Genomic DNA, 72,089 nt, shown 5'->3' with positions numbered 1-72,089 from the left:
GAATTAAGGAGAGGGAAATAAACAACCCTTGGGGCTGCTGTTTGTGATGTGTCTGCCACAGAGGATACCTGGAGGTCCTGCCTCATTGTAAAGATGTTTTTGCCTTAGTGAACAGGATTCAAGCTTTCACCCATGCTGAAGAAATGAGATAATCTCACAAAAATATATAATATTATGAAGCTGAAATGGGGAGTCAAAACGATGGCTCCCTAGAGTTTTGCAGAGGAATGGGGGAAGCAGGGGTGAGATTTTTGGATAAAAAAACCACCTTTCTTGGTTTTATTTCAGCTTTTTTGGCTGTAAGAGATGTGTACAAGTCTGGTTGATTGGACAGATGTAGGGAAACAACATGTGTAGTTACAGAAATGTCTGACAGATGGGAAGACCCTGGGGGATCTGAGGTCAGAGGATGAATGATTGCTCATACATTATCTAGTAAAATAAACAAATAAATGACATCTTAGTCTCTACAAAATCACTGAGAAACATATAGGCTGCCAATTTTGGACAATATATTGGACATTTCTAAACAAAGCTGTTAAGATTTTAAAGCTAGTGAGTGACTTTTCCATGAACAAAAAAGATATTGGATGCTGCTCGACTTTAACTATTGCACACAAGTTGGAAATGATAAGGAAACAAAAGCAGTATGGATGTTTACACACTAATATATTAACTTTCTGGAAAGAATTATGATCCTATTGCATAACATGAATATTTGGAGATTTCCTAGTTCTTAGAGTACCTATGAAACCTAAGCAAAAAAAGAATGTTTCATGGGGAAGCACTGCAGTCAAGTGGACAAATGAAAAGAAAATATATTTATAAGCTCCTCTCAACATCTGAAAGTTGGGAGGTCTGGGTGGGAGGGAATAAATTTACCAGATTCCAGACCACCTATGAGCTGGGTAGAAAATTTAATAAAAAATACAGTGTTTGACTCCCTACATCATAACTCACCTTGTGCTGTTTGGAGTGGGAAAATAGGACAGAATTCAGTTTTTCAGGGGGAATCCTGACTGGGTGTGCATGTCTGGAAAGGACATCACCTTTGTACCAAACTGTGAGTTTCTACTCAGAGTTTACCTCATCCTGAGACTTGGTAACACCAAATATGTTGATGAAGATCCTCCCAACACCACAAAATAACAATTGCTATTCACAGTGCCAGAAATCTGTGGCTGCTTTTAGCTCACATCTTCTGGGAAGCTCCAGTGCTTGCCATGCTGAAACCACCCAGCTGGGGTGCATAAAATTCATAGAGAAAATATCAGCTCTGCTTCCCTCCCATGGTCAGAAATATTTTGCCCCAGAAACTCCTGCTGACTCCTCTTTATCATAGAACACCAGAGCAATTCAGTTGTGATGCTCAGTGTTGATTTGATTTTATTTTTTTTTTTAAGTGTGTGTTGTGTTATTTTTGCCCTTGAAATCTGTGGAATGAGAAGATTGTTGATCCAGTTCAGATGATGCCAATGTCTAAACATCCTGTTGCCTGTGATTCAGAGGCACACTTTGTACTGAGGACATGCCACTAGTTACTGCATGTTAGGATTATTCAAGTAATCTGGTGGTTTATGGGAAAACTGGGTGAGTAACACTGTGAGTATGTTGCTAACCAATTTCTTTATGTAATTGCAATACCTTTGCATGCCAAACAGCTTGGTAGTGGCACAACAAATATTTTATAAAGACTTTACCATGCTTTATCCATAGATAGCTTTAAGAAAAAAAGAATAAAACTGTCATGTTGCTTTCCATTGTATTTGGTATGTGTCTGTTTTAAGAGAAACATGGGCCTTGTGTATGCTATCAAAAGATTTAGCCTGAAAGTCTTCAGTATATGTTGAGATACTTCTAAGATGCTTTCAGCTGTGTAATAATTACCATGCATATGTAATGCTGTAAAATTCAGTGGAAAAATTAAAGCTAACTCCAGATGTAAAGAATCATGGAGAACATGAGGATTCCTAGCAATATCAGTGTGACTTTTCATGTTAAAATAGGTCTTCAGCCTCTCTTGCCCTTTTTGCAGAAGTAAATTGAAAAGTTGTTTGTGAGCATTCTGAAAAAATAAAATGTATTTCAAAGCTAAAATTTACTGTAAGATTTATTCCAAGGTATCTTGCATCCTTTTACCAATGTTACTTTTTAAACTCAAATGAAGATGTTGGTTTTACTAAAGCTTCTTAAATGCTGAAATGACCTCTGGGATTTTGAACTCTTTGTTTTCCTGACATTTTAAATACATTTTTAATTGCTAAGAATAACAAAGAAGAGCAAAAGTTGCAGATAATACAGCTTATTATGAGCAAAATCCAGCCTGAAGGTAAGTTTGTCTTTTAAAGAGGGGGAAAAACAACAATTAAATGATGCTTTCACTTTACTTGGCTGATTAGGAGCAATTCAAGTGCCTCAAGTGATGCAAAAGTTTAAATCTATTGATTAAATTTGCATCTCTTAATTCAGAAATGATCATCCATATGGAGTGCAACATAAACAGAAGAATCTTTCATTACTCAAGTATTGATTTTTGATATGTCACACGTCCTAATTAAAATTGATATTCTGTAGATTGCATTTTAGATATATATTAATATTTACTTGACTTTTGAACACTGGCTTCTCTGATATCCTGTGGACTTACCTGGGTTATCCCATCTTACTCCAGTAGATAAAGCAAGCAAGAAAAAAATAGGGGAGTTTTAGTGCAGCAGAATAAGACTCTGCCTATGACATAGAATTGCAGAAAAGGTCCAAAGGCTCTCTCAGTGGAATGGAGTGGTTCTGCCAGTGCCTGGTGACTGCTTCCAGTCTCAAGTAGTTGGAGCAAGCTGGCAGTGAATGAGTGGAAAAAAACTGATTTCTGGCATTGTGATCCCCAGGGCTGCAGCCCAGCCAAGCCCTGCTGGGTAATCACCTCTTTTTGTAGGGAGTTGATGCTCAGCAGGGTTCAAGAACTTCAGGATTCTTCCTGGCAATCTTGGAGGCTTTATTCATTAGAGAATTATTCTGCATGAATTAATCTTGGTGATTTAGATTTTTTTTTTTTTTTGGGGGGGGAGGGGGGTAGAGGGGGATGTAGACAGAACGGCAGAATTTGACTTCCATTTGTGCCTTCCTTACAGACCTTTCAAATGTTCTGAGATTTGCAATATTATCACTGTTTGAAGTAGAATTTAGCCATCTCCTGGGCACCAGGGACTTGGAGTTTTAAGGGTGGGGTTTTTGTGATAGAGCACATTTCAAGTTATTGAGTATTCAATCAATATTACTGTCCTCATTTAAAGAAGGAAGGGAGGACAACTAAACCAGTTTTGTACCTAGAGAGTTGTCAGGACAACCCAGTTCTTTCCAAAAGCTGAGCCCAGTCTACAGAAGGAAACAGATTTTCAAGGAACCACCTGACTGTGGACAGGAAGTTCTCCAAGAGAAAGTATCTTTTCCAGTCCTTTATCCTGATTCTCTGTGCAGTAACAATAAACCCCTGAAGTGTATTGTATGGATATAGGTTGGTTCTCATAGACAAGGGAAGTTTCAGTGAATTAAATACAAATGAAAATAGTTGCATGAGAAATTAAGAAGCCTGCTGCTCACCATTACATAGGGTATATGACAAATAGGATCTATAAAAAGGCAGAGATAACTTAATGAAAATGTGAAACCTAATGAAAATGTGAGTGGCCACTGGCAGTATTCATCCTTTACTCACATCACCCAAAGACTCTCACTGTTATTGAAAGATTCCTCTAATGGACAGAGAATAACAAGATAATGTATTAGTGAACAAGTAGTAATGCTAGAAAGAAAAAGACAGTGGACTTGATGCAGGGAAAAGGTAAACAGCAAAGCTTATTGGAAAACTAAATGCATCCTTCTCCTCACTGCCCTCTGAGCTGTTTGGTGATTTGGCAGCAATGATTTAGATATCCTAATTTAGTGTAAAAATGAATTAAACTCATTTATTTCCCTTGGCTGTAAAGGGCATCCAGCTAACTCGTTTGAATGTACACACCTATAGTCCACAAGTTGATGTGTGGCAGATGAAATGATCTCCCATCATCCGGACTAATTGGACACAGATCAATCATTGGGTTTTGGGACAGCACAGAAACACAGAGGAGAAGAAATGTGAGCTGGTAGTGAAAGCCTCAGCCTGTGGTTACCTGCAGGGTGAATGGATGAGCCCTGGCTGCAGCATCTGACCTGGGTGCATCCAGCATTCCTGGTGCTGGAAGATCTTGGAGTGGTGTCCAGTGATGGGCAGGTGGCCTGAAGCTCCATTCCCTATGGGATTTCAGGAAAATTAAGGTGGGATGGCAAGGGCTGGCCTAAGGATGTTGATGGCTCACTTGGCTTTAGCCACAGGACAGTCAGATGAGGGCTGTGCCTTTGACTCTGTACAAATCTGGACTCCAAAATCACATAAGGAGTGAGCGTGGACATAAAGGACTTTAAAGCCCTCCTTCTATTGCTGTGCATCCTGAAATAGCTGCTGTGATCTCAGGTGGCCTTTATGTTCTGTTTCAATGTATTTTATATTCAAGCAAATGGCAATGTAGGTTTTATTTCCATCAGAACGCACAAGTGGAGAATTCAACCTAAAAGAGACTTGAACTTCTTTTATACTTAGCCTGAAATGAATCTTCTTTAATGAAAAGGTTTGGCTGAAGGCTGGAAGTACATATCAGTGATACATTTCTCCCAATCATAACATTCATTATTTTGGATCAGTGATATGCATATTTCGTTTTAAAAATACATAAAATGCTTAAACTCCTTGATTACTGGGGAATTCTGTGCAAAGAATTTATGAGACAGTGTTTTCAGCCTTGTCAAGGAAACCTGAACTCCTGCTGCTGAAGCTTGTAGCACAGGCTGCATACACTTTTCTAACACCAACCACCAGAATACAGTATTATGATCCAGCTCTATCTGTATTAAACACTTGCCAAATGAGTCATTCACCCTCTCCTAAAAGCACCAAAGAAAGAAAAAAACCAGTAATTGATAACATCATAATAAAATAGAGCTGCATTTAGAGCAAATCACAGCCTGTAAGTAATAGAATAGTCAGGCATCTTGTAAGTGTGACTGCTGACCTGGGAGTAGCATTTGGTTAGAGAGACTCTTGCAGTTCTGTCATTAGAGGAAAATGGTTTAAAATGCTGACAGCTCTATGTGCATTCTTGCTCAGAACCTTAAAACTTTCCTAGTTTTTTTAAGAAAGCAAAACCAAATGCACATCTGCTGAGAAGAGAACTTAAGCAGCTGGGCAATTTCCCCAAAATTGAATTACAGATGATTAGCAGATAGAGCTTGGCAATAGAATCAGGGGGGGTGTTTTCCAAGAAAACAATATATTTAGGAAAAGGGAAGAAATTTAGTAAACACAAAAAGCAACAGAACTTCTGCTTTGACAGTTCCAGCTCACTCTTGTTTTATCACCTCACCAGACAGCAGGAATTCAGAGATCTCTCACTGATAATTTTGCAGGGCAGGTTGAACGATACAAGAAATAGCCTCAAATTACTTTAAGATACACTCAAAGCAGTCTCTTGTGTTGGCAATTTTTATATCAAATCCCTATTTTAAAATTACAGTAGATGTGCTTCACACACTGGTGATGGAAAAGAGATGTTTGTAGATGTGGTTTTGGCTCTGCCTTGATGTGGAACTTGAGCTTTGATAACAAGATGCCTTAGCCCTCTAACTTTCTGTATATCTCTCTTTCTTACTCCTGTATCTCAATTATACTCTCAATTTTTTTTTTTAATCTATGTTTGCATTCTCTTCTCTGTTTTCACTCTTCAATCACATGCAAATATTTGTTACCTTGAAGAAGGAAAGGCTTTGATAGTTCTGTCTGATAAGAAGTTCCTCTTCTCATTATGCTGCTTCTAACGTATAACAAAGAAGAAATATTTCCATTTAGCTCATTACTAGGCCCAAAGAAGTCTCAATGCTTAAACAAACACATCAGGGAGCATGGGAGCTGTGATGGAGCAAACCAAATCTCTGATAGAAATGAAGTCGTATTTCTTGCATCCATTTTAAGTTGCTGCATTGGACTCAGGTAAAAAAAATCCCACTTGTAGTAATGACAAGTTGTTTCTTACAATCTGATTTCTAATATTACTTTTCTTGATTACATTGTTTTCACAGTTTTCAGCTCAGAGAACAAGAAAATTACCTACTTAGAGTTGTTGCTTATGTAGACTTTAATTTTAGACTATTGGTTTAGGCTGTCGAAACACCTGGAGAAAAATCCTGTTCTAATTACTTCAAACTGGTGCCAAAGCATTTAGTGGGAAGGGTGGATGTATTTAAAACATTTAGGAAAATGCCTGATATAGTTTGGAATACTTGATATAGAGTAGTAATTCTCAGTAGAGAATTTACTGACTTTTCAGAATTTCTGCACAAATCTGAAATGGGGACTTTCAGTGGATTCGCATTAAAAGCTCACTGTGGACAAGAAAATTGGAAAGTTACCTGAAAAAGGAGTTATTCTGTAAACTAAGGCTACTCCCTTGTCTCATCCCATCAAGCAAAGATGAGTGTGAGTCTGGTTTTCTTCTTTTCAAAATGTAAAAGCCAAAGCAACACGGGGACACTGTAAGAAGAAGGTTCGTACACGAGTAAAAAGCATGAGGGTAATTAGATGTACCTTCAAAAAAACCACAAAAATTGATGTAAATAAAAAAGATGGGTCAGAGATCTTGTATAAAGCAATGCTCACAAAGTAGGTGGAAAGCAGCAGGTGCCTAGAAAGCAGGGATAATTTAAAAGATCATGGCAAAGCACTCTTAATTTTTGTTTTCCTTTCAAAGGTGCTCCTCTAATATTTCTCTGGTTTGCATTGGCAGATCTCCAAAATTAGAGTGATTTCTGTGCAGCCTTGGCTTCTCCAGAACTAGAAGGATAACTTGAATTAATTTGTATTCATAAATTAAGGTATCTGCATCACTTAAAGTACTTAAGCTCCTGGCACTGCATGGACACAAATGCTTTTCCTGAGCATGAGCAGGTCAGGATTCCTTCACATGAAGATCAAGCCTGGGTAAACAAGCAATTCATTGACTTTTCCTGCCAAGTTAGCTCAATCTTGTTAAATAATCTTGATCACTGTTTAGTCTGTGGTTTCCAGAGCACAATTAATTTAATTCTGGGGGGCCTGTTTCTTGCCCATGGTGATGGGAAGGGTTGCAATACAACCCCAGCTTGAGGTGGGTGGGAAGACAGGAATTCCCAAAGACCTTTTTTTTGCAGATGGATTTATTATCCTTTTCCTCTCCTTTTTCCCTCAGGCTCCAAGACTTTGCTGAACTTCTTTTTCAAAGTGGAAGTTACCCCAGTGATACCCAGTGTGGGGATCACAAGGAAGCTCCTCTGAAGAGAAATACTCAGCATCTAAAGGGGGTTCAGATGTTCCCACTGAACTGATGGCAAATTAATTGCCTTCATCCATCTGGACTCATATGTTGTCCATGTTGAAAGTAATGGGAGCACTTTTTAACAGGATGGTTTGGGGCATGTTTGAAAACCTTGGGCAGCTCTCCAGGTACTTGCAGTGACAGAGGCTCCACCAGCACTTGCTTAGACAGACAGCTGAACAGATTTCAAAAGCCAGGCCTGCAAAATGTGTCTTTTATAATACATTACTGCTTCCCAACAGCCTGTTGGTGATAGATTTTTAAACCTGAAGCACATGAATAATGCAAATAAGAAAATGCTCACAGTAGTGTTGATTTAGTAACACTTTATAGGCTCCTTAGCTCGTGTGGGTTATAATTGAGCTCTTACATGTGACAGCCACGTGAATGCCAAATGAATACATTATGATTAATGCTGTTACAATGAATACCAAGTGAATTTTTAATGACTGAACACTTGCCATTTTCCTGTTGGTTCTGTGGTATGCAAAGTTTTGATTTTAAAAAAAAAAAACAACCTGGATTTGAAGCAGTGATATGGATGGCTCATTGTATTGTAACATAAAACATGCTTAGCTGTGTGAAGTTGCTTTTCTCCAAGAAACCCATGACAGTTTTGTTGGCTGTGTAAATAAAAGGAACAGGTAAAGAGACTGTTTTCCTAGAAACTTTTAATGAATGAAGGATTATTGGCATGCTCCTCTTCACTCAGCAGTGATCCATGGGTACCAATCAGACACCACCAGGAAAAGGAAATGGGGATAAGCGATGGGGATTTTTTTTTCTTCTAGCAAATCAAGGCTCTGAAGGTGTCAGAAAAAACAGAATCAAAATGTTTTACTGCTTTCATTGTTGGATTAAGTGCTACTTGAATAAACAAACAAAATGCTCACACTTTAAATACAAAGTTTGTTCTTTATTCAAGTGAGCAATTATTCCACCAGGTTTCTTAGCCTTCAGGTCCTATTTATCTGCAGGGAGCAGTTGTCATAAATGCCACCTTATCACCTCCTGTGCAGAGTCATTTGGTTTATAAATGGTCCCACAGAAATGAAGGCACTTACCCAGGAAAACTAAGTTTCCCAAGGACTCCAAGAGTTCTACAGCCAGGTCTGGGCTGAAACCACCTCAGTTAACAAAAAAAAAAACCCCTTGGTGCCAAGGGAAAAGCCTCTTCTCAGACTTCAGCTCATGGTTACATTTCCCAGACAGCAACTGCTTCTCTTGTGCTTCTGGAGGACAGAAAAAGCCTGGAAAACACAAGGTGGGACTGTGTTAACACTTTGGAGATTTTTACTGTGTTTTCATGCTACACTAAAAGTCCTGTGAGCATGTGCCTGTGGGTTAGTTGATCTTAGGTTGTATGAACTTGAAGAAAAAGAGCCCAGGTTTGCTGCTGAGTTCAGTAGCAAGAAGCTGTTGCTCCTAACCTTTAACTTTCCAATCTCTAAATTGGTAGAAAAAGTTCCAGTGTTTTTCTGTTTACATTTATTGCAAGAGATTATAAGAATAAAATTACATAAGCAAGGATAAACAGGTTCCTAGCCAGGTATTCTACAAGAAGTTGAAAAGCAGGAAAAAAAGTGGTGTTCTCTTAATTCCTGACTACAGAGAACAGCAGTGATGCTCCTTATGGCAGCTGCAGATGTGTGGGAGGAACAGGAGAGGAAATATCTACCAGGGTCTTGGACAAAAGGAATAAAAGGTTGGAATTGGCTTTGTCCTTCCCTGCCTTCCCCCTTCTCCCTGCAGACCCCCTCATGGTGCTAAACTCTTAGGTGGGTGAGGATGAGGGGAACTTTTGCCTGTGTTTGCTTTAAACACTGGGTGATTTTTAACCCCAAATGGAAGAAATCACTTTGTGGTTTAGCCTATGAGACTTTCAAAGTGCAACATTTCTGTTGTATCTCTTTTTGCCCTCCCTTCCCACAAGATGCTGCCTGAATTGCAGCTCCAATATAAATGTAATAGTTCTTCTGCCTTTCTCATTCCCCTACCATATTAATTTCCCTTGGAGAGTTTTCCCATCACCCAAAATACTAATTTCCTGATGTTTCATTTCTGTGGCAAACGTAAGCTATTTTTTGGAAAAGGTAAAGAGCAGGAATGTTGATGCCAGGTGGGTCAAAGTGAGTCTGGTTCATTGGAATTCAGTAAGCAGCCCCAGATCAGAAGGCATCTTGTGAGCCTGCTTACAGAGAAGAAAATCATTGTCATGTTTTAACTCAATGCACTAAATATCTAGTTTTGTCAGGTAATGTGTATTAACTGCAGATTGAGTCTTTTTACACACAGCATCCAAGAAATTAGTCTGAGGAAGCTGCAATCTGAACAGTAAGACAGACAGACAGACCTGACAGAGCCATTCCACAAAGGTGAGGATTTGAGGTGAAAAAGCTTAATACAAGGTCACAAAACCCTCTCTGAGCTGGATCTTGCCCTTCCCAGACCTTGCCCTGTGTCTTATGCATAAAATCACTGCTCTTGTGCTAACTCCAGGCATTTTTCTAACACAGTTAAATCTCCTCTCTCTACACTGCAGTGTTTTGGAAAAATTCAGTTGTGGGTGGGCCCAAGGATATGTGAAAGGCACGTACCCTGGGTAAATTTGGAAAGAGCAACTTTTATTTATACATACCAGAAAGTGCTTGTAAACTTCCCCTGCAGAGTTATTTTGGTCTGCAAGCACAAATTTGTCAGCTGCTGAGATATTTCTGGGAGCTGGGAGGAGGATGCTGTTCTGGGCTGGAGCACCAGAGCACTGGGCTTCCCAGTTTGGGGGCTCCTGGGGACAAGAGACCTCTGAGCATCCTCAGGACTCTTCTATTAGGTCTGGGTTTGAGGCTCCTGGTCTCTAAATGTGGGGGCTGCAGCCCTGAGAGAAGCCCAGCAAGTTGAAGATTGGTATTTTGTTTTCTTCTTTTATTTTGTTTTCATAGAAGGATGAAGTAATGAGAAAATCAGTGCCACTGCCCTGAGTTTTGGGGGTTTTAAACTCCTCTCACTTCCCCTGACAGGGTGTCTATGGCTTTTCAGGGGCCTGTAGACACTTGCTGAATATTCTTAGGATTGTCTACCAGTTTTCTTCTGTGCCATGTGCTCTTAAACTTTCAAACCTTATTTAAAATACTACTGGCTTGGACGTCTTGTTAGTTTTCTATTGGTAATATTGGTAATATTTCAGATTTTTTGGTTAAAAGGGGATGGTGTTTCACCCTGTGGTGAACTTAAGTGTGAACAAGAAGAGATTTAAGTAACCCAGCCATAAACCAAAATGGTGCTATTGGTTTGCTGATTTTAATTTAAAAAAGAAAATAATTATTTTTGGAAACAAAAGAGCTGGCTCTGCTATCCTGATTTATATCACAAATTAATAAATCACAAACTAATAGCCCTGTAAATCTTCAAGTTCCATACTATAATTTTTCCTGTTAGTCTATAACTGAAGGAATTTAACACTAATTTTTACAACTTTCACTGTGTTGTATAGAAATTGTAAGAAAGCTTTTAACTTAGGGTGTAAGATAATATCCACTTAAGAGATGACTTTCCTACGTTGCTTGGGAATGCTTCTCTTCTAAGAGTGCCCTTCACTAACAAATGGCTGTGCCTTGTAGTGGGCCAAATAAAGACCTTTTCTGCATTCCAGGTTAGGTGTGTGGGCTCCTCTTTTAATCTCCAGAATGTCTGTAGCTTTCTGGATGCAGGGATGAGTGAGCTGTGGGGAGCTGGGAAGAACCCATTTGGTGAAGACAGAGATGGATGAAGAATGAGCAGAAGCAGAATCTGGGGGCATAATGATGTTTCTTGGCTCAGCCATCACCCCAGGAGCAGATATGTGTAGTGAAATGAGGCAACCATGTGCCACTAATTGCCAGGGAGTGGCATGAGCTTGTGTTAAGCCCACCTGTGCCTAATTAGGGTGGGCCCCCACTGTGTGCTACCTTTTATTGGCCCCCTAATCCTGCTCATGCGCAGTTGGGGCCCACCCTAATCAGGCACAGGTGGGCTTAACACAAGCTCATGCCACTCCCTGGCAATTAGTGGCACCTGGTTGCCTCATTTCACTACAGATAAGTGTCACTTTATTTCTGTCCAGAGCAAACGGAGAGTCTGGGAGGGATATTAGGACTTTTTGTCACTATCTCTCAGCCAGCTTGCTTTGGAGGCAATGCAATTCCATGATTTTCCACCCCTGAGCTTGACAGTGAGCTGACACTCCTGCCCGGGCTAGAGGAGCAATCAGGTAAGGATGCTGGTGTTGCATGAACAGTTAAGTTAGTCCTGGGTTTTTCTGTCCTGTACCAGCTTCAGCTCTGCTGCAGTGAGCCCCCGTGGCTGATGCTGCCTTCTTCAAGTTGTTGGGATGCAGACCTGGAATACTTGATACCTCCCAGAAGGTTTAAATCCAGATTTCTCCCTTGGTATCACAACTATGCAGAACTGATCTGTTCTTCCCAAATGAGGCAGAGGAAAATCTTGTCTGGATGCTGAACACGAAGCTGCTGACAAGTTAGAAGGGCAGGCTGAATTTCAGAGAGTCTTAGAAGATCTTAAATATTCCCTAGAACTCTGACCTTGTGTTCTTTACCCCTCTATACAGATTTTTGTTTTTCCTCCTAACAGACCCCCATGGAACTATGCTTTGGGACAATGTACATGACTAAGAGTTGCAGGACCAAGACTGTATATTTTGTGACACTAAATCAACACATTTGGGCTACATGCAGGCAACACACGTAGGCTACACCAACACATCTAGGAAATGGGAAATCCTGTTGTGTATTGAGCATGGAATTTTCCCATTAAATCAAGAAATCTAAATGAAATCAGCTCTCAATTACCCACACCAGATGCATTCTTGTTGCTGTTATTCAGATCATGCACTTTGTTGCCTTGCAAGCATCTGAAAGGAATTCAGTTTTCAACAACTTGAGGCTTTGGCAAGACATAATCCCTTGGTTTCCTCACAAGCTGAACCATTGACTGTCGTGGAGCTGACTGTCAAATGGAAGGTTGGGGGTTTTGTTTTGCTTACAGACTGTTTTCTCATTTACAGCCCTGCACCATATACCTGTGATCTGAAAAATACCTGGCTTGAAAAGTGTGTTCTGCAGTGTGAAGACAACTGCAGTGTGATGAAATATAGGGCTAAAAAGCTATATCATGAGTGGCTTGTCTGCAATGATAGGCAGTTCTTCTACCTTTGATGTCTGGACATAAAAAGAAAGTAAAATCATCTAAACAGATAACAGCATTGTTAAATATTCAATCAGTTTTGCTGCAGATCTCTAATATTAAGAAAAAGACCCCTTGAAGTGTCTCAAGAATGCAGCTTTTGGAAACCAGGTCCAAGTGCTGTCCTTCCACTGGAGTTCCTGAAACCATCCTGCTGTGATGAGTCTCCAAAAGTAAGAGAAAAATGCAAGTACAAAAATGATGGCATGTCATGTGTTTGAGCTTTTAACTGTGGAAAGATTTAGAGAGCTCGTGATTAAATCACAAAAATTGTTCTCAGAATTGGAAAAGAAGTTTAAGATCATCTAATCCAAAATCTAGCCCCAAAGCATTCAGATGTAAATGAAAGCCCCTGATACAAAAGGAAGTTTCATTTGTTTTGAGGAGAAGTCAGTGAATAGAATTTCATTCTTTCTCCCTGAAATGAGGCTCAACTTGCTTTGTCTTACACATAATTTATACACAACTACATTTCATTCAAAGTTGGGTCCAGTTTGATTGATAGCCCCTTAAGGGCTCCAGAAACACTTAAAAATTTTGGTCTAAAGCAGTGTATCAAACAAGGTTTTGCTTCAGGAGGATACTTTAAGAAATGGACATTAGAAACAGACGTGATATTTAGGTTTTAATTGAATATTTTACACCCTTCTCTGTAACATTAGAAAGAAATGTACCTTTTCCACCTCACTGGCTGCACTGGTGCATCACACAGCAGCATCTAGACAGAAGGCAGTACCAGTGGAAAAGGGTGACACTTCTGCTGTTTACTTCAGGTTTAGCCTGGGACCAACATATTATTTCCTCTACAACACTGTCAGGTTTGATCTGTGTTGTTACTAGGGAATTACTAGGAAGAACATAAATACTGATGCTCCAGCAAGCTGACAGCTCCCTGGCTTGTGATATTAATCATGGCTGCTTCCCTAGCACTGTGCCATAATTTTCCAAAGCAGGTTTCTTGAGCAGATCTAATACACCAAAAAGAGAGGCAGAAACATATGGGGATCTTATCAAATGCCTACGCTTGCAAGAGGAGAGGCTTTTTCAGAGGATGGATACTGAAAGGCAATGGTTTGTTGCACATCATCAGCTTCAACCAGCTCAATTTTTTCCACAGTAGGAAATGTGATCTAGAGCATATGGTGAGTTCACATGCAAAAAGCATGACAGACTTAAAATGGCAGCTCCTAATTAGAAGCTTATTAGTGCTCAGGTGCTAGCCATGTTTAGCAACAGCATGAAATAAATATAGGGCCTGGATTTTGTCATTCAGGATGGAATGATGCCTCTTTAAGCACATTTTGTTACCTAAATTGGGACTGATTTTATTAATGGCAGTAGAGGATAGAATGGAGTTTTGAAAATGCTAAATTACACTATACTTTTGGAATAATTGAACCAGCTTTTGAACTACTGGATACTAAACCAAAAATCTATGTCAATGTACTACAAATATTCTGCAGACTGTACTTGTTTTTTCTGTCCATAATTTTTAGATAAAGTCTCAAAACTTGTCAAAAGTTTGACAAAGATAATAGCATCACTGTAAATTAATTAATTAATTCCTAACACTGACTTTATCAAAACAAAGAGTATGATTTAGGCCACTCATCACAGGTTAAGAACTAAAGGCTGAGGATGGAGGAAAAGTTACTTACAAAAGAGGCCCTGAAGCACTAGAATAGTAAGGACAAAAAAACCCCCTTGGTTTGCCTGAATGGCATCCTAAACTGCTCATCTCCACCATTTCCCAAGGTACATTCTGGTTTTCCATTTGACATTTAAAAAAACCCCAATCTCTCTTAACAGAATTGTTGTAAACAAAAGCAGCAGGAGATGAATGTGTCCAGGGGCAGATAACAACTACCTAAGATTTACTAGGTGGTAACAGCATTGGAAGACTAGTTTCAGAAGAAAAAAGAAAATTAAGTCCTTGCTGAGTGAAAGCATTACACACAAACTTCCAAAACCCCAACTCTTTTGGAGACTTGATGACTCTACTTGCCAGCCTGTTTAGACCTAAAATCCTCAGCCATTTTAACAGTCCTTTGCTTGGCCAGAATGCATTCAATTGGATGAGGCTGGGTGGGATTTCTACTTAATAACAGCCAGAGAGAGAGGTCATTAGTTGCAAACCTTGGCTGTGCCTCTTTAGGAACTGATGTCACCCACCTGGAGCCCCAGCTCATTGCTGTGAGTTCCTTCCTCTGAGCATCCCTTGATCCATCTGGGACCCTGAAGCAGATGGGAAAAGACAGGAGAAAGGCTGCAAGGGTAAAGGTCATGGAAACTGTAAGTTTTTTGGCTAACTGATTAATCTGAGATGGTTTCTGGTGATTTGCTGGTGGTAAAGTGCCTCGATGGAGGCAGCAAAACCCAACCCCAAGTAGGTGCTCTTGTTGTGAGGAGCAGTGTTGAGGTTGAATGCTCTGTTTGCCCAGAGGTGAATGTTAAAATCAATCCTAATAATCTTTTTAACTCGTTTGATGCTGAGGATAAACCCCCTAAATCTGTGATAAATGATATATCTGGTAGTTTGTTTTGGTTTTCTGTGGTTGTATTTGCTGAACCAATGGTACTTGTTTTATTAGGGCTGGGGGTGTTTATTGATCCTGGCAGTTTTTGTTCAGGTCTGGGTGGGTTTTCTGGGTCTTTTTTGTCCCAGTACCCGTCATGTAGTATCACTGAAGTGACATAAATGAATATATTTAGAGAATATGAGCACTTCTTGCAAAAACTGTTGCCCAAAATGGCAGCTTGTGCAAGCAAAGAGAGTGTTACTGAGATGAAGTGATTAAATATTAAAAAAAGGTAGGGTTTAAATACTCAGAGGCTTAAACACCAAAAAAATGAACACAGAGGTTGCACATTAGTTTAACTAGAAAGTACTGTGCCTAACAAAGCTAGGTAAAGCTGTTTAAAGGACTAAATAAGACTGTGGGAGGGTAATCTTAGTGTCTGATCTCACCCAGCCATGCCAAGCTAATTTTATTCTCCCTTTTTCCCTTTTTACCTCGATTTATATAAACTCAAGATAACTTTCCCTCCTTCTGAGGGAGGTGTATGAGTGGTGTATATATAGTGAGTGTACATACACAGAAATATTTATCTATATAAAAGCCATCAGCTGGAACACTTCAGTGCTGTAAATATACACATTGATTGGCAGGGAGAGAACAAAAATACAAATCTGAACCCTGGATTTCTTTCTTTTTGCATATTGTGTGTTTGGTAACAAATTTAACTTTCTACCAATCTGTTTAGCGTATTTAAGGGGTAAACAAAAAGGAATTGGTTATTTGTTCTGGTTTAGGTTGTCATATAGTATGCAGAGGTTTATTCTTCAGTTGCCTAACCTGGGTATTATTACTTGTGTTATGACACAAGGCCCTGTTATGGTATCCTTTTCAATGGATACTGTTAAATTCCAGACTTGAGCAATTATCAGAGGTGTGGTCAGAAAAGAAGATCATATAAAAGGGTAGAATTTAAACATTTTTTAAATTATATTCTCAGCTAGCACCAGCAAACTTTTACTCTTTCCTCTGGAGGACTTGTCTGAGTTTTTGTCATTTTTAGTGTTCTCCCATCCCTTCAAAATAAGAATGATCATTTCTAGTATCATCCTTATAATATTATAGTACAGGAATCATAAAGAATGCCTAAGGATTAATCAGAGAATCATTATTTTCTTTGCTAAAAAGGGGGATAGTGACTTGGAATGCAAACTGCAGGACCTGAGGATGCCAAATCCAAACAGGCTTTACAGAGACTACCAATAGGAAACCCCATTGCACAGCACAGATTGGGCATTTTGATATTTTTTTCCAATGAACTTCCAGCCAAAGGTTTTATTATTTGGTCATCTCCAGCAGGAACCATTGCTTCTGGGAGAAGGCAAAGGTTTCATCATGCTGATGGGTGCAAAGATTATGGTGCAGCTTTATTTCTGATGGGGCTATCCTCTTTCTCTTAGGAAAAAAAGCTTTTTCTTCCTCTGTTATCAAGAGTTGTGTTTCTCAGAAAGGGAGGATGGAGCCCTATGGACATTGAGGCACAATGACTGCTGTGTAGCATTTAATCAGGGGAGCAGCAAAACTGGAGGTGAGGCTGAAAGTGAACTTGCAGTATCTACAGATGCAGCAAAACAAATTAAGGACAAAACATAAGTCTGGTCCAGCACAATTTCACCCTTTGCTCTTGGTTTCTCTTTCTGTTGTTGAATGGAATCCAATGCAGAGTTTTTGAGTGTTTTGCTTGCTGTTTTTTTGCACTTAAGTTGTAGCAGGTAACCTAAGCCTATCCCTGCACAATCAGGAGCTTCATTCTTTGTACATCCACCTGCAGGAGGTGCATGAGCACCTAGAGAGGTGAGTGTGAGCTCACAAGCTTGCAGGATTGTGCAAAGCAAGGACTGAGACCATCTGTCTGCAGCAGAGAGCATCACCAGGGTACCAGCTTCAAGCCTCTCCTTGCAGTTTCTCATCACCTCTCTGATTTTCCATGGGGCTCCCTGAGTGGCAGGAGGGTGGTGGTAGGATGGGATGATGCCTGGTTTTCTAGTGGTGGTGTGATGCTTAAAACCATCATGGGACTGCTTTAGAGCCCCAGGTGAAGCCTTCTGTTCTTTGGTGGAGGTTTGGAGTGTATAAAGCCAGACATAATGGCTTTTTATAATATTGAGTGGCAGTATTAAATACTGGGTTTCTAAAGTTTAAGTAGATGTTGTATGAGATGGAGAAAATTGACTGCCAAGGTGCAGATGCTGTCCTTATAACTGTTCCTGCTTTATGTCCTTGAAGAGTTTGAGGAAGTGGTTAGACTGCATTAAATGTAAAGAATTAGATGAGAAATCTTCAAGGAATCTGCTGGAATAGTTTTGCTTCCTGCAAAGCTGTTTTCACCTCAAGGTATTCTTGATGTTAGGCTCCCATATGTGCCAGCTGGACACCTGCAAAGGTAAAAGGACTCTGGTTGCTCCTGGAACAAGCAGGTCAGGTCATAGAGGAAAGAGAGGAACAGCCCTTAGCACATCATGAAGGACATAGGGACCAAGCTGTAGTGATGGGTGATTCCCATTTCCCAGTATGAACTGGGAAAACCAAAAAGCATGGCACACCGAAAAATAAAATCCAAGAAGAAATAAAGAGTTATTGACCTGTGGTGTCAGAATCCTAATAGGGCTTTTCCTCTCCAATCTTGGCAAAAATGTGCAGTTAGGAGATTAGAAACAGCAGAGTTACTTGGTTCAAATGACCCCGTGATTAAATTCAGCATCACTTAGAACTGGAAGCCAAATATATCAAAGCCACAGTATGGCTTCTCAGATGTCTGCTTTGAAGGTATATGGAATAAAAAAACCTGCAAAAAAATGGGTTAAGAAACAATAATGGAAGATATTTCTGGTGAAGAATAAAGGGCTTTCTCACATTGCCAAAATGCAGTTTTTGGAGGAAAGGGAGATAATGATGTGGTTGTGGGCAATTAATCCCCACAGTTGGACCGTTGTACTTTAAACTCTTAATTTAATAAATGAGTTTCATCACTGGATTTCTGCTAAAATTCTTGTGAGACAGCCAGAGCTGTAGCCATAGCTGGGGGGCAGGAGGCAACAATCCTTATTTCTCCAGATCCATTTGAAAACCAAAGGAATGTCTGGGAGATGGGTGTTTCTCCACTCAGTGATTTAACCTTCACTACAGGAGGGGGACATCCTTTGGAATAAAGTTATTAAACAATATGAAAAGTATGCCAAAAGAAATCTAAATACTTCAGTGGTTTGTCACTGTTCAGGTTTAAAAAGGCCAAAAGTTTCCCAATACAGAAAACAGTATAAAGCCCACTGGAAAAGTGTGTACCTTTGTTTCCTCCTTGACCCCACCACCCTGATTCAATGAGGAAAAACTAATCTGAGCTCTAGTAGAAAACTATTTGGGGGGAGAAAAAAATTGCTGAGAATGCTTAAAATTCAGGTAAGACCTTTCCAGCCTCCTTGCCCTTTATATGCTGTTATTTCATGGAGAAAAGACAAAGCCAGCAGAACTTGTAAACCAGGAAAACTGCAGAATCACTGTGCTCCCCCCCAAAAAAAACCCCCCCACTTATCCTCATGTTTGCAAAGCCAGTATTTTTGTAATTGTTTAATATTTGTAATGTCTATAATTGAAAGAAAATCTGCATTTTCCCCTTAATTTTATAAATTTTGAAGTGAAAAAGCAGCACAATGATTACAAGACTGGGGAATGCCTTGGAGCATTGAAATACTGCTGTGAGACTCCTCTTTATACTGAGATAAAATAAATTTCCCAGACTATAAAACTCCTGGTTGCTGAGATACCTCCTTACAGCTTGCCCCACATTTCAGTGCATGTGGGCTGTGGGTTTCTTTTTTTGACATATATTTTTTTTTCCCAGATGCCAGTGGCTTTTTTTTTTCTTCTATTGTTGTTTTTTGGTGGTTTATGATTCCCTTTACCCTATTCTCATCTTTCAGATTTAAGGGGTGAACAAAGGGGTGGCAAAAGGAAAGGACAAATATGCCTGGTGTAAAATGCTTTCATGGCTTCTTCCTCTATGCATTTGTTACTTGAATTTCCAGTTCTTTTTCCTGGGTTGCTTGTAAGCCTTTAAGAGAAGGAAGGTTTGTTTGCTGATATGGGCTCTGTCAAGACCAGACTTTGTCTCTTCTTTTTCAGGTTTTGCTATGTTCTTGTTTCTCATTAGAATTAAAAAAAGAATAGAAAAATTAATTTTATTGAAAAATGGAAGGAAGAGAAAGAGCACTTTGCTAGCAAGTCTTACAGGAGCTGCTGGAGGCTGGTTGAGTATAAGGGTATGAAGTAGTAGCTCCTTTGTGTTCAGTTTATTTTTTATAGCAGGGCTTAGGGAGCTATTTCTACTCATTTCATTGAAATTAGGGGTTGTGGCAGAATAATTCCAATGTGTGCCTGAAACATCCAGCTTCTTAAGATGTCAAAATTAATATCTGGATTTCAAAAGATGAATCTGCCTCAGGTAGTGGTTTGGGGATCCTGGGGAGTGTTTCTGAGGACATAGATGATGGAACATTTGCTCCATAGCTTCCAGGCATAAGGGGTTGAGAGGTTCTCCACTTGTTCAGTTTGCAGATTAACATCTAGATCAGCTAAAGGACAACATTTTCTGAGTTTACATCTGCAATTCTCACTAAACATATGTATTGCCATATGGTCACTGAAGGGTTATGGACTATTTTATTAGGGAAAAGTACCAGAGTTAATATTAGTTAGGAAGTTGTATATACTGTGCACTCTTATGCCACTGAAATAGGAAAGAAACAAAGAAAAATGAAAAAAAAATAGTTGAAAAAGTACCCAAAACCCCCTCTTATTACTGTTTGTCTGCAGAGGTGTGGAATGGCCACAGTGAATCCTGTGAATAAAGTCAGATTAGAGCTGTAAAACATGTAGCTCTATTTCCAGTAGGAAATACTTGTGAGTTTACTTTTCATAGCAAATAAAAGCACTGATTTCCAGGTATTTGTTCTTAATAGTTTTTTGGGCAGGGTGGGGAAGAAGATGGGGAAAAACATGGTGTCAGAGATCAAGCAGGCACTTCAAACAGGCAGAGAAGAATCCTCACAAGCATTCGCCTTGTCTCTCTACTTGCACAGCATCTCACATCATCTCTTCTGGTTTTATACTGCAGATATTTAGCACCCACTCATGTGAAAAGCTTTTAAGTGTGTGGTGCTGAATCGTAGAATTCTTTGGGTTGGAAGGGACCTTCAAGATCATCTTGTTCCAATCCCTCTGTGTGGTCAGGGACACCTTCCAACTCGAGCAGGTTGCTCAAAGTCCTGTCCTGCCTGGCCTTGAACACCTGCAATACTTGAGAACACAGATTAGCACAAGAAATTCCATCTTAGGCAGAAATGTCCATGGAACTGTGCATTATATAGCCTAGCTTTTGTACTGCTGGACAGTTTTAGCCTTAAACAATCCTATATCACATGTATTCAGAACAGGGCAAACCGATTTGAGTCATAGAATGAAGTCCTTGAGTAATGAAGTCCTTTGAGTCATAAAATGAAGTCCTTCAATATTGAATATTGAAGGCCTAAATTCATCCCAAATGAATTAAGCACCCATCTGATGTTGGTAGCCCCCAAATTTGTACCTAGGCCTTTTATGAGGAATTCTAAATGTCCAGGTATTGTACCCCTGTCTTCTGCTAGCACATGGATAAAGCTGGCAGCAGTTGTCCCATCTTTAAAGAGCTTCTCACCTTACATCTCTTGTGTCCATCAGCAGCTCTGTGGTTCAGGAAATCAATTTCTCCTCTCCACTTCCTCCTCCTCGTCCCTTCCCCTTTTTACTGCAGTCTCTTGAGCAATCTCCATGCCCCCCACTATAATTACAGACATCCTAGATGTCCCTCAAGTCAGGAAAAGTGCTTAGTGCTGCTCTTATCTCACCCCTGGCATTCACCCTTACCCAAAGCAGCCCCAAATCCATACACAACCCTTTCCTGCCAGCAAGCACCACAAGGCAGAATCAGCAACATGGTTTTAGGAACCATGACTATAAACAGTAAGTTTATATTTTAGTATTTTTTAAAGGCCAGCATGTATTCCAACATCATTGGGCACCTCTTTTTGGTAGGCATTGGCCACAGGATCTCCTGACCCCCCAGTCCCTACCATATGGGATGTGATCCTCTTGGGCTCTGTGGTTTTGGGCAGGTGTCTGCTGTGCCCCTGAAGCTGGGCAGACCAAAACACTTAAGGTTTTGCAGTAAAGGACTTAAAAATCCCCTGTTTTCTAACTTGAGTTATTGCAGGAGGTGCCACAGAATAGAACCACCTTTGCCCCAGGTCCTGCAGAGCTTGGCAAAGCCTCTGTAAAAGCTGGATCACCTGCACTGAAATATCTTCTTTTTATAATGTTGTGCAGGTTTTTGCTCTCTGCCAGTGTAAGAATGGCAGGTTTACAGCAATTTCAGAATAATTCACTGTACACAGCTACTTCAAAACACTGACCAGATTACTACAGCAAGCTTGAGACTTTTAATTCGGAAGGAAAAAAGCCATGAGTTATGTGGCAAGAAACCAAAATAATTTCCAGAATCTAAGATGCCTGAAAATATTTTCTGAGATTGGGCTGAGAACTGCTCATTTATTGGTTTTTGGTTTTTTATCAAAAATCTTAGTTATTTAGCAAAGGTTTTCTTGTGTCTATAATACTCCAGGGGAATTAACAGCATTCAAAGATCTTTACATCTACAGTGCTAGACACAGGCTGTAATTTAAAAATAATTGTAGTTGTTAGTTTATGCCTAACTACAGGTAGTTTCTCATTAAATCGATGCCTCACCATTTATCTGGTTTACTGGTTTCCAATTTCTGTGATTTTTGCATAGTAATTAGAAAGTAATGCATTCTCTCTTTCTGAAAATCTTGTTATTGCAGCAAGAAGCATGTTCAGCCAATGGAACTTATATGTATTCAAATTAGGGTGGATTCAAGTTCTAAAACTCACCTATTAGGAAAAAAATGCAACACAGATAAATATGAAAACATGGCAACCTTATTCAGTATAGTTGAATGTCTGCTGCTTTTATTAATCATTCCCAAATATTTCCTTAAACAAGAAATGATTATTTTGAAAAACCTGAAACTGGGGTGTTGGGGTTTTCTTTTGTTTTAAATAAACTTAATTAGAGTCCAGATGAAAGTCAAAATTTGCATAATATCTTTTTTCTAGTTGAACTTGAATTACTGAAATTTCACACAATTTTGTTAACAAGACTTCAGGAAAAAGTAATTAATGATGATACACTGAACCATCTTTTCTGAGCACTTTCAATGTGAAGTTGCATTTCCTATGGTGCTGATTTGCCTTGCTGAGTAACAGTACAAAAAATTTCCTGGATTCATTCCTTGGCTTCATGAGCTGGCAGCACATCCCTTGGAGCAGCCTGTGTGGACTGGTGGAGAGAAGTCTTTAAAGGGAAACTTTGATTGACAAGGTCGTGGGGGACAGGATGCAATAAAAAAGGAAAAGGATTTTGTTCAGGACATGGATGGGAGAACAACTTGAAGTGATTTCCTCTTTAATGAAATAAAAATGAAGGAAGCAAACACAATCCCAACGTCAAGCAGTAGGATTGCTGGGGAAAAAATCCACACTAAACCAAAGTAACTCATTTTTGCTAGTGATGCATGGTGAAAAAAGAGTGTTGGAAGGCACTAGATCAGTCAGCTAGTGGAAAGGGTGCTGAGTGTATGAGGATTTTTAGCTGTGCATGCAGGATGGAGTTGAATCCCCAAGGCTTTACCCCTAGGATTTGGGGTTTGGTTTCCTTCCCACCACCCAGAGAGGTGGCAGTGGGGGCTCTGTGTCCTGACACAGGGCTGTGGGGTGGCCACAGGAGCCACATCAGGAGCAAGTGACAGCAAAAAAGAGCAGAATGATGGCACTGTGGTGGTGGTGTGGCTGTGGTTCCTCTTGGGAATTATTCTGGTCACTATGAGATGCTGATGTATCAGTTTGGGTATGCTTTTGTACTACATCATATGGATGTTTTGGTTGAGGTTGGATTTTTCTGACCTCAACAAGTTATTAAGATATTTATAAGATGACTGCAAGCCTAATGAGGTTGTTAACGTAATGATATACACAGAACTGAAGGATAGTCTAATAAACAGAATAAAATGCACTGTAAAGCAAAATGGTTTATAGCTTTAAATGAATATATATGAAATACATGGATTGGTTTATGATGTGGCAGGCTTTAAAATGTGTTCTTCAGTTCTTCCCCTGATACATCATCAGTTAATACCATGTCCTGCCAGGCCAAAGAGGTTGTGAAGATGAAAAGTCTGGCTTTAGCTGTGGGTTGAGAGTTTTGATTGAGCAGCTATGAGGTTGGATTTTTCTGACTTTTAGTTTTTGGGAAGGGAGAGGGGTTAACAGAGAGCATCTCTCCTTTTAATTGCTGGCCCAGCATTAAACCTTGACAGCACTGAAAAATAGATTTTGGTGGAAATTTCCTGTCCAGGTGTAACTTTAGTTGGTCACTATGTATCCAAGGATTCACCCACCATTTAACCTGTGGTGGGTGAAAAGGATAGTGAGAAGTTTTATTTTTGTTTGTTTGTTCTTTTGTTGTTTGTTTTGCTTAGTTTTTTCCCTGAAGGCTGTAAAGAGGGTTCAGTAGCAAAGTGTTTATATGTCTCTTAGTTTAAAAGCTTCATTTTCGTGAAACAGCGGAAAATTTATTTTTTTTTAGCAAAATGAATGTAGTAGAGTTTGAGTATGTTGACAAATATTTAGATGTGCAAAGCAGGAGATTACTTACATGCCTAAAATTACACCCATCCCTAAATTCCATGCTTGTTGGACACCTGAGAAATTCTGGGGTTCAAGTGACCATGCTCTGACTCGATAAAAATATTTAATTTTTCAACTAATCCCTTACCCATCTCCTTTGTTATTAATGAACATAATAAATGCATCAGAAAATAAAGAAACTGTGGTGAGCAGTTAATCCCTGAGTACTCTGGTCCCCTGCTATGTCAGGTACCAGGGAGCAGCCTGTAGGTAGGACTGGGCTATTTGTAAATACTTGAACTTTCTTTGTGTCTGGATGTTTTATCTTGCATCTTTTGCTTCTGCCTAATTTCACATTCCTGTGAGTTCTTGGATTTAATATGCTATTTGTATTTTCCATTCTGCTGCTACCAATACATGCACCTTCCCCAGCATTACTGCTAATGACTTTTCTCTTCTTTTCATCAATGAAACACATCCTCTGGAGTGACAGTAAGATCATCTGCTAGAAACCACATTACTGTTAATAAGACAATGCAAAGAAAATTTATTTCAACCCAGCTGGTGTTAAAATGGTAGTACTGGTGCTTGTGTTTGTGTGTGCTGGGGAGAGGGAGTAGATTTTCCTTTTCCTCCCATTTTCAGAAATGGGTTTGTGGTTCAAGAGGTCATTTTTTTTTTCTTCTATAATATCTATGCACCCAGTGTGTGAAAACCAGAATTACACAAATCATCCTCAGTGCAATCACACAGCACCTGCAGGATGGACAGGGGATCAGACCCAGCCAGCATGGGGTTAGGAAGGGCAGGTCCTGTCTGACCAACCTGAGCTCCTTTTGTCATCAGGTGACTGCCTGGTGGATGAGGGGAAGGCTGTGGATGTGGTCTGCCTGGACTTCAGCAAAGCCTTTGACACCGTCTCCCACAGCATCCTCCTGGAAAAGCTGTCAGCCCACAGCTTGGACAGGGGCACTCTGTGCTGGGTTAGGAACTGGCTGGAGGGCCGGGCCCAGAGAGTGGTGCTGAACGGGGCTGCACCAAAATGGCGGCTGTGGTGTCCCTCAGGGATCAGTGTTGGGCCCGGTTCTGTTCAATATCTTTATTGATGATTTAGATGAGGGGATTGAGTCCATCATCAGCAAATTCGCAGATGACACCAAGCTGGGGGGGAGTGTGGATCAGCTGGAAGGCAGGAGGGCTCTGCAGAGGGACCTGGACAGACTGGAGAGTTGGGCTGATCCCAGCAGGATGAGGTTCAACAAGGCCAAGTGCCGGGTCCTGCACTTTGGCCACAACAACCCCATGGGGAGCTCCAGGCTGGGCACAGAGTGGCAGAAAGGGACCTGGGAGTCTGGATTGCCAGGAAGCTGAAGAGGAGCCAGCAGTGTGCCCAGGTGGCCAAGAAGGCCAATGGCATCCTGGGCTGGCTCAGGAACAGCGTGGCCAGCAGGTCCAGGGAAGGGATTCTGCCCCTGTGCTCAGCCCTGGTGAGGCCACAGCTTGAGTCCTGTGTCCAGTTCTGGGCCCCTCAGCTCAGGAAGGAGATTGAGGTGCTGGAGCAGGTCCAGAGAAGAGCAAGGAGGCTGTGAAGGGACTCAAGCACGGACCTTGTGAGGTGAGGCTGAGGGAGTTGGGAGTGTTCAGGCTGGAGGAGGCTCAGGGGAGACCTCATCACTCTCTCCAACTCCCTGAAAGGAGGTTGGAGCCAGGGGGGGGTTGGGCTCTTTTCCCAGGCAACTCTCAGCAAGACAAGAGGGCAGGGTCTCAAGTTGTGCCAGGGGAGGTTTAGGTTGGAGATGAGAAAGAATTTCTTTCTGGAGAGGGTGATCAGGCATTGGAATGGGCTGCCCAGGGAAGTAGTGGATTCTCCGTGTCTGGAGATATTTCCAAAGAGCCTGGATGTGGCACTGAGTGCCATGGGCTGGGAACTGCAGCGGGAGTGGATCAAGGGTTGGACTTGATGATCTCTGAGGTCCCTTCCAACCCAGCCCATTCTATGATTCTGTGATTCTATAATATCTATGCACACAGTGTGTGAAAACCAGAATTACAAGTTAATACTAGTATTATTTTTATAAGCAGCATGAAATACAGCCCATGAGATGGAGGGGCTTATCCTCTAGTAGCTGATTTCATGACTTTTTTTTCTACTCATCCTTCTCTAATTCATCAATAGGACAAAAACATTATTTATAATGAAAGTTTCTTTAGGTGCAGAATCTCTGGCAGAAGTTTGTGTGAGCTGAAAAGTGAGAAAGCAGTAATGGTAGTCTGGTTGTACATAGATCTCTGACTGTTCATTTAGGTCATTACATCACTGGCCAGCCCTCATCAATCCCAAATTCAGAAATATCACAAGGTTTTGTGGGGTGCAAGCAAGTTGGCCATTAACAACTAATCTGTCTCTTTCAGGAAAAAAAGAAAAATTCTATAGTGCCTTTTGTTTTCTGTGTCCTTTGTGGTAAATTATATGTTTGTAAATGTTAGACTGTAATATTTGCTGTGGTCACAGGCAGCAATGTGCTTGTCTGAGGGCTTTGTATCCTGAGCAAAATAATCTGTTGTCCATGTTCTCTCTTTTGGTCACAGAAAGCCACAGAAGCATTAATTACTCATATTAATCCCTGCTTTCTTCACAGACAGTTTAATCATATTCATTTAGTAATTTACATACATGAGAAAGCAAAGGGCCTGGTGATTAGGCAATGAACCTTGGGCTATGTAGGAACCACTTTCCCTTGTGCAGTGCAGGATGGAGCCTCCAGAAAATGTTCCTGCTTGGGATCATGGGTTGGTTGTGACCCCCCTCTTGGTGCCAGCTCTGTTTTTCCTGCTCTTTGCAGCATCAAATTACTCTGCTGGGGGAGAACATAGAGGAGGTTTGGTCAAGCTGCTGAGTTGCAAGGAGCTTGAATTTTCAACCTTTTTCCTAGGAAAACTGAATTTTTTTTGTGTGTGCATGCATGTAAAGCTCTTCTCACAGCTGCAGCCTACAGGAACCCTCAAGAGTGTGTGGGGATTGCAAAGCAGTGAAGTGTTGCTCAGCCCCTGATGTTTTTTTAAATAAAGAAAGAAAATTAACCAGCCAGGGTCCTGGTTGGAACCTGGTGAGATGTGGCTCCTCAGTGGGTGCCTGTTTCCAAGGGTCTTTAGTGTCCATCATTCCCAGGCACAGCCACACTTGGTCTCTCTGACTTCTAGAAAATATTACTAAGGATTGGAGTGTCTAAGCTGGTTCCTAGGCAGTGGGGAATAAACAGCTCTGGTCATTTTTTTCTGCCAATGGAAAAAAGAAAATAGAGCTTCTCAGCTCTGACAAGGACTGGAGGGGGGGTTGGAACAAGAATCAGGACTTGTCTTTCACCTCAGGTATCCTCAGTAGGCAGCAACATAGGGAGCAAAAGGAAAGCAAACTATCATATCCCTCTGATGCCTTAAGAAGAGAGACTTGCAACAGAGCTCTCAGTTTGCAGACAGAACAAGATAGTTCCCTAACAGAGGAAGTAAATATGATAACAATGCTGAAAATAGCATGGAAAGACAAGATATAAAAGATTATTGCATGCCTTCCTAAGAAGAAAGAAATAGAGTGAATCAACATGTTATTTTTTAGTTTTATCTAAATATCTTAATAATTAATTTGTGAATGCCTTGTCTAAAACGAGCATAATTTTGTTTAAGTGTCTACTCTCTAACATTAATATAATCACTTGCCATATGTTTCCAAAATGAGTATAAAAAGGGCCCTTTTAATAGCTAAAAGTCTGCCTAGAATTTATGCCAACAAAGGCTCCTAAAATAGTTCAAGCATGTGCTTTCTGCTTCTGGGGCATTAACTTTGATTCCTGCTGGGTTTTCTTGTATAAAGTTCCTATTCATAGAGTAATTCTAATTAATTCCTGACCCTCCCAAAAGGAAATCCCCCTTGTCCAGAGGCTTTTCAAGGCAAATGAAGTGTCTTTTAGAAGTACAGTAATAACTCTCTGAAGCTGCAGTAGCTCTGAAGATGTTTCCAGGTGTGTACTAATATCAATTGGCTTTCAGAGGGTGGCTGACCCAGAGAATGATCCCACAAGTGAAGTTCTTGTATGAATAAGAAACAGGTTGTGTGTTTGCTTGTTCGAGATACTACTCATCAGATTTCAAATCCAGGTAAAATACTGGAAATGTTTGCACTGCAAGTTTTGCATTCAGAGAGCCAACCCATGCCTTCCCTTGAGTAGAATAACCATGAGTACAGTCTTCCTTGGCTTCTGGATCACAATTAAGCCCAAACACCTAGGATTCTGTTGAACAGCACAGTTTTCTTGCATTAATGATCAGTTTGGGCAAGAAACATCAAGCTGTTCGAGGAATGGTTACTCTCCATACCAAGTTTCTAGGAATAATTTCAATAATCACTATTATATTAGATATTTAGAGGAAATTCTTAGTTTGAGGGGTTTGAAACATTGGCACAGGTTGCCCAGAGAAGCTGTGGCTGGAGCTTGTGTTCAAGCTTCCCTGGAAGTGTCCATGCCCATGTTGGATGGGACTTGGAGCAACCTGGGCTGGTGGGAGGGGTCCCTCTCCCTGGGGTGGAACTGGATGATCCTTAAGGTCCCTTCCAACCCAAAGCATTCTGTGATTTGATGCTTATTCCTTTCAGCCAGTGGGTATTGTTGGATTTTGCTTTGCCCTTTAAGAGCTTTGATTAAACTGCATCTTTACCTTGCTTATGCCTGGGAAAACTCCTAGCCAAGTAGAGAAGGGTTTTGTGGAGCTTGAGTACACACAAATAATGCTTGTAGAAATCCTGCCACTGAAATGTATGACAGAGCTCTCTGAGCAGTGCCTCTAGGTTTGCAAACTTGATTTTTAGGATTTATTTCCCCACTTTGTTGACTTGTTCTCACAGACTCCTCAGCTCCATCCTGGATTTGGGTTTTCTAACTACATCCAAGTAGTATGGTGAATTCCTAGGGCTTTTTAGGCTAATTGTGGACATTAGTCTGGAGTTTAGGATACAGGGGGGGTCTGACTTTCCCTGTAGGAGCAAGATGCTAGGTGGGGAGTGCGCTGCCATCCTAAAAGGTGCACATGATGTGATGAGTTGACCCCGTAGTCCATGTTAGGTGCATGCAATCTAATGGGTTGACCCCATCAGCTTGAAAGGGAAGATTTTCTGGGTTTTTTTTTCCCTCTCCCTTGCCCCATCACACTCTTTGATGTATGAGCAGATGCCTGTTCCACACAACAGACCAATTACCCTTGCTTAGGATTTCAAAACATTTGTTCCTTAAACTAATTTTAGCAAACTGTAGGGAGCTGGAGAGAAGGTCTATTGGTGAGTTCCTGTGCAGGCACAAATAAGTTGCCCTTAGATATGTGGCCAATAAATCTATATAAATGGCTTATTTTTAATTCAGGGCAAAATTTGCTGTTTATAGGATGAGTAATTAGGCTTTGGGCATGTTAAATGTACTTCCAAGGTGTTTCAAAGCTGCTTTAAAACTGTGTGCTGGGTGTTTACACTTTTAAAAAGTAATTAAATAGAAAGAGGTGTGCTACCAATGGTATAATTTAGGCAAAAAACTTTATGCTATTTCCAAATGGCTCTGCTAATTATATACATATAGTATAGAGCCATAGCAATACATCTGATGGTTCAGTTGAAGATAATTTTCTATAGAAGAAATATCTACTATTGTTGTCTCAGTTATCTTACTACTTCTGATTCTACAGGACTGTGAGTATAGCAACAAACTAGAATATATGTAACCAAAAAACCATGTAGGTTTTTTTCCTGTTTTGCAAGCATGCAGTATTATTTATAACAATTTATGTGTAACTACTTACAAGGATAAACCTAATTAAATGACAGGTATTTAACTGGCCCTTCTTTATCTTTACTTCACAGTCTACAGTTTGCTGCTAATCTGTTAGGCTTTTAGAATTATTATTATTTTCCAGAAGTCTGGTATGCTTTACTGGGTTTTCTGACTGGCATTTTAGCTACCTAAGAACCTCCACTTGTTCTCAAACTTCTCTTCTTTTGCACAGCTCCATTGAATCCATCAAATATTTCATTTTCAAGGTGATATTCAGGTTCTTACTATTCTGCTTCACCTTAACACAGTTGTTTCATAATTAAAGCTGGAGGAAATCTTTAGTCAGTGGACATAATTTTCCCTGCCAATGCAGAAGTACAAATGCCCTGGTAACATTCTCTAAATGTTTCCTAGGAGCATTCAAGAGCAAGAGCTGCAGAATTTGATAGGTGTAGTGTGTACTTCCAGTGATGTTACATTTATAGGTCTTGTAAAGCCCTCGTTTGCTCCCAACTCCTTTGATATCATTATTCCCAGGAGTGCAGCTGATCACTAAAAAGCTGCTACAAGCAAAGGGGAGATGTGGCCAGCAGTCACTTCTTAGGTAATATACTTCCTCCATGGTTTGTCTTCATTTCTTGGTATGTGCTTTGTTATTATTTATTACCTTATTAATTGTTTGAGTTAGCACATTTTGAGCTGACAGCTGTGAATGTCAGAGCTTACAGAATAAATACATATTTTTGATATATGAATATATACACGTCTGAATATCAGCAAAATTATCTTTCCCTGTGTGACATTCTCTTTGGTCTGACTTTAAACATCATCTGTAAATGATGAACTGAAGGAGAAATAAAGCATTTTGGAGTATGAATGGGTTTCACTTTCACATTACTATATCATGACTTGTTTTGCCTCTTGAGTTGCAGGGAAGTGTTTCATCCTATGTGTCAAATAGAAATAAAGAACATCACAGAAAAATATATAAACCTACTTGAGCTAAAACAAATACTGGGTAAAAATCTTCAATGACAAGCAATGACAGCCAAGGGAAGTGGTTGAATAATCTGTAATCTTCATTATTACTTATAGATATACTATAATCTTCATATTATTTACTTCATTATACTTATGGACTTTATTATGTCCATTTCTGAGTGGTTATGACTCTGTTCCACCAAATTCATCAACTCTAATAGTGGTGGTGGGTGCAGCACATCTCCCAGTACCTCCCAGTACCATCCAGTGCCTGGCTGCTGAACTAGCTCAACACTTTCCTTCCTTCATTGAGAAAGCCCAGTGATAGGGAATAACTGAGGAGGAGACCAAGAAAATGAAACAAAAGGAGTAAAAGAATGATTTGGGTTGAAAGGGACTTTGCTGATCATGTAGCTCAAACCCTCCTGCCTTGGGCAGGGACACCTTCCAGTAGACAAGGTGGCTTAAAATCCTCTCAGAATTGGTTTTTGTACTGAAATCAGGTGTATATTCCTCACTGAAACCTTGGTGTCACCCAGAACAGCTTTGCTTTCACCCACAGATGTTCTGAGGAGGAGCTGATGTGCTGTTCCAGGACTTGTGTAAGTTGTAGAAGACCTGGATGAAGCAGGATTCATGTGAGATGACTTGGCTCTGGGTGGTGACTGGACAGCAAAATGCTTAAATTGTTGGAACTGTGAGTGAAAGACATTGTATCTTCTAAAAAGGCAATGTCAATGAATTAATTTCTGTATTTTTAACACTCCAGTTATATTAAGATTTATATGGACTGAGTTATGTCTGCTGTGTGAAGCAGCTTTAGACTTCTGTGCTGTTTATGTAGTTAAATTCTCAACCATAATATTACATTAATGTAGTTGCACTGAATATTAAATTGATTTAAAGGTATTAATACTATATGCAGTATGCACTCCTAAATGTGTAAATATCATAATGCAGCAACAAAATGCAAATTGGGAAATAGTTTTCCCATTCTTGGTACAAGTATTTGCTTTTTGCATTAATTCCAGATGGCCTAGAGTTATTATAGCAAGATGACTTGAATGAAATTCTTTGATATCTAAAAGTGTAAATGAGCTCTGATTCAACTCCTGGATCTTGTAGTATTCCGATATATCTCTGTCCTATGCCTGGTTTGAGTGGAGTAAGGGAACCCTTATAAAGCCATACACAAAATAATTGCCTCTGGCAATCTAATTGATTTGACATCTTTCAGAAAAGACTGTTGTGGTCTGAGCTAGAACAGAAAAGCCCCAGACCTTAACCTTTGTTTCTATGGTGGAAAAATAAGTGCATTTCTAACACAATTAGGTATTTAAAACAATCAGTGCTTTCCAATTGTCTGTGTGGGCATCGATGAACTTCAAGCCCATTTGAATGCATCCCATGCTGTGTCTGCATCTGTAATCTCTGTGCCCAGGTCCCTAAATGGGCAGAAAAGGTGATGCCAGATGTGGGTGCCAGTGAAAAACAAGCAGAGGACAAGGCAGGTGCCACCCAAATGTCTCATGCAGAAAAAAAAATAAAAAAGGCAATGAGTCTCTTAGTCAAATAGTTTGTACACCAGTTATCCTATGGGGCTCTATTACAGCTTCACTTGGACTGTGGAGCTCTGCCTGCTTTTCCCTCTGCTGTTAAAAATGTGGCTATGAGCTGAAAAAAAGTTTGTAATCTCTGAGGTTGCACTCTCACCCCACCACCACCTTTTAACCTTTTTGCTTCAAAAGGGTGAAATTCCCCAGGGAAGGAACTTTCTTCTTTGTGTCTGCCTCCCCCTGACTGGGGTTGAGGCTCTGGGTGCTGCTGGGATTCTTGCATCCTGTGCTCTGGTCTGGCATCTTTGCCATCAGAAGTTCTTTGGAGGGACTCTAATGTATTTACAGCAGCTTTGAATAGAATTTCACTTATCTAAACCAGCAATTCACCTACCCCATGTGCTTCTAGCAAGCAAGTACATCTTGTCAGAAACAGATGATCATTTTTGCTGGGAGTTTCAATGGTAATGCACCTTTTATGCAAAACAATTAGAAATAGTTTTTTTTCCTAAAAATGCTTCCTATTTGCAGGGACTGTTAATGGAAATGCATTCTATACTGAAAACTCTTTACTGTTGGTTTTCAAAACCAGCTCCTGTAACACAGAGCTCTTTAATGGAAATGTATTGTACACACAAACACTTTACGAGACACTATAAAATATTTTTATGCTGCAGCACTCTAAAATAGAAAAGTACTGTGTATCCTGCACTGATTATTTTCTATTAAAACACATTAAACAAAGCCTGTTTTAAACCAGCAGCAAGTTCATAATTTACAGGAACAATTTTAGCTAAGCATTCTAAACACAATACATTTTTTACAGAAATGCCTTTTAGGGTGTTTCTTGTCGACTTAGTGTACAGTGATTTCTCATTTTCAAGGAAAAAATGGGGGGGATGGTAGGAGTAATACCAGTTTGGAAAGTAGTTGTGTCAAACATGCTCTCTTTCAGGTGTATAAAGCAGTTTGTAACTAAATTATCTGGAATGAGGTCTTAAATCTTGGTTCTCTGCTCTTGGGTGGGGAGACTTCAATACTTTCAGCCAGTTTATACTGATGATGTTTGTACAAATTCAACAACAGCCTCCCTAATATCTCATTCTTCCTAATATCTCATATAAATCTCCTCTCTTTCAGTTTGAAACTGGTACCCCACGTCCTGTGTTGCATCTTGTTGTCCCCAGCTGGTTTTTATGGACCAGTCACTAAGAAAAAACTACTTGGTTTGCTGTAAAGCAGATTTCTGAACATCTTTTCTTTTCCTGGCTGTTTTTCCCACTCTGTATTTGTTCATGCCCTGAATTTTGGTCTCTTTTGAGCTGTTACATATTTGTTCATGCCCTGAATTTTGGTCTCTTTTGAGCTGTTACATACAGTAAAGAAATATACAGAAAAGAGAAGGTATCAAAGTTTTGGTGCTGAAAAAGCCATGACATTTTCAAGTTCTTTCTCAAACCTTTGGACTTTGGTGTCAAAATCTAAGCTAGATATGGGATGGAGGGATTGTGGTTTGCACAGAGGAGCAGTAAATGTTCTCTCTGGAATTTAAGAGAGGTAAAATGGTTTCTGGTGTTGCTTTATTCTCAGTGCCTGGTCAAAGAAAAAGGAAATGGCTTTCTTGCACTACTTGTCAAATAACTAATGTGAACATTATCCCTCCAAGGGTCAAGGGAGACAGTGACAGTGTGTTTATAAATCAAGGATAAAGCTGCAGTACTTTGCCCAAAATTCAGCTAAAAGGATTAAAATGAATGTGCATGGGATCAACATTTGATAAATAAAAATGTAATGAATTATCTTCTTAAAAATCTACCTGGACTACCAGATCAGAATTAATTAAATGCAGCCCATATTCTGTAATAATCAAACCTGAAGAAGTATAAATTACACAGACACACGATGTGTGTATGGAGTCAGTGATGCTCAATGAGCTTGTGCCCAATATTTCCTGGTGTTCCCTTTCCAAGGCAGCTGATTCAACAGCCTGCAGGAGATAAAAGAGAGCAGGAGGAAATTCCTGTGAAAAAAGCAGCTTGCAAAAGTGAAATGTCTTTCCTTCAGCATCATGAACATCCTACATGGACATTCTCTTTGATAGGAAATAACTAATTTCTTGAACTTGCATTTGCCTGCTTGGATAGATTTAGGAAAATATGTTACAGTACAGAAAATAGTTATTTTATTATGTTGTAATAAAGAAATGGAGCACAGCCTAAGAGATTACTTAAGTGTTTATAAGCTGAAACATGTTCCAGGAACATCTGATTAGAAGTTAGTATCTGAGGTGATCTATCAGTATCAGTGTTAAATGTATTATCCCAACCACAATAATAACATTTCATTTTACTTGTGCTTAATAGCAAACATGAATCAAAAAAATGTTTCCTGAATTTTATTAAAATTCTGTTATAGCTCATTTCTAACTGAGGACAATGAAGTACTTAGAAAATACAATATGGGATAATCACTGGAAAGATAAAGAGCTTCAAGCTACCTGTTCTGTATCATTAGCACAAATGGAAAATCAGATTGGATCAAGATAAGGGATTTGAAAAGACTGGTTTGGATTTATTCTCCACAAAATTTTGCTCCTATCTGATTTGGCATGCAGTTTATTCTGAATAAGGGCCTGATCTTGAAATCTTCACCCAGACAATGAATTCAGGCGCTGCAGGTGGCCCCAGGCCTCCATGCTTCTGGCTGGTACCTACTTGTGCAACAAAGACATCTTCCTAAAATGAAGTCTCAGGGATTTCAGCAGAGAGCCCCCAGCACTTGAGAAGGAGCTGACTAAATCTCCCATTGAGTTTTCATTGATCTGGATACAGCAGAAGCTGTGCAGGCCAGGGGAACCAAGTGATCAAACAGAATCACTGGGTTTCTGCAATGAGAATTACAGAATGGGGCTTTCAGTTCTACTGGACTCATGAAAACTGCAACACTTTTAAAAAAAATGTAAAAAAATAACAGCATTTTGGAATGAGGAGGATTTAGGACTGGCAGGGCAGTGCTATTGTATCCAGAGGTGAAGAACTTAGAAGTGCATCTTGAATTTCTTACTACTGGAGCTGTTTGCATATAAGTTCTTCTTGTGGCTTTCCACTTTCTAACACTGCTTTTTCCTTGCAAGTGAGTGTCACTGCAAATAATAAATGTGGAAAAGTAAAGCAAAGAGCTGTGATACATACTGTTTAATTGGTGAAGTGATCTTGTAAAGCCTAAAAGGCTGGAAATGTAAGGAATCAGACATTAGTGAAGTCTAGAAAGTACTGTTGGAGAGAGTATTGCTTGATGGCTCATTAATTTACATTTTCCTCAATATAATGCTGTCTCTTCCTTTTATTCCTGTACTTGTGTATTTAAGTATAAAAATGTGTGCATGTGTACATAAATGCAACTACTTTTCAAAATTACAGAAGCAATCCTACCTGCTAGAAAGATACTAAAAAGAGTCAGAAAATCAGTTTAACAGTTTTTACCATGAGGATATTCAGGAATCTTCTTTCCCTAATCCATGGACAGATCTGTGCAGCTGCAGTAGATATATAAAAACAACTGCAGCTGCCACTCCTGGTTTAATGTTGTTTTGTGACTCTGGGCATCTCAGCAAAGAAGTCAAAACCAGATTCCTCCAAGAATCTGATCCCTGGGCTCCTGGGTTCCTGTGGAAGTTCTGGGGGGAGGGCAAATATTTTCCATGGCCAAGAGAATTCCTGTTAAAGCAGCATGTATTGTAGCTGTGTATAGACATGTGGTGGTTATAAACAATAATTAATAGCTGTAAAATGCCATTAGCAGGTTTAAAGGGTTTGATTCAGATCTGACTAACACCAAAACTTGGTTTGAATGCACTTCCCTTGCTTTGTGAACTGCAGCTTTTACCACAACCTGAGTTGGTGCAGATGGATAACAGTAATTCCTATCATAGCCATCAGACAGGACAGGTTCTTTCTAAGCCTATTTCATAAATACTGTTCCCAGGTACCTTCAGAGTACATCTTGTTTGGTCCATTTTGGCTTCAAATGAGAACTGAGTCTGAGCTTTGTCTCAGGTCCATCCTGCCTCTACGTTTCTCCTTGACTTCCAAAAATTCAGTTGTGTTTTGTGAAATAAAATCCCCCACAACACAGAGACTGCTCAAATTGATCAAGACAAATGTAAAGGAAGATTGAGATCTTCACCTGACATGAAGATTGTGATCCAGAACCTTTCCACATGGCAGATGAGGAGAGGTGTCATTCTGATGAGTGTGAGCTCTGATACAAATCAGGAATTGCTGCCTTGAAGTTAGCAGAGTTGTAGTTGTCTAAAAAGGATGTAGGGATATCAGGCTACAGATAAGAGATTAATGCATATAAAATTATGTGTGTGTGTGTTTGTATGCACAGATAAGACATTTTTGATTTCAGAGTTGCTCCCAAGTAGAATTTCTCTCTGAAAACAGAAAACAGGTATAGAAAAAAATGCTTGTTCCTGATTTTTTGGAAAGCTTAAGTAAAACACCAAGTAGTCTTTTTCTTCCACTGTCATTTGGACTTCAGTACTTAGATTTTGAATCTAATTATCCTTGCCTATCCTGAGACCACGTGAATGATAAATTTGCCAGAGCTGTTACCAGAGTTAATTCAGTCTAGAATTACATTTTCAAACACTGTTAATTGGTGTCTATCTGTGATCAATTGCACTATGCAAATTTACTGAAATAGAAGATCTGGGTCCTCAAGATTGTTTTCAAATATCCATTAATCAAAAATGTGTGAATATTGTTATTAGATTCAGAAGATTCTGTAGGAATAATTATACTGTAGCAAGTTAATAATGCTATTTTGGGTTTCCTTTGGAAGAAAAAACCTAAGTACTGTCTAAGTACTTCACCAAGATTTTGAGTGACACTGATAAGGCTGAAAAAAATTGTTGTGTGTGGGACCTGGTAATTTCAAAATGAACTTTATTGTCTTAACATAGTTGTGTGCAGGCATCTTTCCACACACCTTTTTTTTTTTTTTAAATCTGATATAGACATAATCTAGACATGAATTAATATAAATCATAACAATGGGGTTTGGGTGTGTGGAGTTGAGATAAAAGAGGATATGGTTTAGAGCCAACTGTGCTGCTACCTGTGGTGATGGAAATGGAATTAGGATTGCTTTATGTTCATTTGGTTCCTGAAATGTTTAGTATAGGAATGTTGGTTTGGACTAGGATAAACCTAGATGGAAAAAGCAGCAGGGTGGAAACAAAGTAGATGAAGTTAAGCCAGTGTCTTACTGATATTCTTCAAAGGCACTGGCAATGTAGAATACCTCTGCAGTCTGCATTCAAGAGCACTTTAGTAATCAAAAAGAAAAATGAAAAGAAGTTGTTTTGGGAAAAGAAAAGTCACAGGATCTTGCTGATCTCTGCAGTGTCTCTGCCTGCTCTCAGGAGAGCAGTTGAGAGGAGACTTTGATAATTTTGTAGTTGCTAAAAGGGAGAGTTTGCTATTATTATTGCTGAGGATTATTCCCATTGTCAAAATCAATAATAAGAAAGCCACCAGAAGTACCTCAGTAATGCAGAGACATGGTAAAGGGAACTTGGGTGAGGTTTGCTTTGAGGAGAAGAGGAGGAAAATGGTCCTGGTAGGTGGCCAGGGCTATGGGGGCACCTGCAGCATCCCCCAGCATCTCTCAGTGAAGGGAAGGCACTTGCACATCCTTCAGTTTTCTTCCCTCCTTTGAGGAAAGAAACAGGGAGCAGAGTGGTTTTTACTGCATCTGGTCCTTGAAAGCTGTATTTCACAGAGTGTTATGCCTGAAGAAAACTTAATTCTCTTTTGATGCATGGGGCCAAGCTATTGAAGCACCACTGTTTGGTAAATATTTACATTTGTAAGAAAAACATACTTTCTCCTAATAATTATATCTGTTCAATGTATACCAGCCACGCTTAATAGCAAGCATTAAAACAAGATACTTACCAAGAGAAACCCTTGTCATTTGGCAAAGAAAACTGCAATAATCCTCTGCTACTTGCTCCCCCCCTCCATTTTAATTGTTAATATCTTTTCAGCATGCGGGAGAAGTAATCTCCTACCACGCTAAAGCAGGCAGCCTAATTGAAAAGAAATACAAGTCATCTAGTGCACAGCTGAAAATTTCAAGGAAAATGCAATCTGTCATTATCTTTCCAATGCCAATTTTAAATAGGTATTAAAGCAAATGGGGGAAACATCATCTCATCCCTCACGCGGGATCACTTCGTTTTGACAGAAATCCCTAAGCCTCAGATGAAGATTCTGCCCGATACCCAACAAAACACTCCAGGCTCAGAACTCAAGTATCTTGGAAACCAGATCCCAAAATAGAGGAATAATTTCCCTATCATGAATTAATCTCGTTTGAAGATGAATTTCCAAAACACAGGGTATGCAATGCAAATCCCCACTCCTGGAATAACCTGTATTTTTGTGGTTGTGATGCCACAGTCAAGAGATAAATTACTGCTCAGTGAGCTGTTTCAGCATGGTAACATGAACTGCAGGTAGGATTAAGGAAACTGATGAAGCATAACGTACCCTGAAAGAAATGAAAACATTTTATAGGACACCTGGCTATTATTGACAGGTTTCTACTTTTGAGATACAATAAACTCTTTCAGCAGGAGATGGCATTTGAAAGGTATCCTGCATCAGGAAATTCTATGCCACATTTAAAAGTCTTCATGCTTTTAGTCCTCAAATTATTATGCACCATATAACATGTTTCAATTTAATTGGAGAAATCATGTATTCTGATGCTGAACACTTGTTTAATGGAGATAATGGTTTTTTTTTTTAGCTTTGTAAGGAAAGTTGGATTCATTTGAAGCTTGAGACATCTTCAGATTTGTAATTACCAGTGCATGCTTCTGAGGAGGCAAAAGTATATTGAAAATATGTCGGATGTGGTCTTACAGAAAATCCATCAAGTCCTTAACAGGTCAAGGCCAAACAAAATTTTACTAAAGCTTATTGCCATCAAAATTTATTTGGCTCTGCTCTCAGAAAGACAACTTTAGATTGCTCCACCACTTGAAATCCCCACCTGGGGGAACCTTAGGCTCTGCACCACCTTGGATGTGCTCAGCAGGTGTAAGGAAATTGCTGGTTAAAAAGATTGAAAAAGAGGGTTTTTAGCATTCTTCTGTAAAATAGATTGATAATTATTTTTCCTTCAGTTGCCTTGCTTTCTCATTCCTTCCCTGAAAGAGTAAAAGATTCAGCTAGATTGAACAAAGAATATGTTCTCAGGAGTAATTGTTTGTTTGTAGAAAAATGATGTGATATTTCTGCTGTTATTCTTCCTGCTGTTCACAAATTGGAAAATTTTGTAGTTACGACCAAGATGCTGCCTCTGTAACAATAGATTTAGTGGGAGAGAAGAAGGAAAAAAGCAACATGGTTAGAAAGACTCCCTTCCTGATATGTGCTTTCTACTCATCCCTTTCATTTAAATCAATAGCAATTAGTAGTTGAGGAGGATTCTATTCAGTAATTTCAAAGGCTCTTTCTCTCTTCTCTCAGTGTCCCTGGAGCTCCTAGATTCATGGAGCACAGAAGCTTCACCCCAAGATGTCTTTAAATCTTTACACCCCACTCCTGGGTTGGGTCATTCTGCAAAGCTTGTGCCTAAGCCTGGGTATAACAGAGTTTATTGTCACACTGCTGTCACCTTGATGGCTCAAATGGCTTGGCTGGACTGGAGTCTGGTGGGTGGAGAGATTGCCCCAGTTATAGTTTGTCTGGCAGCTCTGCAATTTTCCTGTTGGGAAAAACCTGAGCAGTGAAGACCAGAGGAGCAAATGTGTCAAGTGATGCTGTAGCTGCTGTACCACCAGGATGTTGGAGTGAAAATGTAGATTTTTCAGAGAGCTGCTGCAAAACAGTGCCCTTCAACCCTTGCAGATATGTTGTGCATAGGTTTGTACCTCTCTGCTGTGCTTGATGGCACTTCCAAAATCCTGGGGATCACCTCCTGAGAGGTGCCATCGTTCTGGCTCACCTCAGCAAGGAGTTGGTACTCAGACTTTACACTGAGCTCTTCCCACTGCTTGTAACTTCATTGATAGTGCCCACTGGAATCCCAACTGCAAAACCAGTTTGGGTTTGGCCAACATTTGAAGAACAGAGAGCTTTCTATATATAAGTAACTAGATTTTATAAATGTAAGACATAAAGCTTAATAGACGTTTCAAGGGGAAAAAAAAAGTAACTTCTTTGAGTGCTATACTTTTTTTTTGTGCTATTGTTTCACTCCAAACTAGAAAGATCATAAATTTATGGCAGGACACACACAAAGAAATATCAAGAGAAAAGGAGACAAAACAATACTGAGGAGAATCTGGCTGAAAACTGATCTGAATATGAACTATATGATGTTAGATGAGCTGCATTATTCCTTACTGCAGACCAAAATCTAGAAAATAAAATTTTTCTGCTTGCTGTGTTTCATTTGGAATCTGCAGAGGAGGGAGAAAACAATGACAATAATAATAAAAGTAAAATTACTAAAAATCTCTTGTGGGGCCAGAGAAAAAAAGCAGGGAATTTAGGTGATACATGTAGTGAGACTGCATGTGGAATGCAGATTAGTATGAATTAGGTGAAGGAAAATGTTTGTGCAAAACACTGCCTGTCTGAATACAGATTTTGTAATCAGCACAAGAAGATGCTGAAAAGAGAGAATCATCTGTTTATGTTCCCCAAAATGCCAGTATTTGCAGAAGTTTTCCTCTATGGGATGCATGATTCTGTGCTGGGCAGGATCTAGGGGAGAAAACAGAGCCAGCAAACTCAGAGCACCCAGCCTGTCTGCTTTTCAAGAGCTGGCACACTGCTAAACTGCAAGGGAGGGGGGAAGGGGGCAGAGGAATGGGGTTTTATTGAGGTTTAGGGGTGATAAGATGGCAGTGGTTATCAGTTTGCTTTCAGAGAAAAACTTTCAGAAAGTTTCATTAACCCTCTCCATCTCAATCTGTCTGAGCCACTGGTTGAATCTACCTCTTCCCAATGTAAACTTATGTAAAAAAAAACCCAACTCTGAGACCTTCAATTATTTTTCTGGGTATATAACATAGAAAAAGGGCTAACGTGCAATTTTCAAAGTAGAATGTGGCTTTTTAATATTAATTCTCTGTTAGTGGTTAAAGGTGATCAGGTTCTGGTGAGGAGAAATATAAGCAGAACAGGATAGCCTAGAACTCTGATTAAATATTCTTATCACAGAATTATATTAATAGCAGAAAGTCAGTTACCATTCTGCAGGTACTTACATGTTAAAAGACTACTTAAAATTCCAGTAGGATGTTTGCTTTTTTTTTCCTTTAATGTCTAGGGAATTACCTTCAATGTTATATGTAGACTGAATGAGTGACCAATATGTTCTGTCTTTTCCATCTGCCTCTCCCAAATACTTTCTAAAAATTCTTTCAGTTGGACTTTGTTCTGTAGTTTATTTTGCATTTGATGACTGAAACTCTCAGAGTTGTGCAGAGGCTGGGTGTAGTAATAAATATAAGCTGGTCCTACTCAAAGCACATTTTAGGGTGTGGGCTAAATAAAAATTAACCAAAAGTGAAAAAATATTTTTATTTTTTTTTTTAAAAAAATCTTGATATTCTTGTAAATGCCAAATATCCCAGTTTCCTGCTGCAGAACCAACCCCCAGTGTCCTCATCACCAGCCACAGGACAAGTCCCAGCTGGAACCATTTATTGGCTTAGTCAAGTGCTCCACTGCTTTGTTCTAAATATGTCAACTTTGATTCATCCTTGGGCTTCCTTGCTGTCAAACACTGTTAAATGGAGCTGGAATCAGCATTGCAGCCAGGCTTCCACTAAGCCAAAGCCATAATCACCTCTGTGAAAACTCTGTGGCACTGAGGAGTCACTTTGATAAGGAGTATGGCATTTTTGTGAGGGCATCTTCAGTGAAAACGGAAGACTGGTCTCATCTTTGGCATCAGCTAGAGGTAAGAAGTTCATGCCAGAAGGACTGAAAGCTCTGGCAACAAGCTCTGTCCTTCAGAAGTGCCCAACTTATGACTTATTTGTATGATTTCTACACACATGCAGGTACATAATGAGAGCAGGGGTAGGACTGTGAGCGCCAAGCACTGGCAGTGTTCCCCTTAACCTTTGACTGGAGTTTGGTGTGGTTACCCAGAATAAATAGTGACTTGTTCTGAGAGGTGAACTGCAAAGTACAAAATATTTTACAGTGGATAAGGGAAGAATTTTAGAATGTTTTGGGAAGAGTTTTGGATAATATTCACATAGATTCCAGAGAGTGTTGCAAAGGATGAAAACATTGAAAAGAAGTACACACTTGGATGGTATGAGGAAGGAATCACAAATGCTGATGTGGTGACTTATGGTGAAAACTCAAACTGAAAGCAAGTTAGATGGATAATCACAAGACTGTTGGGAACATTGTGACTGATTTTGAGCAGTATTGGCCCTGCTATTAGCAGGTTTCTTCCAAATGTAAGAATGGACCACATGGCCTCCAAAGGATGTGTAGAGTCATGAACTGATGTAGCTGAGTCTTTGACCCTACAGTTTTCTATCCTGTGAAATGAAAGTGAAGAATAAGATCACAGCTACTGCTTTATTGGTACATAAGGGTTCATAATTTGGTTAAAGTAGCTTCATGTTTATCACAAAGCATTTGGTAAACCTTCCAGATAAACTTATCCTTTCCTTGTAATCTGCTGTGCTTTGGATGGCTCATCCCCAGTGACCAGCTTGCCTTGGATTTGGCTTGTTGCTTGTTTCTCCTATAAAACTCCACTTCCCCTCTCATTCTGAAAAAGTTGTGGGGTTTGGAGGAGGGAGAGATGGAGGCTGATGATGGGGAGAGATGGGGCTGATAAATATTACATAACAGGAACTGAAGATTTCCACTCCCCACCACAGATTTTCTTAGAACGAAGTAATCTGGGTTTAGGAAATCTCTTAAATGGGTGGATGAGCTCGTGGATAGGTGGGTTTGAAGAAGAGGAACTGCCAGATTCCATGTCAGCAATTCATGCTGTCTTTACAGCATTTTTTTTTGCTTTTTTAGTGCTTAGAATTATGTGTGTGTGTATAGATACATACTCTAAGGGATGAAACACCAGTGAGTAAGAGTTCTTCAATGAGTTATTCTAGTAACAAAGTTTTGACTCCTTTGTGCTAGCACAGGTGGAGTTAAACCTTCTTCATTTTTGCAGTCTGTCACTGTATTTACTTCTGTGCATGCAGTTTTCAGGGCATTTGGTGCAGGCAAAGCTAAGACAGATTTCAACTAACATCATGGGCATAACAGAAGCCAAAAATTTCTAATATGTTTTTTCCACAGTAATTCAAGGAGAAAGAACGTGAAGGCCATATGGCATCAATGGCCAAATGTACTAAAAATCATTGGGAATGGGATTCCTTTTAAAATTTAATTTCACAATTTCCACGCCGTCATCATTTAACTCCTTTTATGTGAGTTCTTCAATTCTACAGCAAACTGAATAGAATCCTGACAATTGCTTAGCCACACATTAGACCAGAAACATCAGTGCTATTCTATTTAATTAATGAAGAAAGCACTGTGCATAACTAATGGATTTTATTAAGGCTAATATACATAACAGCAGGAGCAGACCAAGGAAAAATTATTTTTTTTTTTTAGCAAGCAGTCTGGGGAACTAAAAGTCCCTGATAGATAATGGACTTGTTTGCCACACTCTGGTGCTGGTGTGACTTTGGCAGTCACAGGGTGAGCACTGTGCTTGATGACTCTGGAGCTAGGAGAGCCCTGAAGTAATAGTATTTGACATGGCTGGGACATCTCATCAGAGGGAAAGAATGATCCCTGACAAGAGAAATACTAAAGAGGACTCTGGGTGGGAAAGCTGCTGCTGTTTGATAAAGATAGATAAGATAAAGATAGATAGATAAAGATAAAGATAAAGAGAGCTGTTTGATAAAGATACCTAAGAAACTCCTCACCCCTGGGATGCAGCAGTGCTTCTGATAATTGATGGAGTCTTTTTAAGATACCTTGCTAAAAGTGCTTTTGTGTGGGTGAATGGCACAAAGTGTACATTAACAAAGAAATATTTTGTTGGTTTTCCTTTCTTGCTTTCTAAGGAATTAAGTCTTGAGCCTGTCATGGTTTAGAGGCAGCCACAGGTGTATGTAAGCAGTGTACAGCATGGCCACAGGGTCATACTGCCGAAATTCCAGCATCTTTATCAGTCTTGCCATAAATTTCTTTGCCTGGATTTTTATTTCAGCAGTGAACTGATGAGACCCAAAGCCTAGGAAAGCAGAATTTTGTCCACAGGAATTGAAAACTCGAGCTACGTTGTAGCAACTGGTTTGGCAGTTGATTCCCAAGGTGTTTCCCACTTTTGATAATCTGTAAGAAATTAGATATTTATCAGAAGAAAACCCTTTCTTTAAAGAAGCTCAAACACAAAACCAGATGATTAGGCATTAATTCAGCTCTTGCAGAAATGATAGCATTGCAGTGGGCTTATTTGCATGGACTTAATGTTCCTAACCACCTAAACACTTCACTGCTTCTTCACTGAATTTCAGTGCTAAAAGGGAAGAGCTTTGCTTACCTATTGCAGAAAGCTAACTTGAAGTACTTTGACTCTTCTGTTAGTAAGGAAAACCAAACTTTTCTGGCTGGTGCAAATGCCAAGTGCAACCCAGGGATCTCTGATTTATCTCTTTCTAAGAGACTGGCAGGTCACCCAACAGCAAAGGTGAGAGGAACAAACCAGAGGAGGGAATCTGTTCATGGTGCAGAATTATTTCTGCAAGGCCACCTGCTCCAGAAGTGCTTTATAAACCCCCTGAAGATACCACCCTCAGCTAAAGGGCAGGCTGTAAAGTAGTACCCGATTATGTAGGGGTAGAGGTGTAGAATAAGTAGAGAAATAAATGTACCCAGAAGAACCTGTATGTGCACAAATAGTTCTCCTTTTGCTGAAAGGAACTGACCCCAAACCTGCTTTTTCCACCTGGCTGGTCTTAGTTTGAACTTTAGGTGTTACCAGATGAGTTGAATGGCACATCACCTTCTGTTCCAGGTCTTTCAAGATCACTGACCACCACAGGAAAAAACACAGTTACTTTTCTGCTTGCACAGACAGCTAAATTACAGTGTTAAAAATCTTTCTTCTTTTTCCTGTAGGAAGTTAGAACTTTGCATGCTTATCCGAGAGAGAATTCTACTGATCTGAGAGTGAATTCTACTGCTTCCAACTTGTGGTATCTCAAACAGAGACAAAAAAGACAAAACCAATTAAATCCATTTTGTTTTGGCATGCAAGTGTGACTCTTGAGTCCGTTCTTCAAGACGTAGGATGTTCTAAACTTTCAGTTGCAGAGAAGATTCAGAAAATGGAGAAAATTCAGAAAAGAACCACAACAGTGGTTGCCTGTGCAGCAAGGGCCTTTACCTTCTTGAACTAATATTTACTGTAATGAGTATATATGAAGTTTGAGCTCTGAAATTCAGTTTTGAAGAATTAATTTTATTCCTGGCCAGCTAATTTGTAAATTTGGGATTGCTCTTGCTAAGAAGCAGCTATGAATGTTGTTGTATTATCCCTGTGAAGCCCCAGACCTGAGCCCTGCCAAGTTTGCTTTGGCTTCCCTTCTTTTGGGTTCTAGTGATGGGTTTTATCTTGGTTCTCTAAAGAGCAGTAACTATTACCTCACTTGCTTAGCTTTAGGTTAGCTCTGTGAAGTTGGGTGCAGCAGTGTTATACTAATTTTTTGTTGCATCTCTTTACTTTAAGTAATAGACAATAATAATTATAATAATAATGTTTTGTGTAGAGTGAACTATTTCTGACCCCAAAATAATAATATGAAGCAGGGGATAACAGGCCAAGGATGGTAGCAAAGGCCTTGAACACATAGCCAGGGGATGACAGTAGAGGTTATAAACAAATAAAAACACAGATAAAACCAAATTAAAGCAAAAGGAAGAGCAAATACCTAGAGTATGCAATGTATACTGAATAGTATGGTGTATATCAGGATGGAATGTGGAATGGTAGACTAATGAAGATCAAGATGTGTTAAAGATGATCAGAAATAGTGTTGTGCAGACCTAAAAGTAGGGAGGAGGAGGAGGAAATCCATGGCCAGCATCAACCTCTGGGTGAAGAAGGCAGATTGGGGCCCTCTGATCCCTGCTCCCCCACCTTTCTTCCTCTTGCCAGGAGTCACTGCTGACTTTTGGATCTGGAAGAGCAGGGAGAGTACCAGACCAGTAAAATACTGCAGATGCTAAAGGTGCAGAGGTAACAATTTCAAACCTGCTCTCAAGAAGGATTTTTCTGCAGTAACAGAATCTGGACATCAGTATCAGTATTGTTGTAGCTGGGGTAGTAAGGCTGTGAATAGACATACAAGACTGCAGACTAGCAATGAATTACTGGCTGCAGATATAAGAATCTTTTTCCTAGCCCACATAAACCACACAAGGTGCAGATTCTATTATTAATAAGCCTCACTTAGAAATCTGCATTCTAGGAACTGACTAAATCTGTCTAGATTAACTTCTGCCTAGCAAATTGCCATCACCTCTGAGTTTGTCATGAGTGATTTCTGGCATGTGAATCTTCGTCTGAGAGACTGCACATCCCTCTGTTATGAGATTAATATTCCCCAGGCAAGTTATTTAGAGATCAAGTCAGTTTTTAACTTCCTCTTTGAGCAGATGGAATAAATAGACTCTGATTTGCCAAAGGTTTTTGATAACAAAATGGGACTTCTAATCTTATCCTCATGTTTCTTTGCTTTTTCAATTTTCAAGACTCTTTTCAAGTCATCTGTAGCAGACCTAGAGAGATGATGCCAGGACTGGTTATTTCAATGGGAGCAAACCAGTTTTGTTATTCCTACCTGTATATGCAGTGCTTTTATTTGCTTTTTGTGCCCCAAGCTGACACTAGATCTTCATGTTGGGCTGATGATTTCATTAGCTACCTAAAGGCAACCTTATCCACCAGGGGCTGAGTAGATGGAAAATCTTTTCTAGCAGTAACATACACTATCAAATCTCTGTTGGCTTCTTTTTTGCTCTCTCGACACTAACATCATAATTTTTTTTGTTTGTTTTCCTTAGTATTTTTCTAATATTTTTTCTGATAGATTTGTGTTACTGTCTGCTTTCCCCTCTCCTTTTCAGTGACTGTATTTAAGAATCCTGGAATTTATTTTCCTTATATTAACCTGGTCTCTTGTGTTCAGCAGAGTTTTAAGACGAAAGACCAGAAGTTCCTCTGAATACCCCTGCTATATTTTCCTGCTTATTTCTTTGTGATTCATCAGAATATGATTTCCTCCACCTGGGAATATCTTCAATCATGAGATTTTTACTTTAACAGCTCAGACCTTCTGTTTTTGCATTTAAATGCAGTTGAGGGAGACTGATGGCACTTGAGCAAGCAGGCTTTGAGGTTGGAAAACCCATCCCTGTTCCCAGGATGAGATCTGTCAGAGCCCAGCATCCTCTCCCCACTTCAGGAAGTTGTCATCTACAGTTGTTAACACTGCTTTAGAAACTCTTGGATTATTTTTTTATTATTATTATTGAATGATGTCTGTCAGCAGAGGGTTGTACCATAATCTCTCTTGATAAAAGAGCTCTTCTTTTCTGGGAGATATGAAGTGTAACAAGTAACTTACTGTGACATTCTTCCATGCAGACTGTGGCTTAGTACAGAATAGATTTTATCCTAATATCCAGATTTCTAATTTATTTTTTTTTACTTCTCTCCATTTACCTTGTTTCCTCAGTTAGCTTATTCTTCCCATAAATTATGTATAAATGCTCAAGTCAGCACTTTTTTCCCCCTTCATTCTTCCTATTCATATCAATTCATATCATTCAGTTGACTCATCCAAGGTTCATTGAAGAAAACACTCCTGATAAATTCACTGTGATTGAATGAAACACTTATTTTGGTACCAGGAATGTTACCTGATGTCAGCCAAGTTACAGGAATGAATGGTACAAATATAAAGTGAGCACAAAGTGCCTTATGTTTCATACAGAGTTCATGTAAACATCTTTTTAGATGCTAATGTAAAAATACAAAAAATAATTGACAAACTCTCTTTTTTGGCAGACACACACTGGGACTCACAACAGAGATGACTTAGAAATTTTGGAAAAAAAACCAAACCCAAAACACTTTTATAATTAGAAAGTACTCAAAAATTATATATTTGTAGGTACATGATATTTTTTTTTAGACTCGAAAATCAGTGGTTTTAAAATAGGCTGAACTTGGATCTATGACAGGTATTTTCCTATTAGTAACCCTTGTAATTCATAGATCAGATGGTTTTGAGTAAGTATCTTTGAGCTAATACTGAGCAGGTGTTTGCCTGTGAAATGACAACAAAGAAAAGCTTATGTGGGTTATAAACAAGAACTGAGAAATTTTAAGTGCCATTTCTCTGTTGTAGGAGTGATTACCCTAAACTCATCTTTTTGCCCATTTTTACATATTTTTTTTTCTATATCATTGGAAGAGGGGGGAAGAAAAGAGGTTGAACTACTTTGATGACTCGAGTAATAGGAACATGAGGTTCTGCCCTCTCTTTCTTATGAAAAAAGCTCATGTGGATGACAGTCATAGAAACTCAAATTACAACATTTGTCTTTGTCACAAAAGAAGTGCTACACAGAAAATAAAATATAGACACTTTTTTAATAGACAAAATAAAAGAATGCAGTGATAGCTCCATGCATTAAGAATCCTGAATTCCTCGAGGAAAATTATTCCTGTAAAATGTGAGTATTTTACAAGCAGCTAAAATTCTCATGCTGAGGACAGTTTAAGAACCTTAAAATATTAATGTTGCATAATGTTAAAAAAAAAAAAAAAAGGGTGGGGAAAAATTACATCTGTATTTCCATGGAAACTGCTATGGGAAACCCCCCAACTCCCCTACCTCTGCCCCCAGCCACCTGAGATATTTATTGTAGATCTGGAACATGCAGTTTTCTTTAAGACCTTTCCCAAATATGTGAAATCTCTGTGTACATAGTATTTATAAATAACTAATTCCACTTCAGCTTCAAGCATGTGACCCAGTGACCCACACCACAGAGGCAACCAGGGAAAGATTACAGGGTTGTTTTTTCAGAGATTGGGTTTATCAACATAATTGGGCTCAGAACATTGCTTAGGGAAGAAGGAGGGGTAATATTCTTGTCTGCACTCTCCAAGCCTGTTAATAAGGATTAATGTGAGGCTTAGTCAGAGCATTTTAAATATTTACAATGCACCTATTTACACAGTATCACTTTGAGGTTAAATATCCAGCTAAATACTTATGTCTACTCTTAGTGCTTTTTCTACCAGACTATTTTATTAATTAGCAAATAAATGAGAAGAATAATGAATGTAATTCTGCACAAATACATATTTATAGTGCAGGATTTTTTTTTGTCTGCTTCTGTATATGCATTGTAAGAACTGTTACAAGAATTAAGTCCTGTTTGCAAAATATGGCCTGGTGGCATTCAAGCCTTTCAAAAAGAGTTTTTCAGTGATGTTTTATATATGTTTATATATGTTGATACAGACAAACATTATTCAGCATGTGCCTATATACTGTTATGAAAACATCCTATTGAGACAGATATCCAGAATTTAATCAGGCTTTCTTCCCTCGAAATAGGATCAACCATATTGTGCCATTTTTGACATAAATTTGACCAGTCTGCTGCCTTGCTATCCTAACCCTTTAAAAAGGGATTGCAGAGGAGCAAAGGAGGTTATCCACTATTTTTTTCCCATGTCTGGCAAAGAGATGGAGAAGAGATTTACCCCCTTTCCTCTCAGGAAAGCACTTCACACACCTAGCATGTACAACTGCATTTTTCCCCCTGGTACTCCTTTCTTCCCAACTTTCTCTAGCCCAGGAAACCCTGACAGTCTCAAAAGTGCTTTGGGTGTCTCTTGACACCCCTGATGCTCCTCTGTGCTCTCTGTTGGCTTCCTGATCTCTCCTCTTAATAAAGCAAAGTACTGGAGACCAACTCCATCTCTTTTTCAGGATGCCCTTCTCTTTATCCATGGTGTATAAATACACAGTGACATCTGCCTGTCTCATGAAAGCCTGATGTTGCCAATTCCACCTGAAAATTCAATTCCTCATCCCCTCCAGGCCCTTTCCTGCCTGCTGTTCTTGCTGGCAGCATCTGCATCTCTTGTTCCCAAGTGTAGCAACTTCAACCTCTCCCTCCTGAATCCCTCCTCCACCTTCTCTCAGCTTTGTTGGAATCTCACTGAGGTTGCTATCCCAACTTTCAACACAGGTCTTCCTGGCTTCGTGTTCTCTCTAATTTTACACAAAAGCCTCTTCTCTCTTCTTCTCTTAATTAAAGATTGAAGGAAGCTGTATGGAAGACAAGACCTGGTGGGAGTCGTTTGATATTTGCTTCCATTTTGGCAGATAACAGCTGCCAATTCTTCTGGGATGTACTGCCCAACCACTATTTCACCTAGTTTACAGCAATTTAATCTAGACCATGTTTTCCTGAACTTAAAAGATGGTAATGTGAAATAATGTCATGTTTTAAAGACAAGAGACATGATGCTTGTTGTTTCTCCCTAACCTCAGAAGGACACGAGCCAGTTTTAACATGATGTGTGCTTTACACATCTCTGTTGGCTCATCCCTTTATATCCCAACTTTCCAAAATAATTTATACCCTCTTCATTTTCCTAAACAGGTCTCCTAATACCTTTTAAGATCCCAATTAATTATATATTTGTAAAGGACTGAGTAGTCCAGCTTATTTTTATTAGACAGGACAATGATTTTCTTTAATACAAATATAGCACATAGTTTAAGCCTCGTGGCTCCTGCAGAAGGTAAAGTCATCTTTTAAAATTAGGTTCAGATGCTTGTTTTATTTTTTGAAGTATCTTTCATGAATGTCCAGATGGAAACTAGTCTGAAAGTGTCAAGTCTGAACACTTGGACTTAGTAATTTGCCATAGGAGAAGGACAAATGTCAGTGGTGTGTGTGTGCAGTGCTATATTTTGAATACATATCTATAGGGATGCTAAGAAGAATTTAAATCAGGAATAATTACAAAATAAACTGTAGTTACATGAGCTAAAGGGCTCAGTTTTTTGTCTGAGGCTTCAGGTGTGAGTCCACTTTCTCATTTGAATATGATATTATATTTCTCTCTTTTGGCTTAATAGTGGAATGCATTCCATTTCTGTATCACCTCCAAAATCACCAAATATTTTAGATAAACAGGGCAGGAAATAAAATCCTGTGTAGTGGGAAGCTTCTGAACAGGAGAGAAGAAAGGTTTCATTCCTCCTGTGAAATGCTATTTTCCACTGCTGCAGGAGAAACCTAAAAATACTTCTATAAGAACTCTCCAATAAAATCCTTCTATAAGAAACCCTGTTGTTTTAGAGAATAAATTCCTACTTTTTGACTCTTCCCCTTGGCATTTCTCTGCCAGGTGAAACAGGAACCTGAGGTCAGTGCTGTAAGGTTAGAACTGGCTTAACAGGATGCATCAGCTGGGAGAGCCCAGGAAGCAGAACATCATCATCTGTGCTTTCCCTGGGAAATGCCCAGCAGGAAGAGGCATGGCCCACACAGCAGATGGAAAGGAGCTTCATTCACAAGTATTATTTTGTACAGTAGCTGGGAAACAGGCACTGGGTGGGAAGACTGAGCTGGCAGCCCAGGTTGCACATCAGACCAGCAGCATCTTGTGAGCATCACTTCTGGAAACATTTTTTTATGTAGTGATAGGTTGGTAATTGGAATATTTGACACTGAAAGATAAAATTCTGAAAATTGAGGAAGGGATCTGCAATACCAACCTTCTTAGATAGGGATGGAGGAAGGGCAGGTAGTTGTAGGAGGGGTTTCCATGGCAAAAATGTGGTAAGAGAAGCAACACTTCTCTGTGTTGTGACAACACCACTGCTCTGCAAAGGGAACATCTGCTCAAAGATGCTGTAAGTGCTGCAAATCATCTTGTGGGTATAAATCCCTAAAGTGACAATTTTAGTAACCAGATATACAGATGTATTCCTTAAGGACAGAAGAAAAAGTTTAAAATTCACTATCAGGGACTCGAAGCTGAATGAACCCATTTTATTTTATGAGCTTTTTCATTTCAGCTTGAGTCTAAACATTTTCTATAATACTTGAATGATGTAATGTCAGTCAGCAGTGATGATTCACATCTGGAATGATTTTAAGATATTCTGGGAATTAATTAAACCTCAGTTAAAACTAAGCTAATTCCAGCTAAATCCTTCCTCTGAGTGTTTCTCATTGATTTTAAGCATTCAGCTCACTGACCATTAAGGAACAGTAAGCTCAGAGACTGGCATTAGAAGGTGTCTGAAATTCCTGAAGTGTTAAATTGAATTGAACTGGATGGATTGTGTAAGACAACAGCTAGAACAACTACACTTCTTAGCTTGACAAAGAATGCTGTCACTTTATGTCCCATTTGCTGACCATCACATTTGGGAGGGAGCAGCCTGCTTGCTGGTGTTTTCCCAGGCATGATTCCTTGACACTCTGGACAAGAGAATGAATCAGTGATACTTAATAATAATGGGCATTTTATCTAAAGATTCCCTTGCCCTTAAACTCTTCCCTTAAGATAAGCTAGTGTGTCATTAACTCAATGCCATACATAGTCTTAGAGATGAAGTCTCCTGTTGTGATCTTTATAACTGATACCCTATAAGCAGCTTAAGGCTTCTTTTCATTATGTAAGTCACCATATTGTAGAGGGGATTATAACTCTTACTTCATGTCACTGCTACTGTCTAGCAAGGCAGTATCAGTGGAAAATAAAACCTATTATAAAACTGCATTAAGTTGTAAACACCAGACAAAAATGTATTGGAGACCGTGAAGCCTTTTGGAATGAGCAGTGGGTACAGCAGGACTCAGCTCATGCAATTAACATCAGATTTCAGGTCTTGACGTTTTTCCTGTGATCTTACATTTAAAACACAAACTAATTCTGCCCCAAACTGTAGTGTAATGAGGCAACCAGGTGCCACTAATTGCCAGGGAGTGAGCACAAGCTTGTGTCAAGCCCACCTGTGCACAATTGGGGTGGGACCCACTGTGCATGAGCAGGACCAGGGGGCCAATAAAAGGGGCAATTAGTGGCACCTGGCTGCCTCGTTACACTACACCAAACCCTCTTTCCAAACACTCTGGAAGAGCTTGCATCTCAAAATGTGGCTGCATTGTGTCCTTCTGAGCAGCCAAGGGCAGGGTTCTCCTGGGCAGGAACTGATGGATGGGTGCCTGTCCCATGCCATGGAACTGCTCTCCCCTCAGGTATCCTCTTTAAGAAGCAGATGTCTGGAGTTTTGGGGTTTTTTTGTTTGCTTTATATGGAAAGAGCAAACCAGATGGAAGATCTCGATGTTCTCCATGGAGCTGTGCTGTGCCACTGAAAGGCTTCAGGTACCTTGCTGTGATAGTGTCTCCTGTCTGCTCTGAGCCTGTTTCTTCAATTTTTGCCAGGCTCTTCAATCCTTTTTCTCTTCTAGTTTCCATCTGCCCTTGAAGTCTTTTAGTAAAACCCCAGTTAACCCTCCAGCCAGAGTTCCTGTGGCCAGGGCCACCTCTGGTCTCTCCTTCACAACTGATGCTCTGTCCCCAGTTCCATTTTATTCTTGTTATTTATTCCCTGGCTTTCAAGAGATTGTAAATCTTACTTCTGGAAATGTATAAATCATACAGTCCTGTTGGAAGGAAAAATGAAATAGGGTTTTTGTGGCTTTCTAGACTTCTGATTTCCTTACTCAGCCACAGGATCTCTACTGGTGAGTTACTCCTCATGTATGTAATCTGCTGTGAAAAATAGGTTTTGTCCCAAATTCTTTATTTATGTCAATTGTCCACATAAAAGAACCTGTTGCTCCACTGTAAGCTATTTTTAGATCTCTAAATGGGAAAACAAGTCCTGTTTCTCATAATCCACCTAAAAAAATTTTTTTTCCTGTAATTTGTTTGCTCTTAATATGTTTCATGTCAGCAATAATGCAAAGAAAAAAGCCATTAATTATGGTTTCTAATGAATAGAAACCCATGACATCAAGAAATACTGCCAGCTTTTTCCTTTTTGTTGTTCAGAGCACCGACAGCGTTTTCCTCTCTGCCTTTGTTACTTTCCTATATATTTTTCTACCTTTAAAGAGTGAAGGGAAATGCTAATTCCTCTGCAACATACTTCTGAAAGGAGGAGAGACAGTAATCTTCCTTCCCATCAAACTGCTGGTGAAATAGAACAACAAATCATGCTGTTCTAGGAGGCGTTACTGTCAAGAGAGTCATTTGACTTTGTGATACTTTAAAAGCACTTTTTAAAGCTGTTCCTACTGATGTACTTTCAAAAACAATACAAATAAGAGAAAAACATTTTCCAACAGCTAGCAGAGACAGACCTGCTAAGGTCCAAACCCAGTTTTCAGTATTTCAGCTGCTCTGTGGCTTTGTGTGTCTGCAGGTTTTACATAAGTACATATGTTTGTTTAGGGAGGGCTTTTAAATAATGTAGTAACAGATGTAATACAGGATCTGTGGTCAAAATATTTAGGATATTTCCCTTAATAATTAATTTACATTAAGATTCAGAACCTCTGCCTGCTCCTGTCTTTCAGCTCCTCTTACTCTTTGCACATCTGCACAACTGAGAGTAAGCAAAGTACTCATCTAATAACAATTACTTTTTAGAGTTATGCTTGTGTCAAATATCACTGCCACTTTCCCATCTTGTCCCAATTCTAGTAATAGTCAATTTAGTAATTTAAAATTATTTTTACTATTATAAAGAATTCTCAAGTCCATGTGGGTGTAAGTGGGTCCCTCTCTTCCTTCCCCTCTCTCTTCCTTCCCCTCTCTCTTCCTTCCCCTCTCTCTTCCTTCCCCTCTCTCTTCCTTCCCCTCTCTCTTCCTTCCCCTCTCTCTTCCTTCCCCCCCTCCTTCCTCTCTCTTCCTCCCTCTCTCTTCCTTCCCCTCTCCTTCCTTCCCCTCTCTCTTCCTTCCCTCTCTCTTCCTTCCCCTCTCTCTTCCTTCCCCTCTCTCTTCCTTCCCCTCTCTCTTCCTTCCCCTCTCTCTTCCTTCCCCTCTCTCTTCCTTCCCCTCTCTCTTCCTTCCCCTCTCTCTTCCTTCCCCTCTCTCTTCCTTCCCCTCTCTCTTCCTTCCCCTCTCTCTTCCTTCCCCTCTCTCTTCCTTCCCCTCTCTCTTCCTTCCCCTCTCTCTTCCTTCCCCTCTCTCTTCCTTCCCCTCTCTCTTCCTTCCCCTCTCTCTTCCTTCCCCAACTGACATTCTGTCAGGTTGTTTTCCTAGGACAGGGATGTTGCTTTACTTTTAAGATTTCTGTGATTTTTCAAGGACTAATTCAAAACTTGTACTGAGCAACATTTGAAGTGCAGAATGTCAAAGAGAACTGTTCAGTCACATGGAAACTTGGAAGAAATCCTGTTTCCTAGTAAGAAGTAGTCATAATTTCTAAACTCACCTAGAAGTCTGGTTTAAAGTACAAATGGAAAGAAAGGTGAAATAGTACTTGTTCACATTATTCAGCTCAGTAGCAGGTAACTGTTTGCAGTGCAGAGTATTAGAATTTAGGTGCTGCAATGTAGGAAATGTAAAATTATGATGATGTCTTAAAGGCATAGCATTCTCAGATAAAGTATCTGAAATATAACATTCTGAATGTCTTGTTTTCAGGAAATATGTATTAGAGAGCATGAAAGAAGTACATTATAGTAGAAATAGAGCTATTATTCTTAATTACCTTTAAAAATAGAAATTACTTCTAATTACTCTAAGAATGGTCTAAGTACTTTGCTGATAGGCTAAGATTTTGCTAAGTCTACTGGGGCTATAAAAGCTTAATATCTACCTAAAAGTTGACTAATATTTTGAGATATGAATCATTGTACAGTCATCATATGCCCCCCATGTATCATTGCTGGAGTCTGATTATTTAAAAATAATATTAAAGGATTAATTATTTTTCAGCTTGTCTAACATAGTTCCCATTTTCATGGACTATCCAAATGTTTTCTCTCTGAGCTTTAGTGGCTTGTACTGCTTCTACCAGATCTATCAGTCATCTGCCTCGTGTCTGGTCATTTAAGTAATCTGAAACTTGTTGCCCATCTTTTAAATCTAATTTAGTGCTGCCCTCCTTGTTTCCAAAGATGTCTGTGACATCACTTCATTGCTAGGTTTCTGATGACAGTTTGATCTTTTGCTCTGTCTCCTTGACTTTTTAGGAATCCTTTCCCACTGGAGAATTTATACATCTGTGGAAACTCACATGAAAAACCTTTCACTTTACTGATCATGCATCTTCAGAACTTTCCCCCTTCTTTTGCTTGTTACAATTTCTCTTTTTAAAGACAATCCTGTGGCTCTGTATTGAATGAATGGTACATAAAATAGGCACAAATTTCCATAATTGTTGCAAGATGGTCTTTAGGAAAGAAGAAATTTTAAAAGTAGTCTGAAAAATCTTTTCAGTTGTTGTCATCTTAGAAATAAAATGCATAGAAGGAGTAATGTGATTTAACTTCTCTGCTGGTGTATGCATCTACCCACAAATCCTTCAGGTGCATCATGAAAAGCAAATAGGTGAAAGAGAGAAATTCAAGGAACTATTGCCCAAAGCTCTTGCTTTGCACTGGCTGTAATACAAGTGGGAAAAAGAGCACAGGGTGCCAACAAATGTCTGAGATTTGCCTGGATGTAACTCTGCAGTGTAAGGGCTGGGAGTGCTACCAGCCATAAGAGACTTGCTATGTTATGACTCCCTCTTTTAATTCTTATTGAGCTCATAATTGGGCATTAAGTTCCTTTGGCCATGTCAGAATTTTCCTAGCTCATTGGCTTGATAAGACATGAGAGGCCAAGTCTGTCCCTTATGGAGCAACATTGATTTCCATGAGATGGCAGTGGGGAACAATTTCTTTTATTCCAATGATATTAGTGCTGCAATGTGAAGGTATAGATGTGTTGATGTAGCATTAAAGTTTAAAAAGATCAGTTTTATATGTAGAAAATGAGGATGTAGTCTGAGATTATTGCCTTCTGGAAATGAAATGTTTTTCCTGGCCTTTTTCTGGTGGGTTTGCACTGGAAAGAGAAGCAGCTGAGCTGAACAGAATGGCTGTGAACAAGCCCAAATCATTGATAGTGTAAACAGTTTAAATAGTTAATGAAATTTATTTTACAGAATGCCAGCTAGGGCATTCTAATGTGAACTTCAGACAGACAGAAAGCTGTCTGTCCACTGCATGGCTCTTAAACCAGAAAGTTAAGGTGCTGAATTTTGCCCTGCACTAGTGAACAAACCTGTCTGGTATCTGAATATCAGGATAGACTGCAACACCCTGACTTTCCCCAGTGTTGGTATCTATCTGAAAGCAAGATTTAACAGTGCCACAGAGTGCTCTGGTTTCAAGTCCAGCCTTACCTGTACCCTTTCCAACTAAACAGGAGCCAGGCAAAGGGACTTGGCTGGAATAAGGAGCTGCAGGTGAAGGGAAAAGGAGATAATTACATTACTTTGCAACAGATGTGAGTGCTGTCTGAATGGCTGGGTTGGGCATGTAGGTAATCATTAAGCTACTAGGGTATTTTTGTTCTTTGACAACAAGATTAATTTAAGTAAGATTTTCTTTGCTTTCTCTATTACAGAGGCAAATTGAAAAAAAAAATCCAACTTGAATTATGGAGAAAATAAACTTGGGAATCAAAGTGTGTCTAGATTTGTCTTCCACAAAGATCTTTTTATATTCTATATAAAGTTCTCTTGGTTTGACTGGGCAAATCTCTCATACAGCCACTTCTTGTGGCCTGGAAGTCTCCTCAGTCTTGGTTCAAGATGAAGGTCCCATGGATTCTGAAATAATCCCAATAATATTATCATATATTCTTGGTGATACCTGACAGCCCTTAAGCTCCTCTTCCAGCAGTGAAGTCCTGCTGGGGTTGTTCTTTAGCAAGTAAACCCAGAAATCCCCTGCAAACAGGGAGATTAAAATCAGCTGGTGTGGGGTTGGTTGGATACAGCTCCTGAAAGGCAGCTGATGACTTGTGATTGAGAGAGCTTTAATAACCTCATTTCAACAGTAATGAGACTTGGTGCAAAGCAAAGGGCAGAACTTAAATGCTTATTTCCAAAACTGACCTTGAAGGTCTTGATTCTGACCCTGAAGATCTTGATCCAGCCCCTGCTAACTTTGTAGGTGTCCTAACTCTGTTAATCCTGAGGGATTCCCTGCCAAGTTACTTTAATTTCTCCTGCTTGTGTGTATGACAAAGTACCTCTTCTCCATGGGATTTTGGCATTCAGATGATGGCTGAGCCTGGTAAGATTACATCTTACACCAAAGTCTTGCCAAAAGCCTTGATTTAGCCATTAGCTGGTGACAGACCTGCCTACCACACAGAATCGAAAAAGGATCTAAATACAGCAACTGTGCTGGGAAAAGAAAGGAGATCTCAATCTTTCTACTTGCTCCACGATTAAAAGAAAGATTCAGGATTATCTGCTCTACAGAAAAAACAGAATTGTGGTGTTCCATGGTTCTAGAGCACTTCAGTTGAAGAGAGACAGAGGTTCAAAAATATGGGCAGAAGTTCCAGAGTTCCTACTTGATGCTTGCTCATGAATTCTGTTTTTGAGGGTGCCTAACACCCAGTGTGATGTGTAAAACACACTCCTGGACTCCTGGGTTCTGCTTACAACCTGGACATCCACATCCCTGGAGCTAGTCCTGGTTTTTTGGGGTTTTTTTTGGTTTGTTTTTGTTTTTTCCAGCATGCTTGGGTTTGGGGAGAAGTTTCAGCAAAATACCATGTTCTGTTTGAGGTCCAAGGGTCACTCTAAAAGCTGCTCTGCTGTTAGAGCTGACAGAAAAAAACATGATTAAAAGTGATAGGAATGAGTCACTCTAAAGCAGAAAAGAGGGAAAAGTAGATTTTAAATGCCTGCTTTGACACCATTGACATTTTCACTGCTTGAGCAAAGCATATTCTCCTTGTCCCAGTCTATGTTCCTTTTAACAAGAAGGAAGGAGAAAGAACTTTTACAGAAGGAGAGGTGAAAGAGAAAACAAATTTCAGAGTTAAAGTTCTGAGAGTCCTCAGAAGGAAAACTCACAAAATCTAATTTTTTGACACATTTTTCAAACTAGCTGGAAAAAAGGTGATTGGAATGTTCAGGTTGATTCACATTTTTTCCATTCTTTTCCCCTCCACCAAAATAATAAATAAATTAGTAGTTTGTATAAAGCTAAATTACGTTAATTAAAGAATGTAATCAATGAAGGACTTAGATAACTCTTGTTTGTATAGAGTCTTAATAAATAGGTTATGTGTGTAATTTGTTTTCCTCACAGCTGCTTCCCTATTTACATTCTTTCTAATTGTGTGAGTAAGATCACTTCTATTGCAAATGAATAATCACTTGACCATAATTTACATTTTTGATGAAACATGAAGAAAAAAAACCAGCTATTGATGGCAAATCGAAACTTCAGTGTTCTGAAGCTTTGTCTAGAAAAATAATAATTTTTCATGTAGGTCCCTAGACTTCCTCTTGCACTTGATAATTCAGTTCTTGGATTATACAGAAGTCTTAAATGGGCAGACTAAGAGGTGGAAAGGAAGGTATTAGGCTTTTATCTAACATCAACCTTGCACAAGAGAGTATCTACTCTTATGGGAACAATTAGTTTGCTTAAACCTGTTTGGATTTAAAACTTGTATTAATTGTTTGGAATTCTGATCTTACCTTTTTGGTTCTTCTTTCATTGCTTCAGAAAGCATTAGATATTGATTAAAGGGATGTTGCTCTCTCTCTGTTTGGTTTATTTGGTTTATTTTAAATTTTTTTTCAGATGTAGAAAGGAAAACATTTCTTCTAACACCCTTCTTCTAAAGGCACCTGTTCATCTGTGTTCCCCTTCAGTTTGAACACTGCTTTTGGAAGGAATGCACAGAATTAAAAACCTCAGTTCTTTCCACCCTCATTCTCAGAGAAGAGTTAAAATAAAAAAATATGCAGATTACTTTGAGAAAGCACAGAGGTTTAGAAATACCCTTAGAAGCCTGTTTGGTGAATAAAACCTCCAGTGTTCCATTAGTTGTCTGAGGATGTGGAGTTCATTTGTGAATTATTAAGGGATTGATCTATCATAAAAGAGAGAACCAAAAACTTTCAAGCCTGAAATCAAAATCAGATTTCCTTTGTTTAAAAACGTGGAGCTAATGGTTTCCTACAGAGGAAACACCTGTTACTAGGAGAGAATTAAAGTGATGTTTCAGATCCCATGAAAGTGAATCAAGAGCTCAAGGCACCAGTCAGATGAGAAACCTTCAACAAAATTCTGTAAAGACTATCAATCACACCAGAATGCCTTGATGAAATGTTTTCCTTGCTTCTAAAGAACAAAAGGTGTGTTTCTGGAGAAAAAAAAAAGTAATTATCCTTGGGGATATTTCGGCTGATTAATTATACAAATAAATTGTCTCCTTAGGAACAAGGTGGTAGCAAACAACATTGCAACTCAAACTTCAGGATGGAGGCATTTTGGTACTGGGAGAAAAAATTGAATTTCAAAGCAGGTTGGTTTTTATTTCTAGTAAATGCCTGAATATTTAGGAGGGATAAAGGAATTAAAGGGAAATCTGAGCTAAACTATCATTGAGCTTCTGTAATGGGCAGAGGAATGCAGTGGTCACAGGGAACTCTTTCTGTGTTTGTGAACTGAAGAAACAAATATTAGATGCTCTGAACTGTATTACACTTCAAACCACATTCATACAGTATATTTGTAAGTGTGGAGATTATTTTTTTAGGTATTTATGATTGCTTAGATTAACAGAAAAGGCTATTTAAAAACATCCCATGTTAAGCTGGCCTTCAAGACCTGTGATATTACAAACTGCTGAATTGCATACATGGTTTTCTTCTTTTAAATTAAGAATCTGCCATCTTATTTGATTCTGGTTTTGTTCACTTCTGAATGATAGGGTCAGTAAAAGAGAAGGCATTCAGCTAGGTAGATCATGATAAAGCTAACAAAAAAAAAAGGATTAAGTATGTATTTCCCAAGAAATGTTCTCTTGAAAAAATCTTGGTAACACTGGACTGAGCAGTCTGGTTTAAGAGTACTGAAAGTGGATGTGGGTCATTCATATGGCTCTACTGAATAGCCATAAATGCTACAAATAATACAGATTAATAATATCAAGAATAAATGTATATACAAATCTGCCCTGGGAAATTGGGTTTTTTATATGAATTATCACAGATGTTGTCAGGGCCACAGTCGACTGTGTCAGTGATTTCATGAGTGAGCATTGCACCAGCTTAACCTTGGGCAGCAAATTGACTAAAATTATTTCAGCAATGTGTTGGAAGGCCTCCATGTGATGCAAAAGCCTCCAGAGTTCTAAATAAATGAATTGCTATTTTAAAAATACCCCCTTTACACTAAGTTCATCAAGGTTATTTATCTTTTATTTGCTTGATCAAAGCTACTTTTCTTCAAACAAGAGGACAACTGCTTTCCTAGGCAGGAAATACAGTGCAGACTCATGGAAATATAATTTCAATCTTTCAAAATATTTGAGCCTTTAGCAACAGGAGAATTGTTATAAATCAAATTATAAAACCCCCGTTTGCTTAAAATTCATTCAGGTGAACATATATATACATAATCAAAAAGAATATCTTGTCTGCTTTACTCTTCCAGGCTACTTCTGTACATTTTAAATTATTTTATTGAAAGGCTTATGCAGAAATATTGAGAGATATGACACTGGTAGTGAGGATAAATGGTGTGGACCACTTCTGGTACTATGAGTACCACATCTGGAGTAGTGGATGTTGCTATTTATTAAATTTATTGCAGTTTAGCTGGGAGCAGATAAACTTTTGGCCCACCTAAAGGTTGCAAAAGATAGTGCTTGGTGACTAAATAAATGGCTGTGGCTCCAGGAGGGCTGCAGGTTCTGTTCTTGACCCCTCTGCCTTGTCCTACATGGTGAGATGGGTCTGATCAGCACATGGAATCACTCTGACCTGCAGGTGACGTGTCTGCCATGCTCAGAAATTTGAGGGGATTTTTGTTACTAAAGTTGGATTTTAAAGCAGCCTCCTGAAATAATGCTGTATAAACTCTCTGGGTTTGGGGTGGGAGAGCTTGATACTCAATATTCACCCCCAAGTGTTTTTGCTGGAAGGGATCTCACAGCCACGTGAACTCAAAATGTTCATGATCTGTGAAAACTTCCCACTTCTCAATCTAAAAATTATTTTCCTCATCCCAGGAAATTCTGGAAAAGATGGAAGGAGGATAAAAATGAATACAATGATGAAAGAACTGAAAACGTTAAAATATCTTTTAATTTCTGATTGTTGCTGCCCTGTGCTTTGGAAACTGAAGGAAAATCCTCACTGGATTATTATTCCCTTGACAAATGAACTCAAAGCAGTTGCTTTCCAGCCCAAGGGGCAGGAAGAGCTATGGGTGTGTTGGATATAGGTGTGCTCTACAGTACCCTCACCCATCTGTTCCCTATTCCTCTGATTTTAGGTTGGTTGGTTGGTTTTTTAAGAAACCAAAATACAATGAGGAAAAAAACCCCATCCTGTTGTTCAGATCAAACAAATCCTTCGTTTCACTTTTCTTTCTCATTTTCATTCCTAAATAAAAAAAGCTAAAGCCCAAAAATGCTATTTAAAGGCATAAAGACACAGATGCAAGGCACAAGACTGTCAAGCAGGCAGCCCATCAATGTTCAAGTCCATTAACGTTCAACTCTTCCCCCAATTCTTAAGTGAGTTTTTTTTTCTTTGGTTTTTTTTTCTTTTTTTATCACTCATGATTAGTCTTGGACCACTGTATTCTTGCCAACTATGTCCTGGTTGCCAAAAGAGGGTTTGTTGGAGAATATGCATCAAAATTCCTTGCATGATGTCTGCAGTGTTATGGACAGGGAAAATCATGGACAGGGGATTGCAAAGATTACCTGTGAGCTTTTTATTTCTTCTTCTTCTCCCCTCTGGTGAGACCCCAAGTAGAGTACTGTGAGTGTTGTGTCCATCTCTGGAGTTCTAAGGACAGGAAAACCAGGGACCTGTTGAAGCAAGTTCAGGAGAAGCTTTGGAGATGATCAGAGAGGTGGAGCAGCTCTCCCAAGAAGGAAAAGCTGAGAACTTTGGGGTTGTTCAGCCTGGAAAAACAAAGGCTGGGAAGGCCTTTTAGTGGCCCTCAAGTGACCTGCAGGGGCCTAAGAGAGATGAGGACAAAGTTTGTATTAGGACCTGTTGTGATAGGTAATTATTTTAAACTAAAATAGGGCAGATTTACACTAGACAACAGGAGGAAATTTTAGTTGAATGAGGGTGGCAAAGCTTTGGAACATGTTGGATGGATTAGAAACCCCTTTCTGGAGGTGTTCAAGGTCAGGTTGGATGGAGCTCTGAGCAACCTGATCTGGTTGAAGATGTCCCTGCTAATTGCAGAGGAGTTAAACTGGTTAACCAGGAGTTTAACTGGATGACTTTTAAAGGACCCTTCCAACTGAAACCAATCTATGATTCTGCCTGGGGGAGCATTGATGGAGTTGTGTGACAGGAGTGACTGTCTCAGCCTTCAGACAGCCTGTGTCCTTTAATTAATTTGTGTATTGTGCATTTGTACCCTTCTGTGTGAATGTATTCCTCATGTTGGTGGTTAGCATCCTGGAGATATCTTTGCTTATCAAGTGTCTTCTGTACATCAGTTGAGAAGTCACCATCCTAATTTGCTGTACAGAAATTTTTTCCCAGTAAACAAGCCCAAAACTGCTAGTCCTGAATTCTTGAGCATCCTCCTTTCAGCTGAGGAAACTGATTTAATCCCTCCAGCTCTAAGGAAGATTTCTCATGCCATATGCCTTGATCTGTTCACCAGGGATTTAAACCCCTCAGATAATCTGAGGCTGTGGGATGGTTGAAACCAGGCTGGGAGGGGCTCTCTCCTGTGCTAGAATTACACCTGGGGTAAAATTACATTTATCAACCTCCTGAGCCATTTTGTAGCTGGGTGGTGTCAAGCTGGGAAGCTCTGTTTAGCTCTGGGATGATGTGCCTGGGAATCATGATTATTCCCATACCTTGGCATCCTGCAACACCTGGACTTTGCTGGAAATGGAGAATCTGTCCCCAGGTTTCCCCCTTCCAGAAATTCAGTTCAGGATGACTAATTACTGAGAAATACCTGAGAAATTCCAGTGAGCAAGGGCCTCTTTGTTTACTGGTTTCAGAGTCTCAGGCAGAGTTTTGCCATGATGTTGTCTATGTGGTGAGATGTTTTCTGCTTCCATTTGTCAGAAGTAACTCACAGATTTTGATATATTAATCTTCATGCATTCAGCAGTAAGCAGGCTGTTGATTTATAATATCAAGGCAGACTATTGGCCTGTTTCAGGTTGGTTTTTTTTTTTTTTCTTTCCCCTGCTATGTTAGACAGCCTGGAATGCCATCTGCTACTGGGATTCTTATCCCTTAATCTAAATGTGTAATTCAAGTATACAATACAGTATTGTACTTCTGTCTTTTTAAACTGAACAGCTGTTGGGTACAAAAGATAGACTCCAACAGTGTTGTTTTAACTATGTTATCTATTAAATATCAATGAAGCTCCACATTGTTTAGCACCATTATCAAAGAGGAGATTTTTCTCCAAGTAATCACACTCTGGGAAATAAACAATCTGCAGCACATTTGATAGCATCCAAACCAAGGTGTGGAATTTCATTAGGCTGTTGGGTGTATCTAATGTTCTCATTTATCAAAGCTTACAGAACAAAGAGGTTTGCTCGCTTGAAATGGGATGGTTCTGTACTTAAAATAGAAATAGTAAGGGAAAATGGGAAGTGATTCAGGCTAAAGAGGAAAGTGGGTATTATTGCTATATAAACTCTGGAATTAATTGAATAAGTAATGAGTAAAGAACATCTTCCATCTTTATTTGTTGTAATTATTTCTTGAGAGAAATTCTTCGTTGGCTGGAGGATTTGAGCAAATCACACACCTGTTTTTTGTACTAAAAGGAAATGTTTTAGATGAGAATAACTTTAGATCCCAACAGATCTTTGGTATAGGCTAAAAAAATAATCAGAAGTTCAGATCAAAACAAACAAATAAAAATTCTAGTTTTGCTTAACTTAGTTTTCCTAGTAACTTTTTACCTGGGCAAGATTAGGAGTATTGCTACAATAAGGACCTGGTATCACTGTAAACAGAGTCAAATCTATGTGGGCATTTGTCATGGCTTGTTAGAATATCAAGAATTAGGTTCTAGAAAGAATATCTTGAGAACTCTGTAAGAGAATGTTAATTATAGAGGGCTGCATATTAATCTTCTGTGCAAACAAATCTGACTCATTAGAAGCCACAGACCCAGCAGGGAAAAGAAGTCTGGGAGGTAGCTGGGAGAGGAAGCTCCATTAATCAGCTTCTACAGTTAGTTTAGAGACTTGTTTGTTAGAAAATAAAGCTGGGAGCTTCTCCTTTGCAAGAAACAAAAAACTTGAAGGACTTCTAAAATATCTTGATTTAATAAACATCAGAGGTAAAAAGACATAAATCATCTTTGTGACCAAGATTAGAATCAAAAGTATCCTTTCTGCCACGTTATAATCAATGCAATATAGAATCTTGCTCTGTCTCTGAGGCAAAATATATGAATTTTTAAGAAATTAGAATTTAGAAACTAGAGAAATACCCTTCACTTTGTCTTCCACATCCAGAGAGCAGGGAAGCTGTACTATTCTGACATGTAGACTTGAAAATGTATCCTTGGCAGGCCAGCTTAGGGATTTGGCACCTGAGATATCATTTAAAAACGATGGCATTTCTATGGCTTTCTCTTTCAGATATCTATTTTTAGTGTGAGTAGCCCATGACTATAATTTTTGATGGAATTCACCCCTGTCTGTTAGGTAACTCAGAGATGGCAGGAATATTTCTCATTCTGGAAAGCAAGCACAAGTGTTTTCCTTCATTAACTCCACGGAAACAATTCTCAACACAGATGGAAGGAAACATTTGCTGCCCAACAAAAAGTTCTCAAGTGAAAGCATCCAGAGATGCTAATGTAAAAGGCTTTTGAATGTTCTGAGAATTGGGCTCCTGGAGTTACTTTCCCCAGTTCTAACTTGTTGTCAGGGACCTTAATTCATCTGGGAATGGAATTTATTAATGTGAATTATTGACCAATTCTTCAGAGGTATTTTAGTTATCTGAATCCTCCTGTTTGAATGAGACTTAGATCCTGAAGTACCTTGAAAGATCTGAGCCTAAAGGACTCTTTAACATGATACAGAAACCGATGGTCTGTACAGCAGGAAATTAAACTGAGTTCTCCTGGGGCTGCTGCTGTAACTCCAGGATCTTCCCTCTTGACCCTGCTCAGCTCTGAGATAAACTCCTCCTGATACCCATGAGATTAGCCAGCCCCAGATATATAACAAGTTATTGTTTGTATTATACAGAAACACCTCCCTGGCACTTTCAGATGCCAAACATTTTTCCTCAGATTGAAAAAGCCCAAGGTAAAAACCAGCTTGTGCCTCTGAGAGTTCAGGTCATGCTTTTCAAATGTTCTAATGGAGCTAGGCACTTATCTTTGAATTTCAATGAGATTTGAACAGCTAGCAGAAGCCCTTAAGTTTCTTCAAACTCCCCATTTCAAAATCTTAAAAGCAAAATACAGCAGCTGGGAGCACGACCTGGCAGAGGTCTGGGAAGTGGTACTGGGCAAGACTAATGGGAAGGTGTTTTTTTCATAGTGTAGCTGAGACAAATCTGTTAGGAATATTTAGAAATTCACCATTATGGGTTTGCAATTTGCAATGCCTGTGAAGACTTGGATCTGCAGCTGGGATTAACCTCTCATTTAGACTGCTGTGTGTCCCAGTCTTAGACTACAAGAGATGCTCAGAACCTTGCTGCTGATTTAAATAACAGAAGACCCAGAACCTTGGTCTAGGATTGACTCCCTGGGGAATAAAAAAGCCTCTGGTTTAGAAGAGAATCAAGAACTTTGGCATTAACTGTGTGATGCTGCCCTGATTTCAGTTTTAACCTGTCCAAATGAGAGCTCCCTTGCTTCAGGGTTCCCAACAAAAAAGAAAAATTGTTTTGTGTATAGTCATGGTTTCAGAGTAAAAGTTGCTCTGGAAAAGCCCTCGGGGTTTTTTTAATTATTTTTGTTTGTTACAACAATTTCTCCCTGCCCCTCACAAGTGACTGAGCAGTAGGGCTGGCCATGGGACTCATTTATAGAGTGCTCTTGGCAGCTTGATGCTTCCATCCTGACCTGGCACTCACCTCCTTGTGAGCTTCCAAGAGTGAATTTTGCATTGGTGACAATGGAACGTTGTTAAAAGTTCCATTTGTCCTCAGTTTTCACCTCAGGCTCTTTTGGCTGTATCTGTGTGTTCCTATGTGCTGAACTGTGCCTCCAGGTCCTTATTTCTCCAGTCCTGGCACTGAGACCTCAAGTGGGCTGCAACTCCTGCCCCTAGCACCAGTGTGGAAGGTGATGCTGGGAAGTTGGCACCTCTGAGCTACACCCAGACCTCACGTTGGTTTTGGGAACTTGGATGAACTGTGTCAACTTTGTCCCACTGTGCTTGACACTGCTGAGACTGTTCCTTGAATCTGGTGTTCAGTTTGGGCTCCTTCACTGCAAGAATTTGAGGTGCTGGAGGGAGTCCAGAGAAGGGAAATAAAGCTGGGGAAGGGTCTGGAGCACAAGGTTTATGGAGAGCATCCCAGGGAACTGGGGTTGTTCAATCTGGGAGGAGACTTGATCATTCCCTCCATCAACCTGAAAGGAAGTTGGGGCTTGGTCCCTTCTCCTTGGTAACAAGCAAGAGGCCAAGAGGAAATGGCCTGAAGTTGTGCAAGGGGAGGTTTAGGTGGATGTTAGAAGAAACTTCTTCACAGAAATGGTTATTTAGCACTGGAATAGGCTGCCCAGGGAGGTGTTTGAATTCCCATCCCTGGAGGTGTTTAAAAGATGTGGTGCTTAGGGAGATGGTTATCATTGGACTCCACTAGTGGAGTTGTGTTAATGCTTGGACTTGATGATCTTAATTAAAGGTCTATTCCAACCATAAGAACCACAAGTCTGTGATTCTGTGTGGTTTTGTGTTTTCATGTTCTCATGTGTGCTCCTGTGCTGCTGGTTTGGTTACTTTTCAGTAATTTCACTTTTTAGTTAAGTCTCTTCTATGCAAGAGCCCAGGGGGGGTGTGAGGCTGTTTGGGGAGGCTGGAACGCGGGTTTGGAGGTGAAATGAATCAGGCTGCACTGCCCAGCTCTGGCTGCTCCAGGCAGGGAGGTGGATGGAGATAATCCAGGGGTTTCTGACTTTAACAGCAGGTCAGGAATTAGGTGACTTGCTGGAGAAATGTCATTAGAGAAAACCCAGGCAGTCTGGGTATAATAAACAACAAAGCCTTAAATCCCAGGGACCCCATTAACACTCAATGTGTCTTTAAAAGTATTAAGGCCTAACAACACCACAGACTACTTTGTGTTTTAGCTGTAAGATGCTCAGGAGTATTAGGCATAAAGCCAACATGAGAATCTGCCATGTGTTAAAGATAATCCCACTGTTTGTATCGTTCAGCCACCCCTTCCCAGCCTGTTTCCCCTTAGATATCTCCCATATTATGGTACCTAATTTTTAAGCCAATGCAATAATTGTGGCTGTGAAGGCATGAGAGACTTCTGAAGTTTGGTTTCTTTCTGAAAGCAGAAACCTAACAATAGATAGGCTGCATAAAACAACATAAAAGATCACTATTGACTGTAACATCTTAATTCTTCAAGTTTAACATCTTTTACTGGAAAACACACATAACACTTTGCAGAAATTTAAAAATGAAAAATTAAACATTTGGTTCCCAGAATGATGAAATATTTTGACATCTGTAGAAATTGCTTACACTTAACCAAATGATATTCTTGTAAAACTTATTCGATTTATGTTGTGTTTAATTTTCCAGAGACATGAGTAGTCAGTCAGTACATTCCACTGAAATGTCAGGGATTCATATTAAAAGTAATAAATAACATATTTACAATCTTAAGCATCTGAAACAAAGCAGAGAGAATATAATAATAAATGACACCTAATGGTAGCTTTTTTGACATTATGTAAAGTAAGAGTCTTGTTTACTGCTCTGTGAATTTACCACTAGGTGGAAAACCAATTTTACAATCATGATAATAAACTTTAGGAATGAAGGTAACTTTTTAATAACTAGTTACAAATGACATAAAGAGCTCATTTGCCATGAGCTAAAGTAGAGGATTCATCCTCATAGTTGTTAAAGTTTGGCAAATTACAGGGTAGGTATTTAAATATGAGTTCTATCTCAGAAGGAAGCCAAGAAGAGAATAATTTTGTATTAGGGACTGGAAGAGTATAACAAAACCAGTTCTAATCACCTTTTACTTGATAATAATTTGAAGTGATAGTCCAAATAATATGACATGATGGTACAAGGCATCTTTCCAGAGCAGAGAGTACTAGAAGCTATCTAAAATGTGTTTAGTAAGAAGACACCACATCACTGAGCCTGATATTCATTCATTTAAATTAGATACTGGGAAGAAATTCTTCAATGTTAGGCTGGTGAGATGCTAGAACTGGTTGCCCAAAGAAATCTTGGGTGCCCTCTCCTTGGAATTGCTCAAGGTCAGGTTGGATGGGACAGGGTGGTCCAGTGGAAAATGTCTCTGGCCGTGCAGGGGGTTTGGAATTAGATTGTCTTTAAGGTTGCTTCTAACCCAGACCATTTTATAGTTCTATGATTCAGAACACCTCAGTGTACTTTCCCTCACAGGTAGAGTTCCTGTGGAGTATGAAGCTCTGCTCTAGGTCCTGCTCTATCTGTGGCTTTCGGAGGCTTTTTGAGCAAAGCTGGAAGAATAAATTCCTTGTGAGATACAAAACCAGTTGTTTTGTGCACATTGCTGTTGAATTACCATGGTCAGCAGATAATGTTAGTATACCAGCAAGAGGAGAAAGAAGGTAGAAGTATTCTTAAGGGGTTCTTATCTTAAATTCCAAGTATGCACTCACGAGGCTCACCACTGGATGGCTGGCCTTATTGCATCCATTAGCAGGCAGGCACATCACAACCTGAGGGGGAAAGTGTGTCAGGCAGGGAGGGAGAGGTGGTTTTGCTGAGTGTGTTGCATCTTGGCTATTGTGTGCTCAGCAATATCATCAGGGCCAGTCTCTGGATGAGTAAATTTCTGGGGAGTTCTGGGAACACCGAGGTAACTGATGTCACCCTTGTACACCCCCTCTTTCCTATTCCTTGTGCCAGAAAGAGGCAGGAGGCACTTAAGGGGACTGTGTAGCACACATCATGTCCCAGCTGCTTTTGTGACAGCCCTGCTAGTGGCTAAAATTGTAAAAAATTCTGTTTTATCTTTATTTTTTTTTATAGTAACTGCTTCTGTATTGGTAACCATCTGGACGAGATTAAGGAAGGTCCATTGTAGGTATGAAATCCTAAACTGTACCAGTTCAATTCTTTTTTCAGTATTATTTTTTTATTTAAAAACCAAACCAAACCCCCCAAAACTTCCCCAGCCTAAACCTGTTTACAACACCACCAATTCAAAGGCCTCTGGGATTCTGCATCATTAAATTTAACTGTGTCAGAATCCCAGGGTTACATTTGGTATACCCATGATGTTATACTTAATTAAAGGCATTATTATCATGGTGATCCTTAGCAGTATGGATTAGTACTAGTCTCTGGGATAAAGGGAAGCCCACTAATTGTAAGCTGATTTGCTGGTTGCCTTCATGTGCCTCCATGGCACTGCTATTTACACCAAATGCATCCTTTTAATACAGACATGGATTACACACATTAAGTACAAGACAACATAATCCAAAAGCACACTAAAACGTAGCAGAAATCCTGACAAAGTCTAAACCAGCTGTTATGCTGCTACAAATTACTTCTGCAACCTCTTCTAAGAGTTTTAGGGAAATAAATGGAATGTTAAAGAGCAAGGAAAAAAATAACCCAGAATAATGACAGCGTGACAAATTAATGTACTTTAAGCTATGACAGAGAGGTTTTTCTGTGTATTTCTTGTTCAATAAATAAATAAAAATATTTTACAAGCCTAACCTTAGGTTTGCTGTAACCCAAAATCCAAAAAGTTTTCTCTGCTTTACTCCTGAAGTGTCTCTGATGAAGCTGACTCGATCTTAAAGTTCTTTTCCAGCCTGAATAATTCTATAATTCAAATAATGATAATACCAGAGGAAATGGCCTGAAGTTGTAGTTTAGACTATGTATTAGGGAAAATTTCTTTACTGAGAGAGCAGTGGGCTGCCCAGGGAGGTGGAAAAGTCACTGTCCCTGGAAGTATTTAGAAACCATGTAGATGAGGCACTTCAGGACATGTTCTGGTGGATGTTACAGATGTTGATACACATTTTTTTATTCAGTTTATTCAGCAACAGGTGCACAATGCAGCAGCTGGTCAAGGATAAATAAGTATGCTTTGAGTTTTCAATAAAAGAGAAAAGCTTCCTCAAGTGTTCTACATAATAAATGATAACTGAGTATAAGTGTA

Source organism: Calypte anna, chromosome 4B, assembly GCF_003957555.1.
Source record: "Calypte anna isolate BGI_N300 chromosome 4B, bCalAnn1_v1.p, whole genome shotgun sequence".
Taxonomy (NCBI): domain Eukaryota; kingdom Metazoa; phylum Chordata; class Aves; order Apodiformes; family Trochilidae; genus Calypte; species Calypte anna.
Note: the sequence above shows the minus strand (reverse complement) of the source record.